This window comes from Crocodylus siamensis, chromosome 3 (genome assembly GCF_052110815.1).
Source record: "Crocodylus siamensis isolate JL-2025a chromosome 3, ASM5211081v1, whole genome shotgun sequence".
Lineage (NCBI taxonomy): Eukaryota > Metazoa > Chordata > Crocodylia > Crocodylidae > Crocodylus > Crocodylus siamensis.
In genome coordinates, this window is record NC_143397.1 from 52,001,778 (window position 1) to 52,073,866 (window position 72,089).

Sequence of the window (72,089 nt, forward strand, 5' to 3'; positions counted from 1 at the left end):
CTGTAAAGGGTAGAATTGTGACCTGAGAGAGGGGCATAATGATTCAGTGAGGAGCCAGAGACAAAGTAAAGCCAAAGTTGAGCAATCACTCAGTCCTGTTTGGGTGAGGGTCATGGTAGAGGCCCAAAAGACTGTGCCAGGGCTGACTGAGAGGTAGAGAGCAAAGCCCAAGGATCTCTTTTAGTAGGGCGGAGTAAATGTGGCATGGATAGACAGTGTGCAAGAGACTGGGTGAGGCCCCGGTGAGAGGGGGTAGTGTGTGTGCTAAAGACAGAACTGTATGCCCAGTTTGGCTCAGCCTTGATCCGGAGTATCATCATACAGTGTGACATCTGTGAGGCATGGGACATGTATAGGGATGGTAGGAGCATGTAGATATTGCCTATGGACACTTGTGTACACAAAGGGCAGCCTCCTACCTTTTTAGCATCCTAATCATTACCAACAAGGAGTGGCAGATGAACAAGGTGGCTGGTTTGCCCAAAGACAGGGGTAGGGCCATACTAGTACCGGGCCTGGGAGGTGCCCTTGTCACAGCGTCTGTATAACCTGACATCTCTATCATGGAATTTTCTACAATTTCCCTAAAAAGTCTATTCCACTACTAAACCATCTTCATGTTCAGACAATTCTTCTAAATCCCCTTGTTACAATTTAAGATCTTTGTCCTGTCCCCCAAGAACACAGAGAATACTTGAACATCATCCTCCTTGTAACAAAACTTTTTGTATGTGAAGACCATTATCAAATCCCCCTTCATTCTTTTCTTCTCCAGATTAAATAATCCCAGTTCTTCCATTTTTTTCTCTATATACCATGTTTTCTAGCCCTATAATAATTTTGTTGCTCTCCTCTGGACTTCTTTCATTTAGTCCACATCTGTCTTGAAGTGTGGTGCTTAAAACTGAACACAGTACTCTATGTGAGGTCTCACCACTTCTGGTAGAGTAGAGGAACCCCTACGTTTGATCTGTACATGACATTCCTGTTAATGTACATTCATTTTAAGGTCTACTAAAACACCAAGGTGCTTTTCTATAGTATAACCAAATCAGACATTCCCCAATCTGTATTTATTCTTTGATTGCTCCAACTTAAGTGCAGGACTTTGCATTTGTTTTTACTGAATTTCATCTTATTATTTTGAATCTTAAGCCTATCTTCCAAAATGCTTTCTACTGCACACAGGGTGGTATTGACTGCATATTTACTAAATGTATGCTGACTTCCATGCTCCAAGTCGTTAATGAAAATATTGAACACTGCCAGCCCCAGACCACACTTTTGAGAACTGCAGTTAATACTCTCCCTGTTTCAAATCAGGCCACTGATGACTACTCTTTGAGCATGATTATCCAACCAGCTATGCCCCCACTTTACCATAGTTTCTTTTATACTGTCAGGGTATACTTTCTTAGCTTACTTATGAGATTGGCATGAGAGAAAATGTCAAGTGTCTTGCTAGCATCAAGGTATATCCTGATGTCCAACCCCCCGCAAAGTCTTTTACCTTGTCATACCAAGAAATCAGGTTGGTTAACCTGACTTGTTCCTGTTCCACATTGTTTGTTCCTTATTTCCTTATGCTCTAGGTTCTTAGGTTTCTAGGTGATGTGTGTAGCAGGGCACTAAAAGGTGCCTGCTCTGTTAAGCCTGGCCAGGGAGCTCCGTTTACTCAGTAGAGCTCTCCAGCTGTGAGTTGCTGGGGTAACATCATAAGGAGGTAATTGGGTAACACCTGCAGGAACCACATGATGGGAGGGAGGCAGGGTTGGGCTATGCAAGCCAAGAGCTGGAGCTGGCAGGGCACTCTTTCTCTGGCAGTTATTGGAGAAGGAGCTCCTGTTTTGTTTCTCACAAGTACTAAGCTTGAGCATATGCTGTATTAAGGGTGTCAGTTTGATCCCTAAAAGGGATGTAGCACTATTGTTGTTGATAATACTTAAGTTATAGCCTAGAGATTTTTGTTTGTGTTTCTGTTTACACCAGAGGACTGGGATGAGGCTAAAAGGGGAGGTTTGGAGGCCTCATTAGTGCCTGGAAAAAGAGCCCCAGGATTTGGGCCAAGCAGTGATAGGCACACAGACAGATGCCCTAAGGGCATGGCTCAGAGACAAGGGCACTGAGAGCCCTAGAGCCAGAGGGGCTTGGAAACAAGGGCGCAGAGTCTAGTGCCAGCAAGGCATATATACAGAGGCATAGAGCACAGTGTCAGAGCGATGCTGAAGTGACAGCAAGTAATAACACCTGTGAGGCTTGGGACATGATAGGGGGAGGTTAAAGTCATGGATAAACCCTAGCCATCGGTATATTAAATGGGCAGCCTCTCGCCTAGAAATGACTGATTCATTCCATCAAAAGCATGGCAGGAAAGATAGGCAGGCAGACTGCCCAGACAGGTGAGCAGAACGTGGTGATGACCAGCCTTGAGAGAGAGGCCTGTTACAATGTGGTCCGTGATGTCTTCAGGTAGACTCGAGGTTAGACTGACTTGTTTATAATTCTGTTTTTTAATTTGCCCTTTCCCAATCATCTGGGAGCTCACCTGCACACCATGGATTCTCAAATCTAATAGCCTGTGTTATCAGATAACTTACTGAGTATTTTAGGAGGAATCTCATCTAGCCCTTCTGATTTGAGGACATCCAACTTTCCTAAAGGCTGAAGTGGGCTTTAGCCTACTCTTACCTTACTCTAGGCTGATTATCTCCTCCTTTATCCTTCCTGAAAATGGTGCCTATCAATTGATAGATAACCTTTTTCATGACGATTGAACTTAAAAAGGTACTAAATGCTTCAATCTTCTTCCTGTCATATATTACTGGATTTTCCTACCCATATGAAAGGCGTCTACGCTCTCCTTTGTCTTCCTTCTACTTCAGCATACTTATAAAATACCTTCTTTCTGCCTGTAATGTCCCTTGGGGTAAAAGAATAAATTTGGCCCACGGTTTCATGTGACAGTGAAAGCATGATACTGAATCTGAAGAGAATCAGCTTGTGTATTCACAGAAGTTCTTTCTTGTGTTCAGCAAAGCAAGTCCTGTTGAATTTAGTCATTGATCCAAAATATGGCACTTTTATCCTTTCATTGAATATTGGGAAAAATATCTATCCTCTAGCTCCACTAAAATGAATAAATCATAGCTCTAAACCCTGCATTCCCACCACAAATAAGAGTTTCAGGATTTTTTTTTTTTTTTTAAAGAAGTGAAAGGGCATATAGTACATAAAATGTAGAGAAAATTAGGAACCTGTGACAGTTCTGTACTGATTCATTTGGTTAATACGTATGTGTTAGTTCCTTAGAGCCATATAATAAAATAGCTAATATATGGATAGAATAAAACCTGGTCATCTGAATTTTCTAGGTATATTTCTGCTATCAGCTAGCCAAAATTCTTTATTTCATATGAAAATGAGCTGTTTTCAAAGCTTGGGATAGTACTGTTTCAGTGAAGTTCCATGTGGCCAGTGAAAAATATGTTTCTAAGTGGGCACAGAACTTTAAAAACGTTTTTAAATAAGCTTTGTGCATCTGTTTTTGTGTGTGGATAGGGGGCAGCCATTTAGCAAGTGTTGTTTGCTGCATGGTCTATGGAAACCAACTTTTTTTCCATTCCTCTCTTCAGAAACCGAGGCCTGTAATGTCAGAGACCATCTCTGAAAAGGTGTCCCAATGCATTGAAGTAGCAGAATAGGATATGTGACATACCCTGGTTCCTTAACTCTGCTAGCTAAAATGTAATGGACAGTACATTGTCCATAGAGGTTTGGGTAAAGGATGAGCAATCAGACTCTCTTTACCTACACTTAGAGCCTAGTCTGTTTTGAACACTTCAGGTTGTTCCAGTATATCTGCTTTTAAGATGGGAAGAAAATATCCTTTATTTTATTTTTACAGAGAACCTGATTCATACTTTAATTTCTGCTCAATTGCCAATGTGACTAGCATACTGACACTCACCTGGAGTATAATCACCTGAAATATAAACAATTCTCACTGTCTTCTAAAAACAATGATTTGCAGTGTTATTATCAGTATAGCACTTCTATGAAGCAGCGCTTTAATTTTGACAGATTTCTATATGAAGTAATTCCCAGATTATAATGAACGCATTCAAATCACTTGTATTTACAGCACAAATTAAAACCTTTATTTTTCCTATAAGAATTATTTGAAATTTCTTTTACACTCAATTGAATGAACAATTGAGCAATTTCCTTTGGTAATAGGCTTAATTAATCAGAGAGAATATGTCTGCCAATGTGTCAGCTTAAATAGGTTTTGCAGAGTATAATCTATTTTCTGGTGAATGTTGAAATCTAATGAAATTTGATTTGGCTTTCATCAACATGGTTTACAGGCATGAAGAATATTTGCCAAAATCAGGTTATTTGAAGAATCATCTCTCTGAGATGATCACTTTTTTGTTTTCTATCCTAAGAGGAAAAAAAATCTCTTTATTTAGGGAAAAGCTCTGTCAGTACTATCCTGTATAACAATGGAAGATCAACAGCTGAAGTACTTAAAAGGACTGTCACCCTGCACAAACAATAGGCTAAAATCAACTCTCCTTAACATCTCCTTTTCTGTATAATATTGATATGTATTTTAGGCATTTCTAGTACATTTACCATTGAAATATTCTTACATTTTACAAAAATTACTACATTTTTTTTTTTCTTCCAATGACTACAAACATTAAAATTGAAAATTGTAATGGTGATTTTTAGCTAAAACATTTTGTTTGAAACATTTCGGAATTGAAAAAGTGTGAAGTTTTCTAATATATTTTGTAAAATAAAATCAAAGTAAATATGAAAATATAATGAAATTTTGAATCAAATCTTTTTTAAAATAAATGTTTCGTGAATTTTCATTCTCTTGTAGGAATGTTGAGAAAACAATTCGGTGAAACTGGAATGAATTCAACATACTTCAGTATTACTGAATCTAACTGTTGTTGTTGGGAAAAAAAATTCAATTGTAAATTTTGCTCCTACTACAAGTATTATACCCATTTTGAACATAAGAAAATTAAAGTTTGCAATCAAATTGAATATTCAGGTATGTTCTTGATTTTATGTAAGTGATCCCTGTTGCATTGAACAGGCATAGTCATGTATTTAACAAGAGGGGCATGCTAATTAAAAAAATCGTAGAAGCATAGAGCATTTGGATTGGAAGGGACCTCAGGAGGTTATCTAGTCCAACCCTCTGCTCGAAGTAGGACCCATCCCCAACTGGATCATCCCAGCCAAAGCTTTTTCTAGCCAGGTCTTAAAAACCTCTAAGTATGGAGATTCAAAAGCATCTCTGGGGAACCTGTTCCAGTGTTTTACGAACCTCTGGGTAGGTCTACACATTGGCGTATGGTGACCTTTCTATGGCACCATGCTTTAGAGTACCTCCTCTTGGGAGTCCTAAAGCACATCACGGTACGGGCGGTTACTGCACTGTGCATGTGGCTCATAGTTAGATTTTGCCACTAAGTTGCTGTAGCACAGCACTATAACCAGGGAACACACCTCTACAGCAAAGTAGCTGGTAATCACGTGTACACCCTTATGATCATTACATTGCTGTAGTGTGCCTTATGGTAATGTAGTGGATCACTACGTTACTGTAGGGTGATGTGTAGACATGCCCTCTTAAGTGAAAAGGTTCTTCCTGATATCTAACCTGAACTTCCTTTGCTGCAACTTAAGAACATTGCTCCTCATTCTGTCATCTGCCACCACTGAGAATAGTCTAGATCCATCCTCTTTGGAACCCCCCTTCAGGTAGTTGAAGGCTGCTATTAAATCCCCTTTCAGTTTCCTGTTTTCTAGACTAAATAATCCTATCTCCCTCAGTCATTTCTCATAAGTCATGTCCCCCAGCCTTCTTACCATTTTTGTTGCTCTCTGCTGGACTCTCTCCAATTTGTCCACATCCTTTCTGTAGTGGGGGCCAAAACTGGACACAGTACTCCAGATGTGGCCTCACCAGTGCCGAATAGAAGGGAATGATCACTTCCCCTGACCTGCTAGCAACACTCTTACTAATGCAGCTCAGTATGCCATTAGCCTTCAGGGCAACAATGGCACACTGTTGGCTCATATCTTTCTGAAGTGGATTCTGGGCACAAAGAATACACAGGGGTATATCCAGAGGAGATGTGGGGGCATGATAGCCTTCCCTACTTCTTGATGTTTCTAGTTCACCAAAGCCATGGATGCCTAGATCTTCTGTAGAATCCTGATTCTGCCATAGGAGTAGGGAACATCAGTAACAGCAACAGCTGGGTATCCCCCTCCCTGCCTACCCCCCCTGGGTGAAGTTACCCACCACTGCTACTGTTACTAGGTGAGTCTGGCTCCCCATGTAGTTGGAGCAGAGCAAGAGGATCTGGGACAGTGGTGACAGTTGGTGGGACTTCTATTCCTGCACCCAGAAGTAGAAGGGGAGAGAGCAGAGCAGGCAATAAGAGTGGGGAGGGAAAGTGCTGCTGAGCATGTAAGGAAAGGGAGGGATGCTGAGAGTTGGACTGGTGAGTATATTATTATCTGATTCAGGGACTTAAAAAAAAGTTCCAAGCTGCTGTTCCAACAGTGTGGTCTGCCCATCCTGGCAAGGGGGAGTGGGAAACTAGGAGTGGGCTGGGGGTGCAGCTACCTTTGCAGCTCCAGTTGCTGTTCCTGCACCCCCACTTTCAAAATCCTAGATCTGCCTATAACAGTACAATAAAGCTGATTGTAGAATCAGCCTTATACTTTAGCTACAACATCATTCTTGAGCAGTAGATTTTTATTCTTTAGCTATACGAAGGACTGATATTGCCTTATATAAACCATAACTTTATTTAGTATGATAAATAATATCACCCCAAATCCTCAGTTGGTGTAAATTTATCACACAAAGCTTCCCTTTCTCCATACTAAGCTAGGCAGAAGGCAGGACAAAGTGGCACCTTTAGAGGCTAAGCATTTCAGACACTTATAAGCACTTATAAATAACATCAGATTTAATCAGATGCTAAGCTATGGGACTTTTACTTAGTTTTAGATATCTCATCCTTCCATTTTTATGATTTCTTTATTTGTATTTTTAACAGATTGACTATTTTTAAACAAAAAGTTTTTACAGATTTCACATCCATTTATCTGGGCTCATTCTTTATTATAAATTAATTCATTTTAAATTAATATTGGTCCACTCCTACTGGGAACTGGGTGTACATTCACGCACAAAACAGCAAATAGTGAAAAAAGTGATCCTATACTTTAGCTCAAAATAAAATTTAAAATCATATTTTTAGTTTAATTTTGCAATTGATATCTTTGCAACTCTTGTATTAGGCATATCCTACTATCTGTAAAATCTGGGGGGGAAAGGTCAGTAACCTAATATTAAAATTAAAAATAAAAATGTCATTATACAAAAAAATTATCTAGCACATAATAAAGTTGTGTGTAAGTATATGTATGTACATATGTAAATGTACATATAACTGTACAATTCTGACTGGAATGTATAGACAAGGTGTGTACAAAAGTTCAAATCAACTAGCTGAAGTTCAGCCATGTAAGTTCAACTGGCTTACTCAGCACATAAGTGCAAAGGACTGACTGCATACTTTGCAATGTAAAAAGCATCCAGTCAGGGGCTCTTTCATCTACCTGGATATAGGTGACAAATGCTCCGGGGACAGGTCAGGCTCAACTGGCTGGTGTCCAAGGGACTCCACTCTCCTCCCGACAACACCCACTGCATCCCTCTGCTGTTAGACAGCAAACAGAGCTGGTCTGCTGTCTTCTCAATGATGCCAGTTTCCTCTGTAACCAACCACTCCTTACTTCTCTTGTAACAGCTGTTGGATCCAGCACAGATCTACACTCTTTACTCTCCAGCTCTTCGGGTAGCATCTAAAGGGGTGTCTAGGGGTCCTGGAGCAGGGGCTGGAGGTGCGTGAGTCAGTGTCCTTGTAGAGAGGTGGAGGTTGGTCCAGAATCTGTGGTCCTCCTAGGGGTGGGGGTAGGCAGTGTCCATATGTAGGATAGATAATCCAGGATTTCTGGTCCCTGCAGGGGTGGCCAGTATCTGTGGTCAACTTCAATCCTCATGAGGGTGGGATCCACATATTTTGGGGCTAGTAATGGAGGTGGAATGTGCCTAGTTCAAGCCTACCCCTCCCAACCCCCAGTCTGCCAGCCACCAAGCCCTCCTGGGAATGGGGGGGTGGGGTGAATTTCCTGTAATTTTGACTCCACCCAGTCCTGCCCCAATCAGCCAGGCCACTCTCCCTCCTACTCCCAACTACAAGGATCTGCCTCGCTAGAACCACTTCTTCCCCCCACAGTGGCACAGGCCAGTGTCCAGGTAGGACCCATGGGAGGAGGGGGCCAAGACCATGCAAAGAGAGCTGATAAGGGATCTCTGAGGACCGTAGAGGGGCAAGGATTAAGATTGCTTGGAGATGGTGGAACTAAGGTCTGGGGTGGGGGCATGGGTTAAGGGAGCTCAGAGAAGGTAAGGCCAGGGTCTGGGAAGGGGGGCTGGTTAAGGAGGTTAGGGAATGGGGTTGATCCATGGTCTGGTTCTGGTAGGTGGCTTTTCCCCACCAGCACTGGGTGGGAGTTTAACAGATCCACAGCCCCTGGGCTGTGGAGTGGAGTTGACCTGTTAAGTGTAGGGCTGCCTATCATTTGGGCTGCAGCAGTGGAGTGCAGGGTGAGTCACAGTCTCCATGGAGTGGAGCATGCTAAGATGCTGGAAGCCATCCCTGCATCTCTCATTGGTTGAGACTTTATGCAAGTGCTCACTCAAACGTTTTCACCCCTATTGATTGTCACTTCAACCATGTTTGATGCAGTGGAGATTTCCACCACATAGGACACGTTTTAAAAATGCTTAAAGGGGTGTGAACTCCTATTCAAAGATCATTTTAACTGGTGGGACTGTGAGTCCATTGGTTGAAATGTAAAGTTTGTACATACTCTATAGAGATCAAATTGTACTTAATCATGTCTGTGTGTAAATGTAATGTAATAGTTAAATATAATTTGATTACTTTGTGTATTCCAGGAAGAAATATATGTTTAAATAGAGGCCAACATTTAGGGTCTGATTGCCAAAGTTAATAACTCAAATAAGCTTATAAAGTTTGAGCAGAACTTCATGCCTGACTTGTCTGTGCAGTTTTGCACACCTATATGACCAATGGATGCATAAGACTGAATTTGTGAAGATAAGATATTTATGCACCTGCTATTTGTAAAATTAGGCCTTCAACAGCAAGATATTCTTTTATTCCCTCACCTACTGTCCCCAGAATATCTATCAGAAACAAACAAACAGAAAAGAATGAAGGAAATACAATGTTATTTGTTATCTATAAAAAAGGAATGGAACTCAAACCACTAATTAACGCATGTGAATGAAAATGTATAATGTAGATCCCCACAAAAAGGCAGACCTCGTAAATGGTTACTTCACATTGGTATTCCAGAAAGCTAACAGGAGCTGTACAGCCATCCAGAGGCCCAGGGAATATGGGGAAGTTGACAGACAACATGAAATTAGCCCCAACCAGTTGAGGGTCCTCTTAGAACAATTGGACCTTTTCAAGTCTGCTGGGCCAGATGACCTATATCCAAGAGTCCTAAGAGAACCAACTAAACTCATAGCAGGGCCTCTGGTAAAGTCATCTGAAAAACTGTGGAACTTGGGAGTGCTCCCAAATGACTGAAAGATGGGTACTACGTTGGCCTCCTTCAAGAAAGGGAGGAGGGATGACCCTTTAAAATATAGATTGGTCAGTCTGACTTCGGTCCTAGGAAAAACTTTTGAAAAAATTGTTAAAGAGGCCATCAATCAAAAGCTTGTAACTGCTAGGGTATTAAGAAATAACTAGCATGGCTTCATGGAGGTTGGATCATACCTAGCAAACTTGGTGTCCTTTGACCAGGTAAACAGACTTCATTTACCTTGGCTTCAGTAAGGCCTTGGACTCTGTCTCCCATGAAATTCTCTCAGTTAAACTGGAGGATACTGGACTGGACCAGCCTAGGTGGGTGGCTCAGATGCTGGTCCCAGAGAGTTGTGATAGATAGGATGGCCTCTTCCTGGAAGGCTATCTCTAGTGGTGTCCCACAGGGATCAGTGCTTGGACCTGTGCTGTTTAACATATTTATTAATAACTTTGACGAATGGGTGGAATGCTCTGTGGCAGTGCACCTTTGATGCCTGCCACTTTAAGAGCTGGAGCAGTCAGCTGGTAGGTGCCTGATTAAGGCAGCCATTTTCAGACAAAGGCAAGCCTGGTAGAGACAGCAGAGTGCTTCTTGCAGATGAGGGAGCAGCATCTCCCAGGTGAGCTGCTGCATGGCACATCCTTAGAGGTAAGGGCAGGAGCTAGGAGATGGATTGGAGGCTCCTGGTCCTGGACATGATCTGAAACTGCACCCTGCTTAGGAAGGGAGTCCTGGAGGGACTGTCCATGCAAGGACAGCCCCCATGAAATACCAGGACTGTTCACTTCCCCAGTGAAAGGCAGGTAGAGGCACCTTTAATAACCCCAGCCCCCACAACACTGGGTTAGAGGGCCAGGCACAGCTGTGGCCACTGAGCTTCACGGGGTGTAAGATCCCTGTGGAGGCCAGGAATGGTTATGGACACCTGAGCCCCACAGGGATGGCCCCAGTGGCCCCAGAGAGGGGGCAGTCATGTGGCCCACACACAGTAGGATGCACAGTGGCAGCCTGTAAGCCTGTGCAGTTCTGGTGCTGAGTAGGGCTGAAGGGATAGTCTGAAGAGCAGCACCGGGGACATCCTGAAAGTGTGGAATAGATTGCCTGAAGGGCAGCAGATGGGCCAGCCTCCACAAGAGTTTAAGTGTATATTTTGTGTGAAGATGCACAGTGAAGGGCCAGGGGTGGAGCTGGACCTCTGTTGGAAGAATTGCCTGAACGGGTGCAGATGAGGGTCACAGGAGAGGCCCAAAAAGCTGCATGCTGGTTGGCCATGGAATGGGAGTAGTTAAGCCTGAGGGCCAATGGGAGCCACTCCAAAGTGGAGCAGGGCAGGTTGAGAGTGGCTCAGCAGTGGGCATGGGTGCAAGAGGCCCTGTGAGAAGGGGTGAAGTGTGAGAGGCCCCAGTGAGAGCAGGGCAGTATGTATGTTAGGGCAGCATGCTAGAGTCCTAACAGGACTGAATCCAGCCCAGCTCCAAGCCGGGATGTAATAAATATCTGGATGCCATCTGCGAGGCATAGACCATGGTGTAGGGAAGGTATGGAGCTGTGGATAGCACCCCATGGCATCAGAGCATATAATGGACAGCCTCCCACATTTACCACCAGTTATTGTACTAGAAAAGTCATAGCAGGTGAGACTGGGCCGACTGCCCCATATAGGAAGGTAGGCGGACTGGAGGTTGAGACCTGGCCCTGAATGTGCCCTCTGTCACATGCCCTATGATTAAGTTTGTCAGTGATACCAAGCTGTGCGGAAATATGGGCACCACAGAGGATAGGGCAAGGATCCTGGATGAGGTTTAACAGGGAAAAGTGCTGGGTTCTTCATCTGGGTAGGAAGAACCTTTACCATAACTATAGGAAAGGCAGCAGCCCACTGGCTGTCACAGCATCTGAATGGGACCTGGGGGTCACAATCGACTAGAAGATGAATATGAGCCAGCAGTAAGATGAAGCCACCAGTAGGGCAAACAGTACTCTGGCATGCACCAGCCAACATGTTGCCAACAGATCCAGAGAGGTGCTTGTCCCTCTCTACTCAGTGTTGGTGAGGCCACAGCTGGAGTACTGTGCCCAGTTTTGAGCACTGCGCTTCAGGAAGGATGTGGATAAGCTTGAGAGAGTGCAGGGAAGGGCCACCTGCATGATCAGGGGCCTGGAGGATAGGTTGTATGAAGAGAGACACTGGGAACTAGGCTTGTTCAGTCTGAGTAAAAAAGGGGCTGAGAGGTGACTTGATAGCCACCTACAAGTATGTCAGGGGGAGCACCAAGATCTAGGGGAGCAATTCTTCAGGAAGGCACCCCTTGGGAGGATGAGGACCAATGGATACAAACTAACAGAGGGAAGATTTAGACTGGACATAAGAAAGAACTTCTTCTCCGTAAGGGTAACTAGAACCTGGAAGACACTGCTGGCAGAGGTGGTCTGGTCATCATCCTTGGAGGTGTTCAGGAGGAGGCTAGATAAGCACCTTGTTGAGCTAGTCTGATCTCATTAACCTCCTGCCTATGGCAGGGGACCAGACTTGATGATCTTCCAGGTCTCTTTTAGTCCATTGATTCTGTAACTAGTCATGGTATTCAATTAAACATATATACCATATATACTTTTCCTTTAGGCATAAGGCAAATGTCTCAAAGCTGTCTTTAAGATTCTATAAAACCACTAGATTTGCCATATACCATGAAAGGTTGTCACCTCATTAGAAGGGCTTTTTTTTTCCCTTTCATATCCTAGGGAATGAGGCTTTAAAATAAAATGAAGAGAAAACAAAGATCTTTCCAAGATCATTTGGATAAAGGAAATGGTATGTTTAAATTGAAAGAAAAAAATTATTTTCATATCCAGAAATCTGTCAACTGTTGTTACTTTTTTCTATTCCCCTTTTATTATTTTGTTTGCGCTTCCCAAATTCTGAAGTAGGATCAAGTAAGGGGAAAAACTGCTTTGAAACACAAAGCTTTCCAAGCACCATTTCTGGCCAAGGATTTAGCTACTGCTCTTTAGGGTAATATCTTGTCTGGCTTGTCAAGATATGGAAACACATTGTTAATTAATATGGTTGAGGACCACAATTCAATTGACAATGCCAGGAATTGAATTGTAGTGAAGTAGGAGTCATTGTGTCATTCTATGCTCTGTAATCCCTGACTGATTACTACGCTTCTTATCCACATGTTGCTTTACCTGATAGCAGCTAAATGCACAAGCACAGCTCTGTTTTATAATCGTGGTAATGATTATGAAGCTCTGTATTCCTGGAATAACAATACCGCTGCAGAAAGTTCAAAGTTTCATCTCTATTACTGAGAAAAGTGTTAGACTTGATCCACTGAAATCACAAGCCTGAATACAAAATAAGACAGTCTTAATCTTCAAGGGGTTTAGACGCATTATTATTGAACACCACTTTTATCATGAAATTAACTATTTCCAGATTTCACTGCATTATTTTAAAAAACAAACAAAAAACATAACAATCCCCCCCAAGCCCACCCCTCAAAGAAACAAAACAAAAAACTGACCAAAACCTAATCATCGCAAGAGTGATCTTCAAAGGAGAGAAGAACTGAAGATAAAATAAATATTTTTTTCACCAGGAATCACTAACCTTTTGGTCCAATGGTAAAGTACCAGTGGAGAATTGGAGTATATCATATAAAGCACGTATCTGAGCTACATTAATATGTGCGTGACTTCTCAACAAACCATTTTCTTACATCATGGATTTATCTTTTCTTGGGTTACACACTGCTTGGTCCCCTAAGAGATGGTTTATTACTACTTTGTGGGTGTGTCTACAGATGTGCCACACTGTACTTGATTTAGTACTTGCTTTAGCAAGTGGGTCATGCTAAATCAAGTACTAAATGACTGTTCAGTACTTGCCAATACTGTACAGTCCTGGAAGCACATGGGGCATTTCTGACCCTACTGTGTAGCAGCAACAAGCTACTGTACGGTAGTGCAACTACATAGTAGCTTGGCATCACAGTTAGTGCCTGCTGATGCTACGTCATCATAGCTCATGACTACAGCAGTGTAATATCTCATGCAGTGCCCTTTGTTGTGTCATGCCAATAAAAAAGATGAGAATGTTGTCACTGTAGAATGTTAGGATGTAGCTTCTCCTGATCTCCAACCTCAATTACCTCTGGTACAGCCATTGCTCCTAGTCCTGTCCCCTTCAGCCACAGAGAAAAGTCCATCCCTATCCTCTCTAATTGTCCTTCAGGTATCTGAAGACTATGATCAAATCGCCCCTCTATCCTCTCTTTTCCAGAAAAAATAACCCTAGATTTTTCAGTCTTTCCTCATAAATCATGTCCTCCTTGACCCTAATTATTATGTTGTTGCTCCAGCCTGGACTCTTTCCAAACTGTACACATCCTTTTTGAAGTGTGGGGACAAAAACTGAACATAATATTCCAGGGAAGGCCTCACCAGTGCTAAAGAGAGTGAATAAATCACTTCCCCTGGTTTGCACATAAAATCCTGTTGATACAACACAGTGGGCACATCTACATGTCAAATGCTCTGCGGTAGGTTTACTGTAATTTATTCTACAGTAAACCCACCTGCAGCAGGCGTCTACATGTGCAGGGAAGCAGAAGCAGATATGCGGATCATGGCAACAGTCTGCTCCCACCACCACTGGTCCTGCACAAGCCCCTGCAGCAGTTCCTGGCAGCAGGGAGCAATTTCTCAACCCCCACCAGAAGACAGTGACCCCATGCTCCCTGCCAGTCCCTGGACTAGCACTCAGCCAGTCGAGGGACTGGCAAGGAGCATGGAGCCAAAGAGACGGTTGTCTCCTGGCAGGAGCTGAGAAATTGCTCCCTGCCCACAGGAGATGCCTGCTTTTGGGGTGGACTCCACTACCAGAGCCCAGGCAGGGACAATACCCCCCTGCCCTGGCAGCAGGGAGCAGTCTTCTGCATGTTTGCTGCCATGGCCATCTACACGTGCCGTACTGTGCAGTAATTACTCCCAAGTAAATTTGCTCATTCCTCAGTCTGTTTTTGCACGTGCAATTTTTCCATCCCAAATACAGGACTTTCACTTGTCTTTGTTGAATTGCATCTGATTGATTGCAGGCCATTTCTCCATTCCATTCAGGTCATTCTGGATCCTAGCCTTGCTCTCCAGACTGTCTACAAGTCCACCCAAATGGATGTCACCCACAAATTTGTTAAACATGGACACAATCCCATTAATGAAGACATTAAGCAATACTGGACAGACCCCTTGGAAATCCTACTTCATTCCTTCTTACAACTAGAAACTGAGCCATTGACGAGTACTCATTAAATACTATGATGATCCAACCAGTTACGTAGCCACCTTACTGTACTTTCATCTAGCCTATATTTCTTATTAATATTAATATCTAATATTAATGAGAATGTGGTGAGAGAGAATGTCAAAAGCCTCATTCAAGTCATGGTATATTACATGCACTGCTCTTTTCCCCCCATTTCTGAGACCTGCTACACCATCATAGAAGGAAATTGGGTTAATCAGGCTTAATTTGCCCTTGGTGAATTCATGATGGCTATGCCTGATCACCTTGTTTTCTAGGTGCTTTAGAGTGGATTCCTTGAGGACCTTCTCCATAATCTTCCTAGGTATAGATGTAAGAGTGACTGGTCTGAAGTTCCCTAGATCCTTCCTATTCTCTTTCTTAAAGATTGGCATTATATTTACCCTTTTCTGGTCATCTAGGACCTCACCTGACCTCAAAGAATTCTTAAAGAGGATAGGTAATGGTTCCAAAATTACCTCAGACAATCCCCTTAGTACCCTAGAGTGCATCCCACCCAACTTGAAAGCATCCAGGTTTTCTAAGTAATCCCTAACCTGTTCTTCTACTACTCAAGGCTGCTTGTCTCTCTTCCTATTTTGCTACCAACTGTACTAATCTTCTTGTAGCTCTCCCTATTTGTGAAAACTAATGTAAAAAAAGGCATTACATATTTTATCCTTTTCTGAATTACCTGTAACTAGATTGCTTTCCATATTCTGTAAGGGACCTATGGCTTTTCTAGTCATTGTCTTACTTTTCACATAATTGTAGAATTCCTTTTTATTGCCTTTTGTGTCCCTTGCCAGATGCAAGTCAGATCAGGCTTTGGTCTTCCTACATTTTTCCATGCATGGCTATAAAATACTCTTATGCTTTTCCCTAGTATCATTGCCAAGTTTCCATTTTTTTTAAGATTCCTTTTTGTGTTTCATCTCATTGAAAAGATTGCTCTCTAGCCAGGCTGGTGTCCTGTTGTACTTCGTATTTTTTTCCTTAAAATTATGCTAGTGGTATATATAGCAGAACCTGGTTTCATCTCTTTCAAGCTTGGAAATACCTTTGGATGTCACCTATACCATAATCCCACTAATGCTAATTCAGCCTTACCGTTAATTACACTGTTGGTGCATCTACATGTGCAATTATGGTACATGCTAATCTGCGGAGTTTACTACTCTGCAGTTTATTGCTCCCAAGCTCACTATTTCAGTATGTGTCCAGGAGCAATTCACTCCAAAGCAATAAGCTCTGCAGTTTATTCAGGTGCAGCATGTGGAGCCAAGTCTGAGTAGCCCCCAGCTCAACATGCTGTGGAGGGCCTGGCTGGAGCACAAGAAAGCTTCAGTATGGGGATAGCCAATAGGTAGCCCCAACACTGAAGCACCCTTGTGCTCCAGCCAGCCCCTCCAGCATCTACACGTGTGATGCTGAGATTTTTAAAATTTATGTACTCCAGCCTAATAGGGGCACACATGTAACTGCCAAAACATTTACTACACAGCTAATTAGTCAACTGTACAGTAAATCTCTCATGTAGATACATGAGTTTGTATATTTTGTTGAAGATAATGAAATCTTCCTCTGGGTTTAAAGAGCGTATTCAGGTGTTTCATAGAAGACTTCATTAAGACTCCTATTACACTGAAGAATAGTTATGCTTATGTATCTCACATCTTCAAGGAAGAAGAAATAACTATGCTACATAAATCAATGCTAATTACTTTATTTTCATTAAAATGTTGAAGGAAATCTTTTAATAACCCAAAATCTGACCTCTGTAACCATAACAGATTTGACTCAAAGAAAGCCACCCAGTGTTAATTGCCAGTATCGATGGACTTCCTATCACCATAAAGCTTTGGAACGTTTGCAGCCAATTTAATACATGGAATTGGATAGAAAAAAATATTTTGTTGAATAAAGGACTTGAATCAATCCGAAGCTCTGAACTAATTTCCTATATGGCACCAAGTACTTCACTTACAGTGTAGCCACTTTGCAGCATCAATGTGTCCCAGAAAGGATGTTCCTGAACTTGCTTTTCCCCTTTTAAATCTTAAGATGAAGATCTTAATTCACAGATGAAGTGTCAAAAATAATCAGATACAGCGTGTGCCTGGAAATCTGTTGTAACTTTAATTAAAACCAAAAAAACAACTGTAATCATGACCGAACTAACTTATTGCAGTTAGTAAGTTCTAGGCCTGTATGAAGTGGCTAGTATTTTCTTCAGATTAAGACTCGGATGATTTGGGGAACAGTGATTTGATTTGGTGATTTGAATCACTGTCCCAATTTTGATTCGGCTGAATCAAATTTGGGATGCGTTGCTACATAACAGTTATGCTCTTACTTTTCTCCCTCTATAAAATGTGAGTAATGATAATTTCTTAACTCATAATGGTGAAGTGAAAATACATTAATAAATATATGGTATGTGAAGAACTATAAGGACCTGAATTGATAGAAACTAAGTGAAAAATTATCTGGTGTTCATTAAAGGTTTTGTTATATGAGCTTGCAAACCATTCAGAGATGTCAGAAATTCTGATGCTATATTTGAATCCAACCTTTCCCAGAATTTGGCACTGCATGGGTCCAGAGTTTTTGGACTAGGTGCTTCTCTGCTTCTGAACACTTAAAACATGACTAGAAAAAATATTAGGGAACTAAATACTGAGCTATAATAGGAAGGCACAAATTACACTGTGATAATTTAAATCTGTCACCATTACAATAGTTCTTGGTTTAATTAAAGTTCAAACAGATCTACTGGAATGCATTGTTTTATCTAATTATTTCTGATGGTTTCATCTGTCATAATCTTACCTTTTAAAAGGGGAAAGAAAAATACATGTTGCTCTTTGTCAAGAACGAACAAAACACCCACTCAAAGAAAATCATTTGTTCTAATTTCTTCTAAAAAATAATAAGAAGTACACAACAGGAAAACAACCCTCTGAAATAATTGTAGTAATAATTCAATATGCAGGGCTTTTATGGACATTGTACAACTGTCTTCTGTGCTTGTTAGTTTATGAAAGATTCAGACCTTTGTATTCATCATTTCATCGAGTCACTCCAGTGACCCATCTATCCTTGCCTTTTCTCATCTGTATTCTTCTGGGTCATTAACTTGCCCAACTTTAATATTATGGAAGCATTTCCATTTTTATTGTTAAAACTAATCTTTTTGCCTTTTGCTGAATTTGTAGGAACTTATTTTTTAATATACCATTGGTTGAAGACCAAATTATATGAAATGGCATAGATTCTTGACTTGGATATGGCTTATTTTTCAATACTTCACCCTTTCTAGCTGTGGAGAGTCTGACTTTCACAAACTTACCAGGTAGGTAGCACAATTCTAGGTAGCATATGTGCACCAAGAAACCTTGATAGGCCAGTGACAACTTTGTTACTCCGTCAGATATTGCCGCCCAGAAGCAGTAGTCTATAGCAAGGGTTCTCAATCCCCAGGCCATGGCCTGGTGCCAGGCCACAGCAGGTTGGGTCCTGGGCCACATGGTTAGTTGCTAGACCATAAGCAACTGTGAACTGGCAAACCCCGACCCCACAGAGCCGGGTAGGCAGGCCACGACTCCTTCTGCAGGGCTTGCGGCAGTGCAAGAGCCCTGGGGGTGGGGTGGGGTGGGGTGGGGTGGAGGTATCCGTACCCGTCTCCCAGCCGGAAATTCCAGCCGCAGTCAGCTGTGACTGCTGGGCTGCCGTTTTCCAGGCCACGGCCACGGCCACTTCAGGGTTGTGGTTTGCCAGGCCACAGCATAAAAACTTTGGGAACACTTGTTTTATAGGTTTAAGAGACTACTGAGTAGGGGTGTGCAAAGTGGGCTGTATTCAATTCGGATTTGGCCTGAATCAGGGGACAGTGATTCAGTTTGTTGATTCAGATCACTGTCCTAATTCGATTCAGCTGAATCCAAACCTGAAGATTTGATTTTGATTCGGAGAATCAGTGATTCGGCCATGGCCACAGCTTTAAATGTTGGTTTTTGTTTTTGTTTTTTTACATACCTCAAGGTACCAGGTGTGACTTATGATCACTGACATAATGGGGCAGATGGAGAATCCCACAGGAGCATGGGGGGGTGGGCATGTGGTCGGCGGCAGACCTGGAAGTGCTTCTGGTCCACTTCCAGGTCCACCGCCAAGCACGCTGGGGACCCCCTGCACTCGCATGGAACACTCCATCTGCCCCACCATCTCAGCATTCATGAGCCACCTGGTACCCTGAGGTATGTAGAAAAAACATAAATCTCTGTCTATGTCTAAATCGACGAAGCTCTCTGAATTGAATCGGAGGCTTCCGATTCAATTCCGAGAGATATTAATGGGTCTCCTGATTCAAATAAGTGACCAAAGCTTTGCACAGCTGTACTACTGAGTAGGGCTAAAATGGATCTTCATTGTTCTTTTGGCTTGAAGAACAGGGCAGTTTACAGATGTGATGCAATTTGTGAGGCCAAGTGTCTGGGATGGTAGAGCAGGAGACTGAACTAAATGACCCTCTGTGTGAGTTCGTGCCGAATTATGTAAGGACTGAATTAAGCACAGGCTCAGACCTGGATGTTCAATTTAAAACTTTTATTGTTTCACAAAGTCATAAACTAAGGAGGTCTGTTGGTTCACGAGGTTCCCAAATCAGGCCCTTACTTTCTAACCTGAAGGCTAGGTGTGGCAGCCTGACTTAGTAGACTCAGAACTGGTCAACAGTTCATTTAAAAGGAGTCCCTTATCTTTTTTAAGGCAAAAGATACAAAACTGTCCACACTCTGTTCTGAGTGAGGCATCTAACATAACCTTACTATAACTTATATATGATAACATGTATACATATACATTTCTAGTTCTTATTTCTATTGGTTACTAATGAACTCATCTATATTATAATATCAGGTGACACTCTTTACTACAATCTTTACGCTTCTTATGTTAATTTTTAATGACCTAACTACAACATTTACCAGACTTTGCTTGCATAACACAAAGTTAATTTTTATCATTGCGGTTTAGCCGTGCGGTTTCCTATTTTGACAAAAAAGCTGCTTGCTTGCAATTTTTAGCATAACATCAGCATTTCTATTCAAGGGTCAGATGGTGATCACCAGAATGTCAGTTGCTGACTTCTCAACCTCCGTGAAGCATTCTGGGAGTTTTAGTGCGTTGTTCCTTATGCTAGGTCTTGCTTAGCATAAGCACTATCTCACACCCTCTTAGGTGCCTTTTGAGCCCTACTTTCCTATGATCCTATAACATTCTAGTTTCTGTTTACTAGAACTAGTTTAAAAAAAGAAACCTTTAATGAAACTTTTGAAGACAGCTAGTTCATGGTGCTAGTTTGTTGTTTGTTTTTTTTTAAAACCCAAGGGTCAGTATATTTTAATTTTTGATTAATAAAACTTTTCATTTGATTAAACTGACTAATTAAAGCATACAGCGCTAACAAACAGTATGAACACTTGCCTGACAGTGGCTAGTGTTGTATAAATGTAAGCTTTTATATATAGCTGCATAAAAATACTTCAATGTTCTCCTCTAGGTGATGGTTACAAATATAAACTGTGTAAAGCTGGTCCATTATGTTATCAGTTTGTGGGACTTTGTTCGTAAGACTTGAGGGAGAATTTGGATTTGCATTGAGCCTTTTCAAATCTTCTTTTTAGATTCCAAAACTTGAATTTAGAGGTTCATTCTTTCCTGTTGAGAGACTATCTTTCCAATTGTTTAAAAAAATATGAAGAAATTTTATGTGATTTAGGGGGTTTTATTCAACTGCATTATCTATTATTTCAATTTAAAAACGATGAAAGTGGAGCATTTTAGTATGAAATAAACAGCCTGAGTCGCAGGTGAATTAATCTCGTCAAATCTAATCTATAAAGCACTTTGCAAACTTTGTATTTGCATTTTAAAAAATTACTTAATGAAGCATTTTGAAGTGATTTTTTTTTTCAGTTCTGTCATCTTTTACAGATGCAAAGATAGCCCAAGTAAGTATCTCCAAATATGCCTGAATTCTTCTTTTCCTCACTGGGAAATGAAAATCAGAATAAAAACGGACTTATAGAATAAGAAATCCAGTTTCTCCTGAGCATTGTATCTGTTTGTCTCCTTTCATTAAGATGTGCACACCAATGTGTTCCAAAAGCCTTACGCTTTAAAAAGGAGTTGTAAATAATGTTGTTCATCAGTATGTAAACAGTACACTACCTGTCTTCCTTTATGGTCAATGCGCTTGTTTCAGGCAAATTCTCAAAAGCTTAGATATTCATAGATGAAGCATGGCAGGAATATTGACAGGGCTATTATCTCAGTAGTGTTACAGCTGCATTGTGATTTCAAAGGATTTCTTGGTGGGTGGATTCATGTACTTTGGAAGGCAACAGCAGAAGTTTCAAATGCACTTGTTTCAGCACAGCACTACAGTTTATTTAACTTGCCCATGTTTGTTAAACAAGGTAACCAAAGGTGCCCTTCACTAATGGGTGTCTTTCTTTAGAAACTTCCCTGATCACAAAAGGGCAAATTTCTATTTTTTAGAGAATTATTCATGTAGGTCCTATTAAAGACTATACAATGACATTTGTTCAGCAATATATTTAAATCCACCTTTGTTTTTTTCTTTAAAATGTTGTTGGATTTCAAGGACAGACTTTGCAATCAGAATCACTCAGGAAATTGTGGCCGGACAAAAAGTATATCATTCTGTTGAGCTTATTTGACTAATCTTTTTATTTACTCTTTCCTCCCCCAAACTCTCTCTTTCTGTCTTTTTTGAAACTCATTGTGTATTGTAGCTAATCCTGCTGTTCCTACTCAGGCAAAACTGCCAGGGGCCTGCTAAGGACTGGTTGTGAATAATCATTTCTTGGAATAAAAAAAAGGGGGGGGGATGGGAGGGGATAGGGCTGGATCAGGGGGATGGGGGGAGATGAAGTGAAATGGCACCTTTGCACACCTCTAATTCCTGCTCCACCCAAACTTCAAAACCAACTGTGTGGGAGGGTCAATAGCATTTCTATTCAGGCAGTGCTGAGAGCACCAATTCGCTTCATGGTTCACTTATGCCTGATTTCTACTTATCTCACTCTACTCCGCAGGTGTTAACAGCCCTTTATCCTACTTAATGATCTTATTGTTCCACTATTGAAACTATACTTTCTTCTGTAATTTTGCTGTCTGTTAGGGCCTTGTTGCATCTTATGCTGTGAGCTGCACAAATGTTGATTAGCTTAGTGCTAGCCTGGAATTTGGAGGAGTGACACCTTATAGCTAAAAACCTTCTCTGACTGTCTTCCACCTGCACAGCTGTGATTTGCCACCAGAAGTTTGGTGAGTTAAGACAAGCTTCTATTCCTGATCTATAGCCAGGGATGTGAGGGGTGGGTTGGAGGGTGGGGTGGGAACATGTAGCTGTCAGAGTCACCTGCCTTCCCCAGAAACCAGCATGGGTGTGAGCAACATGTTGGCAGATCACTGCGATGAGGCAGTGCTTTCTCCTCCTCCTCCACCCTGCTGCTGCAGCTGCTAAATGCTCCCACCAGCCATGGCATGGTGCTGCAGGAGGAAACCATCAGGGCAGTACAGTACAGTGCTTCTGAGCCAGGAAGTGCTAGAGCCATCCATGCCCCCGCAGCACCCCTTGCAAAGTACCTTCTGCATCCTTGGTGCCCCCTCATGCGGCTTTTTTCTTTCTCTTGTGTTAGGCCACACTTCGCCTGCCCTGAATCAGAATCTTGATGCACCACCTCTGCTTTCCATGCCAGATAACCCCACCAATCCTCACTGGCCCCGACCAATCCCCAATCTCCATCGGCTGTTACTATCCTCCGCTGCGTGCAGAAACACCACATGGGAGAGAGACCATTGAATTACAGGATACTGGAGGACTTCAACTTGAGTGCCACAGCTACAGGAAGTGACCACACCTTACTGAAACAGGATTAAGGTTATGCAGATCAAAGTTAATTCTGTCCTGGAGTGCCATAACTTTAAATCATATAATGAGTGCTTTAGGCAAATCCAGGGATTAAGAACTTCAGGAGCTGCCTAAAATTAAAAGTCTAGATTCTCTTTAACTAGGGAAGAATATGCATTGTGTTATAAGTGATGATGTTATTTCTGTTTCCTTTATACTCAGCTTTCTGCACGTCCTTCTACAGCATCTGATGAAGTGAACTAGGGTTCATGAAAGCTTGCGCTCTATTTAGATGCATCTTAATTAGTTTATAAAGGTGCATATCTACCCTCCCTTATGATAACCCACACCACCTGCACCCCTCTTTTCAAAATCCTAGATCTGCCCATAGGAAGAGATAAGAAAGAATCGACAAAATAACAGAGAAGCTAAAGGAGCGAAACAAGAAAAAGAGTGAGTTGAAGAAAAAGGGAAGAGGGAGAGAGGTGTTGATGAAGGGAAATACAACTGTAGTATGTAAGCAGAAAGCTAAATTTTTAAAATATGTTTTTAAAAATTATATCCGTCACGGTGTATAGAAAACAAGCACCCTTAGGCCTTTTTTCTTTAGGACTTTTTTATTTCCTTAACAAGAAAAAATATTTGGTGGGTGCTCAGGTTGAATTGTTAGCAACTCTTTCATTTTGCTCTAGCTTTGAATTTTATGTCTGGTATTGACTGACATACAGTACTGGCAGGGATGGAAATACTGCTCATCTCTTATTGGCTAATGGAAGGGGACTGCAAACTGCACTGTGTCATTAGGTCAGAAAGCAGAATAAAGGCACACCTTATAAACTAACTGAATCAGAGGTGCATAACCTTTTGTGAGTCACAACTCACCACTGTCTCTCTGGACCATTAGTGTTCAGGTGAGAGGGGTGTGTGTCTGTGTGTGTTTGCGTGATTAAGAATGGTCTAGCCAAATTAAAAGGTCATCTGCTGCTATTTCTAGCAAGCAAAGTTAGTAGAATATGTTGTTTCCATAGCAGTGAAACTTTGCAAAATAAACTGTGAACAGCTCTTTCCTACTGAGATTCATTTGTATATTTAGCAGTTATCTGTCAGATAAGTAAGGAAGTTTGTTATTTTTTAAGTTGTATTAGACTGAATAGTAGAAAATAATTTTGTAAGCTCTGTCCACAGAATCACTTAACAAATCCCATCAATTTACTTCTTTATTTTTGCCTTCTTGTCTTTCCAATTTAGCCTCAAATAAAATAAATAAATAATGGTGGCACTTACTTTATATGGTTTTCAAACAGACTATTACACATCAAGTAAGGCTTCACAAATAATAACAAAAAATCTTCCTAAGTCAATGTAATGTTTGTAGGATGTGTTAAAGGTAGCACCTTTACAAAGAATACGCAATGTTATTTCAGAGCTTGTAGGTTGATACATACATTTAAAGGCTTTCAGGCAATCTGGATTTTTTTATCTCTAATGTTTATAGTAGATCAGATAACAGTCAGTGGTATGACCTGCTGTGACAATTCTTCAGTATGCCTGAAAACAAAGTAGCCCTACCAGTGAAGACCATAACCCAAGGTGACAAGAAAATGTGGCTGTAGCAAGCAGCATTCAAAGATGATGAAGGAAGTAAAAACTTCTCCAGCCTAAAAACTGTAATTTTTACAAGGACATAAATCCCATATAATCGACACCTTCCAAGTCCATAGAAAAGCTAGTTCAGACTGACTCCCAAAGTCTCATCCTGGTGAAACAAAAAGTAAATAAATCAATCAATCAGTGTGTGTGTTTGTTATAGTAAGCTGTATAGGGCATAGACTGGAGAGAAAATTGGAGGACTCAGCAAAAAGAAGATAACTTGGCCTACCACCCTTTTTCCCTCCTCTGCATCTCCCTAGGTAGTATACATAAGAATCTATATTGTTCTGTCATTGGTAGCCAGATGATACTGAAATGATTATGTTTGCAGCTCTGACTACAGTTGGACATGAAGATTAATTGAGTGGGCGCATCTACATATGATATTAATGTGATACAATGAACTCCAGCACAGTTCACGCTGGAGTTTATTGCTCCTGGGTGCGGCATTTACACACGTGCCTAGGGCTGCAGCACATTGAGGCAGTGCAGTCAGCCTGCCAGCCCAGAGCTGCTCTCCCTTGGCGGTGTGCTGTGGAGGGCTGGCTGGAGTATGAGGGTGCTACAGGGTGGGGCTAGCGAGCAGGCAGCCCCACACTATAGCACCCCTGTGCCTCACCCAGCCCTGGTCTCTGTCTACACGTGTTACAGTGGAGTAAATAACTCCGCCATAGTATAGTACTTGCGCCAGGCAGTGCTATCCTACTGGGCGTGTCTACATATGTGCCCCACTGTGCAGTTGATACTACACAGTCATTTAGCACTTGCTAAAGTACTAACTGACTGTGCAGTCCCCACCAGTACTGCACAGTCCCAGCGGCGCACAGGTAGTTTCCGACTCTACTGTGCAGTAGCAACAAGCTACTATGTACTATGCATGGTAACAGTGGCATCATGGTTCATGCCTGCCAATGTTACATCACCATAGCAATGAGCTACATCACCGTAGCTTGTCGCTATTGTGATGCAGTCTCTCATGTAGTCATGCCCACTGTGGAGTTAATTAGTTTACTTCAGCCTAGTACAGATGCATGTGTCGTTAGTGATGTTTTACTGCAGCTAATTAATCAAGTCTTCAGTAAGCATCTCATGTAGATGCACCCACTGTGTCTGTCTTTTAGGTGCATTGACTAAAGGAGTTGCCCCTAACTTTGCCATACCTATCTCTCCTTTTTTTCTCCCTCTGATAGCATACTCTTTTAAGTAGGAGTCTCCAATTGTAAACTCTCCAATTGTAAACTCTTTGTGTTATGGATTTTTTTTTTGTTCTATGTTGATACAGCACTTTACAGAAGAGAGCTAGTCCACAAGTCCTATTCACTGCCAGAAAACAAACACAAATAAGAATAAAGAATTAATTGACCTGTATTTTTAGGTTCGTGGCTTCTTTTAGCTTGTATATCTATTTCATTTATGTATAGAGAGAAATGCAGGTTTTCCCTGTGACCTTAGGCTAGGCCAGGGGAGGAGGAGGAGCAGCAGGATTTAAGATTTATGCTAAATATTGTAACTTTTAATATAGGAGCCATCTATTAAATTGGGAAACTTGTTACTTAAAAATGTTTAGTTTATTTAATTTTATTTTTAGGCCCACTCTAATTAAAGATTTCTTTTCATGCACATAACTCGCCACACTGCAAAAAATAGTATTGTAAGTAATTCAGAAATGGAAGGTTTTCTTATGCAGTGATTATCAACTCAGCTTGTATTGCCACTTTTGAAAGAAAGGGAGACAGGCATACATAGGCCACGTCCAGATGTGCAGGGGCATGTGCCTGCAATGGCACAAACAGTAGTGACACAAATTTGTGCTGATACTTTGTGCCACAACATACACCTCTGCACGTGTGTGTCGTGCAGGATATTGGCCACACCTACAAGTGCAGTGAACTACGCAGTAACAACTGGTTCAGAAAAAAACAAGAGATGGTGTAACTCCACTCTGCTCACTCATTTAGTACTTGCATTTAGTACTTGTACAGCATAGCCAGAGCCTGAAATGCAAGTACTGTTGCTGCACAGTATTTTCTTGATGCTACTGAGCAGTAGCTCATTACTACTGTGCAGTATTATTGCTGCATGGTTAGTGCCCAGCAATGTTACCACTCAGTAGCAATGAACTATGGCTCAGTAGCTTGTTGCTACTAGGTAGTTGTTTCTTGCATTACATGCCTATTGTGTCCCACGTTAGGCAAACTGTCCTTGTCCAGCTCTTTCAGGCTCCCAGCATGCTGGAGCAGCTGGGGCCAAATGGAGGAGTGAAGATGCTCTGCCTGGAAGCCAGAGTGTCTCCCTGTAGGACCAAGCCTCTGTTTGTTCTGGCATATGCTATTATAGCATGTGCCACACCACTTTTTTTCAAATTTTGCTCCTGTGTTGCAAAGAAGTTTGTAGTACTACAGACTGTATGTACCTTCATCTGGGGATGTGGCCATAGTGTCTACTCATTCCCCTGTACTCAAGGTTTTGATTCTTTAGGCATAGATTCATGGGCTTTCACTGCTTTCAGTAACATATTGTTTCACTTTAAAGTTTTGCCCCTATCATGCATACTAGATTTAGATGAGATAAATGATCTGAAAGAGTACCGCTTAGGATGAAGAGGTCGTCATCACAGCCAAAGCTTTAGAGCAAACTCTTACTATATTTGTATATTTACTTATTCACTGCCTTTTCCTAACCCTTTGCTATATATTATCATATTTGTCACATACATGTTTTTCCCTTCCTTTGTTGTAGCTGCTATTTTATTTCCCAGTTTAACAAGGGAATACATTTTACTGGTAAAACAGCTATGATTCCACGTGTGATAATAATTGTGGCTAACATACCATGTAACATATTTCGTTGCACTTGCTGAAATATGGCTACAGTTATTATTTTAAAGCATTTGTGTAAACACACACACAAAGTGATGTATGCTACACTTAGACATTTTTTTTTTCCATACAGGCTTTTGAAATTAGTACCTACAGCAAGGGCTAATGGATTTAAGTCACTGCTAATATATAATGTGTCATTTGAGAATAATTAAGGTTTTAGGCAGATGTTAACTCAAAGGCCTTTCTCCCAGTACAAGCTAGTTCAAGTGGCTTTTTGTGAAAGCAAACTGGCTCTTTCACTCTTCACATGAAGTTTTCTCTGCTGAGAACTTTTCTTGCTCCAACTTGAATAGCTATATACTTCTTTCAGTGTCCTAAGGACCTCTGAGGGGAAGGAGGAAGAGTTTTGGCTCCCTAACGGCCTGCCCTGAAGCAAGCTGTCAGGGAGCCCTATGGGAATTTGACTGCTGGGCACTTGAACTGTTCCCAGGGTCTTGCACAGATCTCCATCTCTACAAGGGGTAGGAAGCATTGACTTGCAGCTCAACCTGGCTTGGGTATTCCAGGGGAGAATGGCTTCCCCCTGTCAGTTCCTGCTGATCAGCTTACTGGCAGGAATGATCCCCAGTGCTTCACCTCATCTAGGATGGTGGAGCCATAGCAACTCTGCCCCCACCCCCTTGAACAGAACTGGCTCATCCCAGAGCTCTGCAAATGGTGGCAGTGAGGTGGGGGCTCTTGAACTGATTTCCCTGTGGCTTGACCTGTCCCAGGTGTTCTCAGGACAAGTCAAGTCCTGCTGCTTCTGTCTCTTTGCCCCTTGATAGCTCTAGGGTGACTATGCAAAGGCTGGGGAGAATGCTTAGGGGGTGGGGGAAGGGGGTTGAGAAACAGTTTTCCTTGCCCTGCCACCCCTGCAGGAAGGAAGACTGCCTTTGGCAGCTCTTTCTGCTTTTGTAGCTTCTCTTCAACAGCTGCCAGATGACTAGTGACAGCCTCGCCCCCTTCTCCCAGCTGTTAACGATCAGGCCCCCCTGGGGGCAGAGAGGGGAGCAAAGAAGCAGCTCCCTATCATACCTTGGCTGGGCAGCTTACCCTCTGAAGTGTGTTTGTTGCTGTCCAGCCACAGGACTGGAATGCCTGTACAGTTGTCCTTCTCACCACCTTTTCATCTTCCTGATGTGCATTTTCCAGAAATGAAGAACTGAATGCCTGTCTCTAGGCAAAATTGAAGCTTTGTGTCTGGAATGTATTTTTATATGCCTTTCATATGGGTCTTTTTCCTGCTTTGATTCTAAAGTAGGCTTCTCACTCACTCATTAGAAAGAGTTCAGTGGAGAGGGACCCAAATGATCAGAGGCCTGGAAAACATCAAGAAAGGCTGAAAGAACTGGGATTATTTAGTCTGGAGAAGAGAAGACAGAGGAAATTTGATGACAGTCTCAAATAACTTAAGTGTGGTTATATGGAGAATGTGGATGGCCTATTCTCTGTAGCTTATTCATTTCTCATTAAGCAGAGTTAGTATAGAAAGGAGCAGCAATTCATTTAAGTTCTCTCAACTGACCTAGGTTTTCAATTCAGTAATTCACTACTATCGCCATAATATTCCATGCGTTCTTATTCTTCTTCTGCAAGTCCCAAAAATTATAATCAAGAGAAAGTCAAAACAAGCAGTGGTGTGGGTATTTTTGTTCACAGAGTAGAAACAGACATGAATTATCTAAGTGAACTGGGGAACTGACTAATTTTAATGAGGAGAGATTTTGTTGGAGATCTACAAGGAACTGGAGAAATAGTATATGCATAACAGTGTGGATGTAAATGAGATCATTTAAAGTTATTATCATACCTGTTTCAAAATGCTTCTGTTAATCAAGATCACGTAAGATCAGCAAGTCACTGAAATTCATTCTTTTCCCTTAGCAATAATAGAAAGTTAAATCACCTTTACTGGGAAAAGGCCGAATAGACCAATTTTTATTATCCTGATGTTTTCAAAATAATCATTGTATGCAAGTAAATAAATAAATAAATAGAAGAGCATGTTGGAAGAGACGTTGGTCTGAAATTTTAGCGGTATATGGACAACATTTAGCTCTAGGTTACTTTGCTATTTACATGCAACAGAAGCAAATCACAAACCAGCTATGACCTACAATAGTTAGATTCCACTGGAATTGTCAAACAGTATGGAGAAAGCTGGGTTAATACACAAAATTAGATAGTGAGTTTCCTCTCCTCAGCCCAGCAGGGGTGGAAGAAGAATAGTGTGAGGGAGCAATGTTTGAAAGAGGGGAATGGAGATAGATTTCCTATTTCTTTCCCTGTTACATCCCTCCCTTCAAAGATTATCATCAGGGTAGTTACTGAACTTCTCATGGACCTGGATCTAACCCTGTGATGAAAAGTATAAAGGTGTTGTTACATATTCCCCTTAGATCATGCTAAGGGCACTTTACAATGTAAGCATCCACATGAATGGGGGAAATTATGTGCAAAGTGCTGTCTGAGCATTTCCAGCTGATATTATGCATCCTGTGCTGAGGTAATGTCAGGCTGCTCTAGGGAGCCAATACTAGCAATTTGCAGTCCTCTGGTATCCCAGAATGCACCACACCCAGCCCTCCTCCATCAACATAGATGACCTCGCTTCCCAAACTCTTCTGCCCCAGAAGAGCTGGAGCATGCCAGGAATGGTGCAGGCTGGCTCCAGGTATGTAGGGGGTGGTACATAGCCAGGTGGGCAGGGACAGTGTGGTCTTGATCCAGATGTGTGGTACACAGTGGGGAGATCAGAGATGGTGTGGGCCTGAAACAGCCAGGTGTCACAGGCCAAATCCAGGTGGGCAGAGTTTGGAGTGGGTACAGTCCTTGAGCAGAAGAGCCTCTACTGCTGCTAAAGAGTCAAAGAGCTGGCAGGCACAGAGGAGACTTGGCAGTGCTAAGCCCCACCCCTGGTCACCATTGCTGTAGTGTTAGGTTAGAGTGGGTATTAAGTCTTAACCTGCAACTGCTCATAGCACATGCTAACTTAAGTACCACCTAACTTTTCCTAGAGTTAGCTAATGCAAATTGAAAGGTGTACTATATCTTAAGTTAAAGATGGGCAGTTAGACTCATCCTAAGTCCTGGGCCCCATGGTCAGATCAGGACCATGGTAATCCTCTCAGGTTGGATCCCATTGGGCCAGTGGCTGTGGTGAGTGGTGGGGGTCTGGTGGCAATTGGGGTCTAGCAGTGGTGGGACCAAATGACACAGGCCAGGCAGAGTAAATCAAGGCTGTCACACAGCCCTCACTCATTCCCCTGCCACTGATGCCCCTGTCCAGTTGGGCATAGAGACCCTGAATTAAGCAGCAAACTATGTTCCTCCATGCCAAAACCCCAACTTCTAGTAGCTTGGATCCATGCTACAGGTAATATGTTTGACACCCTTGAGTTAAAGGTTCACCCAAAGCTAGTGGCCCATTGCACTGGGGTTGCTAAAGTGTGTCTGTTTCTGGATCAAATGGCATGTAAAGAAGTGATGAGGCTGGCATCACATCTAGCTATCTTTGAGTGCCCTGTTCAAATGAACGTGTAGCCATTTAAAGTTGCTTACACTCTCAGAGTCACTAAAAAGAGGGGGGCAGAAAGAGAGGGAGGATGAAATAAAAAGAAGAATGACTAGTTTCAGTTCTTTTAGAATTCAATGTAAATTAATCTCTTTGAGTTCACTTTCCATATCCTACTCCCACACACCAAATAAACTCATGAAACCATTTTTACAAAGGCTGGGAAGAAAGAGGGATTGTTATTGTTTCTATTTGAAAACTCTGGGAGGTATCTGGGCATTGTGGTGATAATGCCATAGATGTACCTACACAGGAGGAGGAATTTCACTTTCCTCTGGAGCACAGTGAAAATGTTAGATTTAGCAGAGTTATCCCATATAATCAATTGCAAAATGCAACAGTGAAAACACTGGGGAAGCTCTCCTCCATCTTCTGTTTGTTCATTCTTAGCAGTGAAAGTACCCACAGCTGAATTGTTGTTAAGTTTTCATTTATTCAAGTGAAACAAATGACTCACTTCTGTTCCTTTACTTTTTCATTTTGCATCCAGTCCACTTTGAAAATTAGCTGAATTCAAATCTCAGCTGAAAATGACAGTTCTCTTTTATTTATACCTCTATATTACTTTCTCTCATGTTATCTTCACTCTGTGAAGTCTTTTGAGATAGAAAATGTACAGAAATGATTTAAAGGAGAAAAATGGTATTGTTATCATGTGGGAATGACAGAAGAAAATATTGTTCTCTTCCTCTTTACATTTGTAGGAAGGCCATATATATATATTTCCCTTTTATTTTCAGTAAATATGCCCATGTTGAACAATAAACAGGACTAGATACTTGTGTTCTCCAAAAGTTCCCTAATAAAAAGGAAGCCATGGACTATTAATTACAGTAATAACTTTGGTAAATTAAAACTACTTACAACAGCAGATCTTTTGCAAAAAATTCACCAGGCTTTTTAGATTGTGTAGCATATTCTTCATAAGAAGGTACAAGTGTGTCTTGGCTAAAGAGATTCCTTCTTCTTTTTATCTAGCTAGTATGGATAATATTATCAGTACTAGTTGGTGCATGGGCTAGCAACCCAGGTGCAAGCTGGCAAGCCTGGGGATGTACTCTGGTCACAAGACTGTTCAGACTTCTGGGCGGCAGCAGCTGCTGCTGCCACCTGTGCTGGTTAGATGAAAAATAGCATGGGCCTACCTATCTGGCCTACCTTCATTTGGCTGTACAAAAGTACCTCCCAAGAGGAAAATACGGGATTTAATTCCTGTCCTGAATGAGAGAGAAGTCAGAATTGTTGTTCCCAAGGGGAGATTGAGGTGGGAACTGTGTGCAAAGGAATTCTGCAGGATGGTGCAGTCTGCTTTCCCCGTAAGTCTTATTTGATTCATTAGCTTGTGCATGGAGTAAGTAAGACTATGAACCTGCCTCTTTTCCTTTCTTTTTGGGTCATGTACAACCCTGTGGGGCTAAGAACAAAGAAGTTAGGAATTCCCAGGGCCAAAATTAATTGCATTTGTGATAGGCAAATATCAAAATGTCACTTTGGATAAGCTGAAAAACCCCTCTGGGCTGGAACTGAGGCTGGAAATCTCTCTGAGATAAGGAAATCTCTTATGAGACTTCCTGTATCTTATGGATCAGTTAAGTTGCAAATACCACAAGTACAGACATCCTCAATCCCTCTTTAATTTTTTTAGTACTTTGACTTCCCAAGCTGGAAGTATTAAGGTTCATAAAAAAATTAATAAACATACATGCATACATGTCTCATCATTTACAAACTTTTCTGAGTCTCCAAAAAGTTCTGAATCAGCTTGGTGCCAAATTTTCAACAGTGGTCTTCAGAATATGCTTCTGCTTTTGAAGGATGTATGCAAAATGACTGCTACAGAACACAAGAGGTTTTTTTGTTTCTTTAGTCTTCAAGAAATGTTACATCAGGCCCACATCAAGGATTAAAGAATAAATTGTATTGGAGAGATTCTACCTTGCCACTAAGTTTAAACTACTTAAATAATTGTTTAAATAAGGAAAAGAACAGAAAGGAGCTTTACTGTTACATTGTATTCAATTGTCTTCTTAGTAAATATCTTTTAAAGACATTATTTAAACAAAACTCAGCTAAAAGAAACTGATTGTTTTATTTTTTGTGTGTGTGTGTGCCTTCTTTGAACTTGTTTCTGAGTCAACTTTGAAGATGTGTTTTATAATCCTTAAAACAGAATAGAATTGTTTCCTGATTACCATTATTTTGATTTTTAAAGTATTGGTGCTTATGTGTCTGTTTCCTGTGTGCATTTTTCATGGGATTTATTTTCAAATCTTTTACTTACACTTTTGTACTTATTCTAATTGATTCTGATAATGTCACTATCTTTCCTAAAGATTTTGGCATTTCTCTTCCTTTGTAATTCTTCTAGTTCTAGAAAAACATATAATGTTACCTTGTTCTCTGGAAACTGACTTTCATGTGCTAATGAGTTCCCTAGCAGCTATGTTGAATTCAGTGCCTTGTTCTTCCGTGTTAAGTATTCTTTTTTTTCCCTCGTATCTCATTGACTCTTTCTCCTCCTAATCCAAGTCTCATCCCTTAACTAATCTCAAAAATGTATCACACAAACTGATAGGGCTTTATTCTGGCTTTCAGATTGAATATAAAAGATCCACTGGTACTTACATTACTTTTTATAACTTATTGGCATTGGAAGATTTTGAAGTTATGTGATCTTTTTTTCAGTTACAACCTATTTTTCATTAAAGGAGAAGATAACATCAGGAATTTTTGTATCACTTTTCCTAGTATCAGTTTTTTCTTCTTCTAAACATATCAGATGAAATTCTACAGAATTGCCAAATAGCATGCAATTACACTACAATGCACAGATTATTTAAATTACAAACTTGTAGCAGAGGGCAACACTATTTTGGGGGATTCATGCGGGTTATTGGAAATATCTTAACTTTTTCTTGTGACCACTAAATGCCTATAAAAAAAACACTTTTAGCAAACTAGATGGTTAATTTATTCCCCCAATTCTGTTTTAAATCAGTTTGGGTGTGGAACCACTGTGATATGGAAATTCTAATGTAATAAAATAAAGTAGCCACAACTTTATATAAAACTATACCTCACTAGGGTAACCACCTCAAATTACTTGGCAGGGTTTTCTCAATTGGCGCAAATAGCCTATGCTAAGTTATGGACCTGAACGTAGCTGTGCAAGATCTAGCAAATCACCAAAGACTTCTTGGCTGTTGGGTTCCTGCCTTCAGGGTGAGATAAAAAAAGAGACGAGTCACACTAAACAAAAATAAGACTTCCTATAACCAATGCTGAAGAACACCATAGGGGTTTCAATAAGACCTTTTCTTTAACCCAGAAATACACAATACACTGCCAAAGTAGTGATAATTTATCTTTGAACTCTGCCAAACCAGTCTCCCTAGATGCTGATCAGAAGGAAGAAAAACTGACCCAACAGATTCCCAATGAGGAAAAATCTGTATGAAACCAAATCCCATTAAATTGTAAGCAGTCAGCTGAATCTCCAGCACAGGACAGCCAACATACTCATTTGGTGGTTTTGCTTCATTGTCTCCTCATCCCACACTCAGGAGGTACTTACATCCTCTGCCAAACAGGAGCAAATCAGTGTTCTGTATATCACCTCAACTTCCCAGTGGCAGCTGCGATGAGTGGACCAAGGCCTGGCACTTCTAATGTTGTATGGATACATTTTTCCTCTCACCATGGCCACTGCTATAAAGAATGAAGCTTCCTCCTCCTCTTCTTTCTCCAAACATGATAACGTATGGGAAGGAAGAATTAAGAAAAGCACTGCTCACAATCTAGCAGGTGGTAGTAGTGAGCTGGAATATCAATGTTGCATCTGGTCTCCTGTCAGACACCCAGATGCGTACTTTTTTAGGGTGCAAATGGAAGTGACAGTTTTTTCCACGATTTGGACCCTGAAAGTGTTCTACAGCCTGTAAAATAAATAAATAAAATCTCTCATACCTGTAAACAAACAAACCCTCTCATTTGGTGTCGCTGTAAGTGTAATTGTGACTGTTGTGTTAATTTGCAGGGCTTTATCCAAATAAATAAGAGGATGGTAGGGTTTTCTCAATTGACGCAAATAGCCTATGCTAAGTTACGGATCTGAATGTAGCCTTGAAAGGCTTGGAAAAACTATGCAAGATATAGTGAGCCCTTCCTGGGCCTGGAAGAAAGGCAAGTTCATCACCTTGGACTATTCACAAAGTCCTCTCCAGGGAGAGGCTGGCTTGGAACCACTGCTACCTTGTCTGGTCTCTGGGAGTGCCCCCTGAATCCAGTGCAGATATTTCTTTTAAAGCTTGGAGGGAGCCCTGACTCCTTCCTACTCTCTGACCCCTGACTTTTCAGTCCCCAACCCTCCCTGATTGTCTGTGGCCCTGATCCAAGGTAATAGCTTTTAGCTCTGCTCCTAAGAGAGTGACTCCATCTGTGGTTGGGGAGAACGTGTGTAACCTGGAGTTTCAAGCAGCAAAACAGACAGCTCATCTTCATTAAAGGTATTTACCAAGGCAAAAGCTAGCTATTTCTTTGCCCTCTTCAAAGAATTGAGCCACCCCTCTATCTCAATCCATCCATCAGGCCACAGTCTCAAACCTAGGGCCTCAGTCTAATGAGAACAGCCATTTGTCCTGCCTACCACCCTAAAGCCAGTTACCTGGGCTGGTCAAGGCTGTCCTGAAGCCTTCACCAAGGCCTGGGCCTCCCTTCACTCACTGCACCACAGTCACTAGCTCAGGTTAGCTGATGCTGCAGTTCCTCTATATAAACCCCTGACCCAGATCAGAAAATATCTGGGCAACAGGGTTCAACCTGATCTCAAACTACCTTGCTGTTTCCTCTGGCTTGTGTTCTGCATCTGCTCTCTGCTTGATCCTTTTGGCTATTCAACCTGGCTCGCCCTCTGCCTGATCCTACAGCTTTTCCCAGACCCACTTCTCAGACTGATCTCCTGGCTTACTGACCCAGCCTGTGTCCAGATCCTGTTTACTCCTCCTTAGCCAGCTCAGCACATTGTATCCCAAGTGAGCCCAGCCTGGCTGCCCATAACCCAGGGTGGCACCATCCCACATAGTCTTGAGCACCCCAAAAGTAGCTCAGCTAGTCCCTTTCCAGTCTGCCTCCAAGCTGGTCAGCTGGTGTCCCTCTTCAGACTGACCTACCTCAGGTTGGCATCCCCTTTCCTTGGCTCTTCTGTCCTTCATCATGCATATGTCTCCCAGCTTCCCTAGAAGCCTCCTGGGTATGGCCTCCCTTACCCACCTTGTCAACAAGCCTTTTCAAGTCCCTGTAGATGGAGGTGTCTGCTGTCAAGCAGACCAAGAGCTCTGGCTTCATTATCTGTTTAATTCATTCTTTCCCTCTTTGTATGAGTTACGGGGAAACGGAGGCATGCAGTATTATAGCAACATGAAGAAATTTAAAATAGGAATATTACAATGAAACCCATACTCTGTCTCTGAAACTCACCTCAAAATAGAGAGATTTTTTTTGTAACACCCATGCACACTTGGGTTGTGTATGGCAGAGTGTGTACTTTTTGTTGTTGTGTACTGTGGATTTTGGGGTGTCTGTATGTGTGTGTTTTCACATGGGCAAGATAGCGCCTGTTGCTCTGGCCATGTGCTCTGCACATGGAAAGCTGGGGCCTGTATCTGGACAAAATGTGTAAAATTCTCTGATCTAATTGGCCGGAGGAAGCAGAAGATTCTCCAGGAAGATGGAGAGGCTGGAGCATGGCACTACCTAATTGGACAAGGCATGGGTGATGCTTCTCCAGGTGTATAAGAACAACTCAACTAAGGTTTTTCTTCTGTCTCCTGGGGCTGCTAAGAGCTGCACAGCTGAATTGGAGACCAGATACTGCTCCCCATGGAGGGGGTCTTTTTCCCTCTTCACTGGAGAGGCAAGCAAAAGCTACGTGAAGGGAAGTCCTCAAGTAAAGGTAGAGAAAGTATGTCTCTGAGTTTGACAACCCTATTTCCTCCCTCTTCCCCGCCCCCCCCCACCAGCCGCCTCTCTTTGAGTGGGATAATACAATGGGAGCATTAATCCTTGGAGCAAACTAATCAGGTATTGAGTCCTGGCAGTTTTGCTGGCAGTTTTGAGGACACAGGCTTTGAGTGGGATATTACCATGCAGGTATTCATCCCTGGAGCAAACTGACCAAGAATGGGGTCCTGGTAGTTACTGGCCACATGGGACTGGTCCCCTCTGTTTTGTAATTGTAGTGTCTCAGCAGAGTGGTATAGCTGAGGCTGGATGTCTAGGCTGCCGCCATAGGCCTGGGCCCTTTTGCTCTTTCACAGCTATTGTGTGTCAACCTAGCTGTGTGGCTGAACCCCAGCTATATGTTTGGCTGGCAGATTTGGGCCAGGGTGAAGCTTGGCATTTCATATTGTTGATCCAGGCCCCATGCATTATAGGCCTGGCTGGCTTTTGTGGCCCAGTCCAGATCCAGAAAAATAGGTCTGGGCCTCTTTTTGTCCTTTTATAGTTTATGTCCCAACCAAGCAATGTGGTTGCGTGCTAGCCAAGATAGGCTGGACCTTTCCTCCGAGTTCTTTTGCAGTTTTCTGTCCAGAAGAGGTGGGATTGGGGCTAGGAATTTTGAGATGTGGTATGCTGACAAAGGCCGCAGTTAACCCCTAAAAACTAGTATGCAGAAGTGGAGATCGGTGCTCTATCACTTCTCCAGGAGCAACAGAGCCCCTTGCAACACAGAAGAACCCATGCTCTCAAGGAGCTCCCCATGGCACAATGAACCTAAGAAGCCGCTCATGACACTTTCTGGTGTGGACCTCCCTCTCCAACCCACTGCTGAATGGCAGGTATAGGGGTACAGGCCTCTGGAACTACCCTATGGGGAGCCTCAAGTCCCAGATTGAGCATGGCTGAAGCCTCCCTAAGAGGGTGCCACGTAGACTTTGCTTTGCAATTAATAGTGTTTTAAAATTACATTTAGTGTTTTCTTCATTTTTGTCTTTATTCTCTGTAATAAATTTGGGGTTTGGTGCTTACACTGCTTGCAAGGAGGATGTTTTATTTATACAGGATGTCCCAGCAAATTTAGTGTTCCCCAATTTCTAGGTGGGGGCTTGAGCCCAAAATGTGAACTGGGCCCTTCTTGCTGCTGACTGGTGCCCAGCAGAAGGGCTACATTTGGATAAAAGGACCTTTTATCAAGCACTCTTACCCAGATCCTGTAGTGATAGCCTGGAGAAACCAGCTGCACAAAGTTAACTAATGCTGGAAATATTGTTTCTTAACCTCCCCCTAGCCCCCTACACATCTTGCTACTTTTTTTTCTATGTTTTTTAAAAGATATAAAACCAAGATGTGGAAATCAAATGTAAGAATTATTTAATAGCAGCCCTGGTCAAAAGTGGAATCTCATCAGGACAGTTATGTGCTTCCTGCTGTCAAACATTTCCATTTCCATTAGGATGTCAGCGAACTATGGCAAGAAAAATGAAGGTACTTATCTTACTACCATTCAGTTTGTTCAGTGTATTTTGGGGTTTTTTTGTCCTTCTCTGGAGCAGCAGATCATAGAACACTCCTAGACTTCATGGACCAATGCTCTGCATGTGTTACACTTTTTGTCCATAAAAAAAGCAAAGCAAATATGTTTTCAATCTAAATGACTTTCAGTTTAGAATAAAGCGGGTGGGGCGGGGGGGAAATGAACTCCTTACAAGAGAACTGAATGCATTGTCTTTCTAGACTGTTTTGTTCAGTTCTAGATCACAAATTGTATGTGCTTTAGCAGCTAGGAAGTTTCCCTCAAATTTTGCATTTCCCAGAACCAGAAAAAAAAGAACAATTTAAATTACAAATGAAGTTTGCCACCCATATGGAATTAAATCTCATTCCCCTATTTGACCTATGGTCTCTCTCCTTACGTAAGCATCTAAGCTTAAACACAATGGGCTGTATACACCTATGTTGTGATTCTGTTAATTTGATTGAACTCATACTTGGACGAATTACCTGAAATATACTTCATGTCCCCAGTAACTTGAATTACTGATGTTTCAGGAGCAAAGCAAGGTGTTTGTTTTTGTCGTCTGAAAAGGCTCTTGGCAAAGCTGGCGAAATATCAACAGGGAAAATTAAAAATGGTAGTGTGATTTACAAGACAGCAAGTATATGCATGTTCTTCTTCAGGTAAGTCTTATGTCTTTCTCTTTGGTTTATAATTCTTTTTAAACTTAACTTTCCAAATGGGTGGAAGACTATTAGCTTTTTCCAGAACCAAAAGATCCATTCCAAGTCCTTGGTTGTGACAGAGGAGTACAGAGCATGACTTGGGACCATACTGCTGGTAACATACCACTTATTGGGCACATCTACACATGCATTTACTTCAGCCCAAATTTATTGTGGTGTAAACTACTCTGGAGCAAGGGTTTTGGGGCAGGCATCTACACATGTGGAAATTAAGGAACAGATTTTCACCCTGTTTCCTGCAGCCCTGCAATGGGTCCCTGCCACCACACCACCGGAGGGATCTCTAGGCTCCCCTGGGTGCTCGCCCTTGAGCTGGTAGGGAGCACCAGGCTAGGAGACAGCTGGCTCCTGGCCCTGGGAGCTGCCTCCTGCTGGGGCATGGACACTGTCCCCCTGCCCCAACAGCAGAGAACTCCTGACCCCGGCTCCCTGATCAGGGGCAGGTGACTTGGAAAGAGCTGCAGGGGAAAGGCAGGTCCTATCCCCCTGCCCCAATCCACTGGTGTTGCAGCTAGCTTGCTGCTGGGACCTCCTACCCCACTGCTGCAGCTCTTTCCAAGCCCCATGCATCGATCACCTGATCAGAGCATGGGGCTGGGACTTGTTCCTGAACAGGACAGTTCCTGGCCAGCCCTGGGCTGCACAGAGACATCTGCATGTGCAGCCTGGAGCTGTTCGGGAACTGCCTAAAACAGGAGAGTCCCCAGCCAGCTCCAGGCTGCACATGCTTCCCGGCACATCATGGGGCTAGCTGGGAACCATCTAGGTCAGAGGCAGGTCCCATCCAGCTCCAGGCTGGGTGAGGAACTGTCCCCATACAGGGAGCTGCTAGCCCCTGCTCTGTGATTATAATTGTGATCACAAAGTGGGGGCACAGGAACAAGTTCCCAGTCTGTTCCTAGCTCCAGCTCCATGACTGCAGAGCAGGGCCTGGGAACAAGCTCCAAGCAGCAAGCTTCCAGGGCAGAGGGACATTGCCCCACCTGGGCAAGCAGGGTAGGAGCTGAGAAGCTTGTTCCCTGCCCAGTTCCATGAGCTCTCCAGTCTGTTCCCCGCCCCCACAGCTCTATGCTTGCAGAGCTGGGCAGGGAACAAGGTCTCCAGCCCTGCCAGCAGGGAGCTCCCATCACTGGCTGTGCAACCATGGGGCCACTACTGGGAGACCCTTATCACCTAGCCTGAGCTCCACAGTCACAGGGCTCAGGCTGGGAAACACTATCATGATGGTGGAGCTGGGGCTAAGAGATAAGGATCTCCCAGGCCCCACTTCCCAATCATGATCTCGGAGCTTGGGGCTCCTGCTGCCAGGGGTGGGGAACTATCTCCTGCCCCTGGTGGAGGGGCTGACCAGGTGCAATTTTTGCTCCTGGCCAGGTGTCCACCTGGTTGTTTTTTTCTTGTAACCTCTGGGAGAAATAAACCTTATAGCCAAACTTGCTTTATGCTGAGGGATTTTGAGGAAACATTGCTTTTCATTAGTTTTGAGGAGATTGCGCAATCACTTAATTATGTATAAAGTACACAACCATGCAACTTTTATCACCAGAATTTGTCACTTGCCTTTTACTAATTGTAAGGTACTAAATATTTTTATTTCTTCACACTGTCTTGTATTTCTGAAGGTCTTTGGCTTTGCTGTTAATTTTTAAATCCATTATGGGGAGTGAAGCCAGAGTGGAACAATATATAAATACCTCATAAGTGCATAGACATGTGCACTTGCATAGGGCACTCCAAGCCCTAGAGATTTTGCTAGAAAGCAAAAGAAGGATAAACCATAGATGCTGTAATTTAGATATATTTCTCTTAAGCTAATTGGGTGGCATGGGTGAGGATGAAGGCATGATGTGAGGACACTTTAACAATACAGAACTTGGTTTGCAGAATATCTGTTACTGTGAATTATGCATGGGATAGAAAAAGTCCGTCTTGACTTTGAAGCCCAGTCTTTGTTTTCAGGGCTATGAGGGGGAAAAAAGGGGGAGTGGGAACCATCAAAACCCTGAGCAACTGGAAAAACAAACTCACTGGAGCTGTTCTGTACAAAGAGACTCAGCAACACCTCACATTTGTTGTTGAAATGGGTGAGAGTCAAAGGCAGGATTACAATTGTCCTTTCCAGTCTAGAACTAAACTTTTAACCATTAATTTGCATGTTTTTGAATAGACCAGGAGCTTAAATGTAGAATCTCTTCTTCATTGGATGGCATAGAAATTGCAGTGCCATAAAATGAGGCATTATTACATAAAGTGCTTTGAAATGCCATCTGTGCCTTGTGGTAGTCCATTGTATTTGGGGAGGTTAAAGATTTTCATTGTCCTTTAGACCATACTTAACAATCATATCACCTGGTACTACAGGTGATACATACATAGTCCATGTAAACTGAAATAGTTTCAACCAAAATGGGGGATGAGAAGGACAAAAAGTTTGAAAAATTATTAACTTATTTTTGAAGGATCAAAAAAAAAAATGCTTAATTTTGGTAAGGTTTCAATCTGACATTTTCAAAATGAAACTTTTCAAATTTTGCCTCAAAATACCACTTTTAATTCCAAAATTGACAAACATAATGAAAAATATATTTTAAAAATGGTTTTAATCCCCTGAAAATAATAATTTGTCTTTTGTTAGACTGTAGCTCATACTCTTCTTTACATAGGGCCCATGAGTAGGAGTTAGTATTAGACAACTTTCAGTGTGGTGCCTATTTCCCTGAGCGAGGCTGTTTGTGATCTGCTCGCCTTCTAGCCCCTTTAGGCTTCAACCAAAGAATGGAAAGGTACTCTGCTTTTCTGAGACATGGAAGCTGTAGAGTAGAGAAGACTTTGACAATATTGAAGAGAAGCTTAGAAACTGCAGGGGTTAGGGCACTAAGGGCCTTAGAACCAAGGTCCCTAATCCCTGAGCAAGTTCTCAACCCCCTAGGCTATTGGTCTAAAGGATAGTTTGCTATCAACTTCACTTTTTCTTTAACCAAAATAGAATTAATGAAGTCCAAGGGGTATAATTAAAATTCAGGTAGCTGGCTTGAAATGTCACTTACTCTGCTAAAATTAGCTATTTAAATAGCTAGAGGTGGTTTGTGGAGTTCATTTGGGCTTAAAGTAGCTAACTGATACTGATATAAGGTGGGGGGTTTTTTCCATATAAAACTAAGTATTTTCTGGTTTGATCTAAACCAATTTAATTTTTGTTTTACCACCACCACAACAACAAAAATAAAAGTGAAAAACAAAAAAGAGAAAATTCATTACTTGGCTAACGGTAGGACCCCAACTGGGAGATCCTGTTAGCTATACAGATCCAACAAGAAGCAAAAACAAGCAAAGATGAATTAGAGAGACATTGCTCTCTTATAGACCGTGTCTTCTAAAAGCCCCTTTACATCACCTTGGAGAGGTTTTTTTATTATTATTTTTTATTTATTTGTGTTGTTTTTTGACCTTGTACAGTCATAGCTTTCAGTACTTGATGCATCTCTGGAAAGCAGAATTATTTCTTCTGTGAATAAGGTCACATCACTCAGAATTTTTTTACAAAATGAAATAGGGTATTAATCATTGGGTCTAGACACAGTGAGAAAAAAGGATAATTTATTTTTAAATGTAACCCTTGTTTTAAAACCAATCTGTATCCAAGCCATCAAACAGACCTTGGTTATTTGGTTAGGGTCTAACCCTGAAAAGATACTACTATCAGCACTAACTATTGTAGTTCATAGTGTTTGCAGGAAGTGTTAATCCAAGTTCTGTATATTTCTTTGTATTGAAAAAAATTGAAAAAAGTTTCATGTTTGCCCTACAGAAAGGGAGGTCTGGAACCTCTGTGACACTGCTTCTCTTTACTGGGACTCAACTGAAGGCTCTCTATGGGTATGTGGATGGGTGAGAGAGTGGAAAAGGGGACTGAGTAAGATGGAGAAAGAAATGATGGACCAAGAGGCACATCATCCTTTCCACTTGCCTTTAGACATGTTTCCCTTTCCTCTGCTTTTCAACCTTTCACCCCTTTTTATTAATTCTGGAACAATAAACAAGCCAAAGAACTGTTTACCCCTCCTAAAATTTTCAAATGTTCAATCTCCTCTCTCTTTTAATATACTAGCATTTTTAATTAGAACTTCACCTAAAGTCTCAGTTTTCTCCTGCTCTTTTGGGATGGAGGAAAGCAGTACAAGCAAAATATTATCATAGAGTTTCTTTTATTTTCTGCTAAATGAGGTAAACTGACACCTTACACTGTATTATGCTGTCTACCAGCTCATTAAATCAAAAGGCAAACATTGCTTTCTTGGGTTAATAAATTGCATTACAGAAAGACTGTGTCAGTTTGACTTATCTACAACAGATACTAATTAAGTAGTCTGCATGATTTATGATGAGTATCATTCATTGTCTTAGAATTTTTAATTGCTGTATAGAATAATTCAAAAAGTTACTGAGCTATAAGGTAATGTGGAAGATGATAAAGGTAAGAGGATGGATCCAGTTGAAACCATTTTAACTGTCTCTAAGCTTTCAGCATAAGAACACTAAGCTTGCAAATTTTATTGAGGCAACCTTTTTAATGATACCATGGGTTGAAGAATCATCTCAGGGGTATGGGAATTCAGAGTTAAATTCTGGCCTCATTGAAATAATTATGAGTGTTGTCATGGGTGTCAGTAGAGTGAGGCTTTCATGCTTGGTCCCAATGCAACCAACATTTGTGTCTCCTTTCTACTGAAGTTTATAGTATTATTATTCAAATGACACATTTCTTGTATGTTTGAGAGATAATAAAGGAGCTTCCTAATGCACCTCTGAAAAATGTCCATAGAAAAGCCTCTTTGCAAAAAGTTTCATGTTTGCCCTACAGAAAGAGAGGTCAGGAACCTCTGTGACACTGCTTCTCTTTACTAGGACTCAACTGAAGGCTCTCTGTGGGTATGTGGATGGGTGAGAGAGTGGAAATGGGGACTGAGTAAGATGGAGAAAGAAATGATGGACCAAGAGGCACATCATCTTTTCCACTTGCCTTTAGACATGTTTCCCTTTCCTCTGCTTTCCAACCTTTCACCACAGACACACTGACAATGCAACTTAAAGGGCATTCCAGGGCCAAATGACAGTCAGGGAGGTCCTTGTAATACCGCTCCAGTAAAGTTATTTTTACTGGTAGTCAGTGGGATGGGTTCAGAATAAGAGGCCCCAGAGGAGGAAATGGGGACTTCTCCATGTGATAGCCTAACTGTCTTCAGATCTCCCAAATGCTTTGTGGAATGATTATAATACCACAGCATCCACTTTGTGCCTAATACATTCTTAGCAGAAAGAAGGAGCTATTTTACAAATGTTTAAACAGGTTTTCAAGTGTTATTCTAGTATTATATCTTTCCTCCTGCAAAGCCAAGATCCCTTAGGATCACAAACCCAGCTCTGCAGATTTTGAAAGAAGAGGAAAATACTGATAAAATACCTCTGCACATGGCTTAATGTAGGTTTTGCACGTATTATACATATCATACCTTCAAATCCCTATTAATAAAGACTTTTTCACATGAACAGCAGATACTTCTATCATGTGAGAGTCACACCTTTCATGACATTCTAGCCCTCTGGGTTTGCAGGATGCCAAGTTTCAAACATGCCATTAGTTTGATATATGGTTTGACATGCTTCAGACTAAACCAATGTAATTTGAGAAAAATCCCATCCTCATCATTGGGGATATAAAGAACAAAATGCTTGGAGGAACAGGCTGGGGTTTTCAAGGCTGTCTAGGGGCTTAAAATAATATCTGTTACATACCTGAATTCTGCACAGATGAGATCTAAGTATCAAATGCTTGCAAGTTATCCTTATAATATCTTAATCATTCTCCTTTTCTGGAGCAATTAACACCATGCTCTTAAAGAGTGTTATCTGAATGCATAGAACTGAAAATTAGGATGTATAGTATGTGTGTGGCTTCTTGGCTGGTTGGCTCATAATATATTTCTTTGTTATAAAATAATGGTATGAAGTTAAATTGAATGCCAACCCATCTCTAGGTGCTTATTCATTACTGCATTAATTCATGAATTGAAGGCAGATATTCACCGGCTAAGGGTGCCTATAATCCTGTCCATGAATACTTGCTTAATTGCATACATTGCTTTTCATTATTGCCAACTCTCTTAGCCTCTTGCTTATCTGGTTAAATTGTTCATTGAGTTCCCATGCACATAATACACAGAAGAATCCATACAATCTGACAGTATGTTTTACTTATCCAGGCACTTAGAAGTGCATTTTTCAAAGTAGTTCTTAGACCATGAAAGCATGAATCCTGTTATTTATTCACTGAATCTGTTTGTTTCCTTTCCATGCACTGTTTTGAATTTCCCCTTGGTCTTCCAGCTGGCAAAATCAAAGTTGATGCAGTATTTTAATCCAGCAAAGAGGGAGCAAATCAGACACTTAGTCATGAAACAGCCAAGCAAGGCAAGCTGGGTAAGCAGACAAAGCCAATACTCAGTCTAGCAGAACAGAAGCAAAGTTACACAGGTAGGCAGGGTTCCCACTGAAGTAGTTAGTTTCAGAAGCCCATAGTCAAACAGCTTCTGCACACAGTCCGTTAATTCATTCTTTTTTAATCTAAAAAATACAGAATAAAACAGGTTTTAAAGTCCACAGGTAAATTAGTCAAATCTCAGTAGGAGAGATCGTTGCACACTAAAAATGTGATGAAGCACCCATGCAGTTTTCTTCAGGAGATGGTGTCAGAAGGACTAAAAAGACCCAAGCAATCATTAAATATAACTTAATTTAATTTCCATACAAATTAGCAGAAATTTAAAAACCGTCAAGAGAAACAAATTAAAACCTGCTCTGAGATTACTTCTAAACTTGGCAAGCCACAGCCACAATAAGCCAAAGCTTATTGACCATGGCAATAAACTACGTTTCTAACAGGTCAGGTCAGACTGTGCCATGCTGGAAACATATCCAATGCTGCATCAGTTGCAGTGAGCTTAAAAAGAGACAGCTGGACTCGAAACAAACACAGAAACTGCAATTCATTGTTCAGTAAGGGCCAGATGCTCTCTGCTTCAGAGCATAGGCATGTGGCTACAAAGAGGGAAACAGTGGCAAGCTGTAAGCTCTCCCTCATAACTAAGCTAACATGAGCCCTTCCATACAAATAACTCCTGCTGGAACCTACATGAGGGCAGGCATGGAAAGCTGGTTTGTGAGATGGGGAGCAAATGCAATATCTGGCCCAGTATGTCTGTACAGTGATAGTCACACATGCTTCCTAGCCAGCTGGGCTTGAGAAAAATGTAGTTACTGTGCCCAGATGTACAACCCCAAGTTCAGATCAGTTGGGATGTGGAAAACAACTGCCCAACTTTGTGGACCTTAAACCAATCCCCAAAATCTCTTGACCTATCTGTCTGCCCCCTATGTCAAGCTCCAACAAGGCTGGGATCAATCTGCATTTCTAATTGAACTCCCTAAGGGATAATAGGGCAGGAAAGCAAAGAACATAGGGTTAACAAAGGGACTTCTTAACCAGACATGTGACTCCTGTAATTCATTTCATCCTTGCTGTGGGTCTGCAGTTGTTAGCATATCAAGTGAGACAGAATCCCTTCTGCCTTCTCTCTCCTTCCCTTCCCTCTTACGAGCCCTTATTATGTGCAGCAGTGGTCAGAAACCAGCTGTTAAGTAGGATTCTCATTTCCATGCAGGTATGGAACTGAGTTGTGGATAGATATAGCCCTAAACTATTTTAAAAGGAGAAGGAGTAATTTTTTGGGAAGGCATCTGTACAATTGATTAACTATTGAATGTGTCTTCTCTTACACCATTATTCTAGACCTGCCAAACCATTGTAACTTTAAACCTGAACAAAATAGGCTTTAAAGTTACAATGGTTTAGCTTCCATTTAGAACAGAAAGTTATAGTTGCCAGCTGTAAAGCACTAAAATTTTAAAGTGTTATAATTGTTCATCTGTGGCAACCCTGAGAAGCTCCAAGCTTCTGCCCCCTTTTCCCATGTCTGCTCTACTTATGGAGGACAAGAGTTGTTCCATGGGTGTAGGCCAACAGTGGTAAGAAAATCAAAGCTCTTTGCACTAGTTGAAGTCTTGAGAGCATCTCAGTGAGAGTTTATCAAAAGTGTGTCAAGGACGTTTCCTTGGCTGGAGCAACTCGCTGGAATCCAGTACAAGAGGCTGTTTTTGTTCACATCCAAGCTTTTGTAAAAAAAAAAAAAAATTAAATTCATAGTCTGATACAAGTTTATTTCAATCTATCATGTGAGTTGTTCAATTCAACATGTAGCCTTGTAAAGTACAGCTAAAACCACGATAGGGTGAAAAAACTTCCTCAGAGAAGAATTAACTTCCTGACTGTGCCATTACCTTCAGAGAAGGAGCCGCAATATACAGTTGTAGTGATGACTAGTGTTTCTTCTGTTTTTTTTAAAGCTGGATATATTACAAACTCTCCTCTGATTCTTGCAGTTCTACAATTCTACATGTTCCCAGAGAACAATATAGGGATAAAACGGGGCCTAAATTTAAAATTGAGTCTGGAAGCAAACTTCAAAATGGTTGAGGGGTGCAGGCCACCAGTATGATGTATTTTCAACAGTATGCCCTACATAAAAGGTAGGGAAATGTGCAGTGACAATGGCTACTGAGTCATCAATAGTAGCAAATGATCTAGCTTTGCTATTGAGAGTCAGGTGGTATTTTGACTAGAATGCACTCCCCTTTTTTGCTTGGGTCCTATGATGCTGAGATGAGGCTTTCCTGGTCCTTTTCTTCATTTATATAATAGTCATTGCTTTGCCTCTTCTTAGACAGCCCACCTGACTCCACAAGAAGTAGCCTAAGTGATCTTACAAAAAAATTCCTTGGTCTTTTGGAGCAACGGTAGCAGCAGAAACCAGAATGCAAGGATTGCTCTCCATGCTGAAAGGAAACAGCACGGCTATGCATGAGATAGATTAGTACATAATTTCTGGGTCATGTTATTATGGCTTAATTCACAAGATAAATACATTTAGCAGATAATTCTGTTACTCTATTCCATGGATATCATTAGGTATATTTGGATACAATTTGAGAGAAATACATATACATGATGGGTTCCTCATCACCTGCAGTAATCAGGACTGGATTCTTTCTAAAGTGTATGCTCTACTTCAGTGGTTCTCAACTTTTTTGGACTGGGACCCATTTGTAAACATTGGCCAGTCTTGACCCAGTGCCCCTCACTGCTGACCCACTGCCCCTCCACCCACATACCCCAGCTCCCCAGTGTGTGGGGTTGGGGGGTATGTAGGGTATGGGGGGCCCCAAGCAGCCCAAGGTTTCCCATATTTTTCTCCTTTAAAAGAAAATCCATTTTTAAAGTTTGTTCCTGACTCTTTCACATATTCTTGTGACCCACTTCTGGGTCATGAACCTTGGGTTGAGAAACACTGCTGTAGTTCAACCACAAAGTACAGGCTTGATATAATAATAAATGGTTCAGTAGCTGTGTTGTACCAGAATCAGAGTAGAAGGTGATCAGAGCCCTTGTGTCCATACATTTTGTGACTGTTTTGGGAAACTATATGGTCAGATGTTTCCTAAATTCAGTTCTCACACAGGTCTTTTTAAAAGATGACACATCCCCTCCACCACCTGCACCACCAAAAAAGAAAAGAAAAGGGGAAAAAAGCTTGGCCTATTGGATGCAAGCCTTTTACAAAACTTGTCCAATATTGTTTGAACAAATTTTACTTGCAGACATTTACATACAGTCTACATTGTGATTTCCTGGCAAAAGAACATAATCAAGGGAAAAATATGTATATATTTGCAATGTGTACGTGTTATGTAATGTGACTTGTAACATTTACTTCCCCTGCTTTCTTACATATTTGCAAAATCTTTGGGTTTCTCATCCTCTCATAAAAAGTAATTTATCACTACTTCTGCAGTCAGATAGTAAGAATGTCACCAGTATATGAAATACTTCTTTATAAAATCATGTTTTTATATTATATATTCACTAATTCTTATCATTGGCAATCCCTCACAGTCAAGAATGATTGTCTTCCATTACTGCCTTATCTTTGGGTCTGAAGAAGACTGATAAGACCAATCCAGGATTGACAGGTTTTACTGCAACTCAGGCATGTGTTTCCATGCAGGGTGGATGGCTCTGGATTCTTGATTCACCCCATGATATACTGTTTCTGCCACTACCACTTTTCTGTCTCCTGTTGTTGCTATAAGGTTTCAAAGTACTGAAAGACTTGCAGCAGGCTCTTCCTTCTTTTGGGGCAGTCCTGGGTGATAGTACTCCCATGAGTTGGTGTCAATGTTGCATTTCTTTTCAATTTGGCCTTGAGGATGTCCTTGAAGCACTTTCTCTGCCCTCCTCTTGAGCATACACCTTGACTGAGCTGGGAGAATAAAACTTTAGGAGTCTGAAGTCAGACATCTGGATGATATGGCTGGTCCAGCAAAGTTGATGTCTTCTAAGAACTAAACAGCTGGAAAACGTCTTCCATTAAACTTTTGTGTCCCAGTGGATTCAAGGGAATATAGAACGTCATGATATGGAAGTTCGGAAGTAAAATATAAATAGGCATTCTCCATTATCCTGAACAATATTCTTTCTTCCTTCAATAAGGGAGCTACATAGATAATTTTCTCTAGAAATCCTCACAAAACCAATTAGCAGTGTTTTAAGGAGAACTGGATATCTCTTTCACAAATGAGATTTTTTTTTTTAGAAAAATTATCAAGTTCATGAATTGATTATATTTAACTCTCTCTCTCTCAAAGCATTTCAGTTTTGGTCCCCTGTTTTTTCAGTAGTAAATTGAAAAAGGAGAAAGGGGGGTAGAAAAGTCAATTGCTTTTTTTTTTTTTTTAGGGTTTTAATCTCATCAAAATTGAAAATATATCTTTTTTAAAAAAACCTGTTACTACTTTTTCAGCCAGCTCAGTTTCTAAAGTCAATTAATACAAATCCAACTAAGCAAAAAATGTTAGCTAATATGGTTGTTCTCAAACAATTCAGATTTGGATTCACCAAACTATTCACAGATTCATGCTGAATTCCTCAGTCTGTCTCAGCCAAGAAAGAAAGCAAGAGAAAGAAAGTATTGTTATAATATTTTTTTTCTTTTGACTCTTTCAAAATGAGTGGTTTTTGTTTCAAAGTTTAATTTGTATTCAATTTAATAATACAAATAATAATAATAGTACAAAATAATTCTCTCTTTACTTCTTTCAAATATTTTAATTTTCTTCAAGGAAGAAAACTGTCTTAACCTGAAATGCAAATATCTTCTGATTTTGTTGTTGTTATGCAGCTAATACATAGGAAAAATCAATGATTTATACATCTCAGTGCATACGTGACAGCTCCGTACCCTTCCTGGCAGACTGTCAGGTTCCCTAATTCTACAACTCCTCCTCTTGGCAGTGAATGCAAATGAAAATAGCGAAATTTCACTTTTTTACACAACTTTGAAGTTTGTTCTTTTCTTCCCCTCTCCCCCCACCTTTTTTTTTTTTTTTTAAGTTTCCAGGCTGGCCCTAGCCCCAAGAAAGATTTTGTAGAGAAGTGGGAACAGTCTGTGGGACTACAGGATTTTTGTTTGACTCAGTACTATAAAGAACATAGGATCCAAAGTAATTCAAGTTGTACCTCAAATCCTGTTCTTAAAGAACACAGCTTGATATTAATGCAAAATGTTACAATCATAAATTATGCTTTATACAAGTTCCATGAGTGCTTTATCAAAACAAATGCTTTATAAACTAAAATGCAGTCATTGGAAACAGCAAAATAACTTTCAGAGAGAAGGAAAAAAAACTAGAACAGACCATACAAAGTCCCAAAGCATCAGCAAAATTAGGAACATAAATATAATGGAAGAAGGAGAACTATTAATGATGTTCCTAGTAGGAATAGTAAATTTTGCTGATGTCCCAGATTTTTGCAAATACTTAAATGTTGTAAGTGGGGCTCCTACAATTTACTAAGCTGTTGAAGGCATGTATAATAATGAGATCCTATTTTCAGTTGCTCATAGTTTGTTGCAGTTTAACTACTTGGGCTCAAATTTTCTGTGCTAGGCTCTATTTCAGGCTGAATATTTCTGGAATACTTCAGACAAAATAATTCAACTATATTTGATAATGAGGCTGGGGAATGAAGGGGAATACAACATTGTATATGTAGTAATTTTTGCTAGAGGGGTACACTTTGTAGCCATATAGGTCTACAGGCAAATGGAAACTGAACTCATGGCAGAGATGATATCTTTTATTAGACCAACTAAATATTTGCAAAAAAAAAAATTTCCTGCCCAGGACAGCATCCATCAAACTATCCTCTTGTGAAATATGAAATATCATAACCAGAAGAAAACATAATTTAACATCCTGCTTGACACCAGACAACAAAAAGGTAAATAGGCTGTTCTTTTATCTGAGCCTAATTTGCACAAAATGAACTATTCCAACCAGGAGAACAACACCTTTAGCTCTCTTGTCTCTTTTCTTTCTTTTCAGACTTTTCACCCCAGGCTCTTTACCTTCCAGTTTCAATACTGTTCCCCCTCCTTCCCCTCCAGGGACCCTAGTTCCCTACTATTTCCCTCTCTGGCTCCTGGTGACAGTCACTTTAACCAGTAAGTCCTTAATCCAGCTGTCCTTCCTCAAGCCTCAGTCATAGAAAGCCATAGAATGTATAATGTAGGCCTGGAACAGACTTTAGGAGGTCATCTAGTCCAATCCACTGCTTAAAGCAGGATAAAATCATAGAAAATTAAGGTTGGAAGGTACCTCAGGCATTCATCTAGTCCAACCCCTTGCTCAAAGCAGGACCAGCCCTGATTAGATCATCCCAGTCAAGGTTTTTCTAGCTAGGTGTGGTGGCGAGGCACCCCCACAGGCTCCCGAAGGGGAGAAGGCAGTCTCCAGGGGCCCCAAACCCCATAAACAGCCCCTCCACGTGGGAAACTTACCTCCCGCTGGGAGGTAACCCAGGAGCAGAAGCAGGAACCGTGGCTGCATAAGCCAGCGTTACGCCGGCTGCTTAATCAGCTGTTCCTCACCCGGGACCAATTGCAGCAGCCATTCCAGCCACTACAGGAATATTTAAAAATCCCAGGGGTAGGGGAGCCCGAGAGGGCAGCATGTCAGACACACTGAGGCTCCTGCACAGGAGAAAAGCAGTGCAGCTGGTGCAGCACCAGCAGGCAGAGCAGAGGAGGCATTTGAGCCCCCTGTAGGAGGCAGAGCAGGAAAGGCATTCAAGCCCCCTGTAGGAGGCTGGGGAAAAGGAGGCAGCTCCACATCCCTCTCCTCCCCAGGACTCTATTTCTTTTGAAGAAAAAAAAAGGAAAATAAGAGAGAAAGAGAGGAGGCATAGGAACAAAGCACCCTACTCAATGCCATGGCAGTAGGCACTGCATTACGCATATATAGCTGGCTAGCCTCAAGGGAGGGAAAGCTACTTGTTGAGGCAGGAGGGGTGGCCGGTAAATACCAGCTGAGTCCACTCGGATGTGGGATTCCTTTGAGGTAAGTTGTGGTTGAACCAGCAAGACCAAACCATGATTGTACTGATGTCCATCTGGTTGGCAAGTGGACGGGGTGTAGGGGAGGTGGAGCCCTGTGGAACATCGCGCCTGAATCGTGAGTACTGCCATTTCCCGGGGAAGCCCTCCCAGGAAGAAGATCTTCATTAAACCTTCTCTCTTTATAGAATAACATCAAGTTGTGGCAGACAAGTGGAGGGGAGAGGCTACACATCTGGCATGTAGTACAAACACAAGGCCCCTTTCATCAAACCAGGTCTTAAAAACCTCTGAGGATGGAGAGTCCACCAACTCTCTGGGTAACCCATTCCAGTGTTTTACTGCTTTTTTAGAGAGAAAATTCTTCCTAATATCTAAACTAAACTTCCGTTCCTACAACTTGAGACTGCTGCCACCACTGTCATCTGCCACCACTGAGAACAGTCTAGCTCCATCCGCTTTCAAACCACCCTTCAGGTAGTTGAAGGCTGCTATTAAATTCCCTGCTTAGACTTCTATAGACTAAATAAGCCCAGTTCCCTCAGCCTGTCCTCATACATCATGTGTCCCAGCCCCCTCACCATTTTTGTTGCCTTCTGCTGGACTCTCTCCTATTTGTTTACATCCTTTCTGTAGTGGGGGGGCCCAAAACTGAACACAGTACTCTGGATGTGGCCCTCCAGCACTGAATAGAGGGGAAGAATCACTTCTCTGAACTCGCTGGCAACACTCTGACCAATGCAGCCCAGTATGCCACAAGTTTTCTTGGCAGCAAGGGCACACTGTTGGCTCATATTCAGCTTATTATCCACTGCAACTCCCAGGTCCTTTTCTGCCCAGTCAGTCAGCCTCTAGCCTGTACCAGTGCATGGGATTGTTCTGTCCTAAGTGCAGGACTTTGCACTTGTCCTTGTTGAACCTCATGAGATTTCTTTTGGCCCAGTATTCCAATTTGTTTAGGGTACTCTGAATGCTAGCCCTACCCTCCAGTGTATCTACTACTCCCTGCAGCTTGGTATCATCTGCAGACTTGCTGAGGGTGCACTGTATGCCATCTTCCAGGTTGTTGACAAAGGCATTGACAAAACTGGCCCCAGGATCAACCCCTGGGGCACTCCACTTGATATCAGTTGCCAACTACACATTGAGCCCTCTGAGCCTGATGCTTCAGCTGGTTTTCTATCCACTTTACTGTCCTTTCAGCCAGCCCATACTTCCTTAGCTTGCCTGCAAGAATGTTGTGAGAGACCATATCAAAAGCCTTGCTGAAAACAAGGTAAAATTAGCTTAGGAAAAGTAATGCTGACCTGAAGAAAAACATACTCTATCCTTTCCTCTCCAGCAGAGTCTTTACATGTTGATGAGTAAGCCATTTAAATAAAGTATTTTCCAAGTAGTCACTAAGTATGTACTACTCATTTTCCAGATGCCTGACTTCAGCCCCCAGTGTCTGAATTCCAAAGATGATGAGTATTAGTACTCAGAGGCAACTGATGTAAATGGGAGTTGTGTTTTGATTATATAAATTGCTATATAGTGTTAAGTACTCTGAACATTTTAGGTATCTCAATTGGCAACCAGATTAAGCGGAAAGTATGACCTTTCATCTTTGTCTCTGTGCCTCAGATCTGAAAATAAAAGAAGCTGAAAATAAACTTACCCTTTAGTCTCATACAGATGTGAAAACAAATTCATTGATGTATTTGTGTAGGATTCAGATGAGATAGGGACGAGTGCTGTTTGAAAAGCTCATGACTATCTTCATGAATCTATCTTCACAAGATGGTTTGAACAGGATGTGGTAACAATTAGTACAAGGTACTGAACAATGTGACTAAAACAAAATATTGAATACTTGTTCATCAAGCAAACACAATCTGTTCCTGAAGAAAGGAAAAGTTTGATCAGGTAATTAAGACTGCATCATAATGCAGATACACAAGGGAGACAAATTAAGATTCTACAGGCAACCTTAAATCCAGCATTTCCTGACGTTAAAATGCTTGAATTCTCCACCTTAATAACATTTTTTGAACATAATATCTGTGTATTGTTTCATAGAGAATATTACACTTTTTCAAAGGTTATTTTTTAAAAAACACAATTGCTTGAAGATATTTAAGCATATAATAAAGTGGACTGTATTTTATAACAAAGCAAAAATATAATTATTTGGTGCTAGTTTTCTGTATGTTATTTGTTATATTCCAGTAGATAGAGATCTCAAAACAAATTAGATAAGTAATTTAGAAAAAAGTGAATATTTATCAAAACTCAATGCATTTCTTCATGAGTTCGCCGAGCTTAAATGTTAATGAAATTCTTCCTTTCAAATTACATCCACAAGGCAAACATTAGATAAGACCTTGTTATCAACTGTAAAATGTGATTGAATTGCTGGTTTTACATATACTAATCCAGAATGAAGTTGTAGGTCAATGAAAAAAGGTATTTAAGATTTTTCTGGGTTTCAGATAAAGTAACACTGCATTCAAAGCACAGTTGCCCTTGAATTAGATTTTTAATTTCTTTCCAGACAAAAGCTGTAAATTACAATATTGCTATTTTTTAAAAAAGAGGAGGAAAGTTCACATCAAATGAATTTTGTGTCTTGTGGTTCAGGAAACTGATAAAGAATAAGAATAATATGATTACTAGAGGAGGACTCAAGCTAAGACCAGAGACTTGAATATACCTGCATATTCAGTAAATTTAGTTTTCACATCCTGCTCTAAAGTTTGTCTACTTCTTATCTCTACTACTACATATGTTGTTTTATAACAGTTTTTCTTACATTTATTAAGCAACAGAGCTGGGCTATCATTTTCCATTGCAAAAAACATATATAACATCTTGCTGCCCAGTTATTCAGGTGTTATATTACTGCCAAAAAAGAGAGAGAGATGAGAGAGAGAGAAAGCAAATCAATTAGAGGATCCATCAGAACCCAAGTTTAATCAAGGTTACGATACATTTACAAGCTGGCTATTTTGTCAGCCAACATAGGTAGGCCATTTTTGTTTTAAGTATTCATTTAAAAACACCCCAGGGCTGGCCTGCAAACAGTGGTAATGCCATTCTCACAACAGTCTCATCCAGTATTCAGGCTTCATTGCTATTTGTTTACAGGTAAGAAATTAAGATATCTGTATGGAGGAATGGATTCTGTCTAGACCATAAACAGAAAAATCCTGTGTGCATATGAGACACAAGTGGCTTCACTGCGCAAACTGTAAGCATTATGTCATATTGCATTCTTTCCATGTGAAGTACAAAAGTTATTTGTTCTTTATTCTCAGTGAACAAGGAGGCTGAGTCTATAGTTCCACCATATCCTAGGTAGCTGGACCATGCGAATGGCTATAGTAAGTAACAGGCCCACAGAGATTGTCTAAGAGACCCAAGAAGCCCTCTTCCCTCCTGAGGCTTAACATATGTTAATAGTCCATTTCTGGTAGTGTCGTTCTGCACCATCACCAAACAGATGTATCTAGAGCCTAATTGAGGTAATCTAAATTAAAAGCATGCAACTAAAATTTAAGATAAGGAGTCTCTGGCACTTGTTCTCATATGGTGTCCACTAGACCATGCTAGTTACACATATTCTCAGATTCATGTACTATTTATTATAGCATATTACTCAAATCCAGACAACTGTGCAAAATGTTTGTCTGGTTACATGGCTTTTCATAATCCAGAACAAAGAATTCATTGATTAGGTTGATCCACTCCATCACACAAGCTGCTTTTTGTCAGGCTGAATTAGTGCAGTCTCAATGAAATAATCACAACACCATAGATGGAATTGGAGTGTGCTAACAAATTATTTGAGCGAACAAGCTATGAACTGTATCCTGGTGTAACTTTGTTGAAATCAGTGGAATTACGCCAAGGATAAATTAAGCCCAAGAGTTTTGAGGAACCTGACTAACATGAATGATTTTGTCCTGTACAATATCTTACCATTTCAAACAGAGAATATTTAATGTAATTATAAAGCACTCATCTTGGGTTATCTCCCCTGTGCACGCTCGTCACTAATTAGAAGTTTGTCTGATTGTGTGATCTGAAAAAAATACTCTTTCATTGTAATCAAAACATTACATAAATAACAATGCTAGTCTGAGCCAGAATATTTTCTTCTAATCTAAAGACATAATTGTTAAAACCTTTTTAAAATATAAACGTTTCATTTAAAACTAACTTTCCTTTCCTTTGAGGGCTGGGTTTCTTTGAAAATAAGGGAGGAGACCACCTTAAGGTGTCAGCCAAAATGTATATGCAGTTAACTACATTACACCTGATCATTAGCCTTTACAAGAAGTAGAAGTAGTAGTTTATTTACAGCTTTTGCCTAAACAGTGTAATAAAATGAACAATAAAAATTATATATATTAAATAATAGCATTTAAACGAATCACAATTTTTACTCAAAGTATGCAATAAAATTATCTGTTCTACCAATTTACACCATATTAAAACAGAACATGATGTATAATGATGTAAAAAAGACAAAAATGGAGCAATGAATGATAAAACAGAGAAGGAAATTTCAATTTTATTTTGGCCCTTATTCTCTGTGCAAGCAGTGCAAATACACCAAAGGAGTGTAAGGCAGGCTCCCAAATGTTTGAAAAAAGTCAGATTGTTTTTCTTCATTAGTCCAGTCTTTTGTTTTCCCATTAATGAAGATCCCTCTTATTTCTTCAGAGAATGTATAAGACCACAAATTATGATTTAAATCATAAATCTTATTTTTCCCATAAGAGCATATTCTATCCGAATATGAAATCCAACATCACTTGCCTGTGACAACTGCAGATCTCATTAGCGTGAAACTCAATCTAATGATGTTGTTTAGGAAACAGATAGATTTCTGGGCCAAAGGAGTGTTTTATTCATATTAAAAATGGGATGTTCAAGACAGTCTCTGCCAGAATACCCATCTGCACGCTGGCATCCATAATTCTAAAATATACGCCTTGTTTTAAATATAGGGGAAATATTGACTCAGTTATGCTCAGTACATTACCCTTTATAAATACTGGATTATAAATGCAGCTTCTCTAAGCACATGCAAATAAGATGTATACCTTAATGTACAGATTTGTATATGTAACCCTAGGCCTCTGAGCCATTAAAATTATTTTTTAAAGTGTTGGTCTAGGAGGTACATTTCTGACTATTCAAAAGTGGTATCATATGTCATCTCTCGCTCCCCCCCCCCGCCACTGACCTTATTTTTTTATTGAAGTCAGTCTCTGCATAAAAGCAAATACAGGCTTACCTCGGAGATATTGCGGGTTTGGTTCCAGACCACCGCAATAAAGCGAATATCGCAATAAAGTGAGTCACACGAATTTTTTGGTTTCCCAGTGCATATAAAACTTATGTTTACACTATACTGTAGTCTAAGTGTGCAATAGCATTATGTCTAAAAAAACCAATGTACATACCTTAATTAAAAAATACTTTATTGCTAAAAAATGCGAAGTGAGCAAATGCTGTTGGAAAAATGGTGTCGATAGACTTGCTTGACGCAGGGTTGCCACAAACCTTCAATTTGTAAAAAACGCAATATCTGCGAAGCGCAATAAAACAAGGTATGCCTATAATGTGTTTTAGTTCAGCCTAGGTTCCCTAATCATGGAACAAGGCAGCACTTCTGATCCTACCGTGAAGTAAGTTTTAGTGAGCTTTTTCATGAGATGGCAGTTGGCCTGAGTCACTGATGATGATTTGTGAGCCAACAAGTCTAAGAACCCTACTACATGATGTAGGGAAGAAGAAAAAGGAGAGGGAGAACTTGCTCCACTGTTCCCTCCATCCCCCTCTGCCAGCACCCCATGCCACCCCTGCTGTCGTTACCTCCAAAGAGCAGGGCTGGTGGGTTTCAGGCCCCCACTCCATCCCCTCCATCCCCGTCATCACAGCAGTGCTCTGCCGCATCCAGGGAGCAAGCCTGGGTGCGGGGGGCCAAGCCAGTGGCTCTGGCCTCTCACCCCCACTCTCTCCCCTTCATCCCTGCCATCATGATAGTGTTCTGCCACGCCACCACTGCTGCTGCCTCCTGCCTGTAATGCTCTTGGAGCACTCTGATTTGTTGTTTCAGTAACCAAAGAGAGTGCTCCAGGAGCATTACAGACAGACAGATGAACTAAGCCCTTTATTATATTAGAATTAATAGTAGGACACCCAAATCCAGGCATGATCCAAATGTGAATATAATTATATTTCTATTGTCCCTACTATCTGGTACCATTTTGAATACATCAGTTTGAAATAAACATAGGATTCTCACTTTTTTGACTACTGAAACAATAAGGCTGAAACAATCTTGAGACCAATCATTCTAGTAGTCCATGGACAGCTGATCATATGCTACATTTCTACCATTTATGTTTTAAAGTAATTAAATATCCAGACAAAGCAAGTGTGGTAAACACCATGACACTGAGAGATTAAACTATGATTGGTTTTATTAGCAATTGATGTGTCCATGCTAGCTATGCTAACTCAATTGTCTTATCTCATGTCTAACACTGTCTACACCATTTCAGTTACAAAGCAGTGATTTCTGGGAAACAGTGCAAGGCAACTAGTGCACTTTGAGGCAGTAATGACAAGGACCACATTGGTACTGAACACCAGACAGTAGGGTTGCACGAAACAGGCCCTCTTCAATTCAGATTCATCCCAAATCAGAGACAGTGATTTGATATGTTGATTTGGATCACTGTCCCTGATTTGATTAGGTCAAATCCGAATCTGAAGATTTGATGCTGGTTCAGTGAATCAGTGACTCAGACACAGGCACAGCTTTAAAAGTTTTTTCTACATACCTTGAGGTAGCAACATAGCTCGTAATTGCTGCAGTGCTGGGGCAGATGGAGCGTCCCACAGGAGCTCAGCGGGGCCCTCTATATGCTCGTTGGCAAACCCAGAGGTGGGCCAGAAGTACTTCTGGCCCACTTCTAGGTCTGCCAGGGAGCGTGCTGGGGCCCTCCTCTCATGCCCTCCCAGCTTGGCAATCAGCCACAGGGGGACCCTGGGTCCCCCCCCGACCCAGAAGGTACCAGTTGCAGAACTGGAGGGGTGCAGGTCCCCTCCCTTTCAGGCTCCCCAGTGTACCAGGAAGTGGACCAGAACTGCTTCTGGTCCACTTCCAGGTCTGCTGCTGAACATTTTGGGAAGCCCCCTGTGCTTTTGTGGGACACTGCATCTTTCCCAGCATCGCAGCATTCAGAGCCCCTGCTACCTAGAGGTATGTAGAAAAAACATTTGAAGCTGTATTTATATCCGAATAGCTGAATTTATCTGAATCTCTCCAAATAGAGATAGAGATAGACTCCTACTGCAAGACCCTTCTCCCCTGGGAGCTGCAGGGTAGAGCACCGTCTCCCTCCGCGACTAAGGAGGACTCTGGGACCTCCCGCTCTGCCCAGTCAGGGGCATGGACCAAGGTGGTCAAGGGCCCCAAGGCCCGCTGCACCCAGGCCCCTGCCCCGCCGGAGCTTAGCAACAGCTTCGCACCTCTTGCAGCCCCAGCAGAGACTGCTCAGTTGCCAGCTCCCGCAGGCAACCCAGGCTCGACCCCAGGTACTGGCCCCGCTCTCCCCAAGACAAAGCGTAAGGTGTTTGTTGTGGGAGACTCCATCCTGCGGGGCACTGAGGGGGCAATCTGCCGCCCCGACCCCTTAGCCCGGGAAGTCTGCTGCTTCCCGGGGGCCTGCATCCGAGACATTGCAGAGAGGATCCCGCAGCTCCTCTGGCCCACAGACCACTACCCCATGCTCCTTTATTCATGTGGGCACCAATGACACGGCTCGGAGCACCCCCAGCCAGGTCATGAGGCGCTACATGGAGTTGGGAGCGGGGCTTAGGGGTCTGGGAGCTCAGGTGGTGTTTTTGTCGATCCTCCCAGTCTCAGGCTATGGGCTGAGGAGGGAGAGGAGGATCCATGCAGTGAACCAAAGACTGCGGCGCTGGTGTTATCAGGAAGGCTTTGGCTTCCATGACCACAGCCCGCTCTTTGGTGAGAGAGGCAACGAGCTGCTGGGAAGAGATGGCCTCCACCTCTCTCCCCTGGGGAGGATGCTCTTCTCAGCCAGGCTGGCTGACCTGCTCCACTGGGCTTTAAACTAAGCCCGCTGGGGGATGAGGGGACTACTGCCCCTGCTGGCCTGCTGAACGGCCCTTGCAAAGCCAGCAGACCAAGGCACTTAAGGAGGCACTTAAGGGAGCCCACCCCTGCCCCAGCCCTGGCACAATCTGTGGGCAAGGCAAGAGCCCCCAAGGGCACACTTGCCTGCCTGTACACTAATGCCAGGAGCCTGGGCAACAAGCAGGACGAGCTCGTCCTCCTGCTCAGTGCAAAGAAATATGATGTCATTGGGATAACGGAGACCTGGTGGGACTCCACCCATGACTGGACCACGGGGATAGAGGGCTATACCCTATACAGGAGGGATCGTGTTGACAAAAGGGGCGGGGGTGTAGCTCTCTATGTGAAGGAAAGCTACATGTCCCTGGAAGCTGATGTTGGCAACCGGCATGGACAGCTAGAGACCCTCTGGGTAAAAATTCATGGGGAATTTGGCACAGGGGACACAACGGTGGGAGTCTACTACAGACCTCCCACTCAAAGTCCCGAGCTTGACTAGGAGTTCACCTGGGAACTGACTGAGGCCGCTTGCTCCAGGACCTTGGTTGTCATGGGTGACTTCAATTACCCGGACATCTCGTGGGAAGATCACTCAGCTAAATCTGAGCGGGCGCAAAGCTTTCTCTCGTGTGTGGATGACCTCTACTTGACTCAAGAAGTCTATGGGCCAACGAGAGGCAAAGCGCTGCTCGACCTGGTCCTGGCTACGGGGGACGACCTAATCGGCGACCTAGTGATTGATGGGAAGTTGGGTGACAGCGACCACGAGCTGATCACCTTCACCATCCGCCGTAAACCTGGCAAGTCAGTCAGCAACACAGAGTCCTTGACTTCAGAAAAGCCGACTTTGACAAGCTCAAGAGGCTAGTCGGTCAGGCCATCAGGGACCATGACCCCAGGGAGATGGGAGGTCAAGAAGAGTGGTTGCTTCTCAAGGAAGCGATCCTCGGTGCACAAGCTAAATCTATTCCAACACGGAGGAAAGGCAGCAAGAAGGCACAGCAGCCCCCCTGGCTCTCTAGAGACCTTGCGGACCTCCTGTGGCTAAAAAGGAAAGCCTACAAAGGATGGAGGATGGGATTGACCTCCAAGGAGTATTACTCCGCGCTGGTCCGGTCCTGCAGGGAGCAAACCAGGAAAGCCAAGGCTGCAACTGAACTCCAACTAGCTTCAGGCATCAAGAACAAAAAGTCCTTTTTCAGATATGTGGGGAGCCGGAGGAATAGCAAGGGCAATGTTGGACCCCTGCTAAACCAGATGGGGCAACTGGCAACTGACACCCAGGAAAAAGCCAACCTATTAAATAGGTACTTTGCGTCAGTCTTTCATCAGTCACATGGGATGCCCATGCCTGCTATGGGACAGGGAAAGCTGGGTGAGGGGGATCCCCTACCCTCCATCAATGCTGACCTCGTGAAGGAACACCTTGAGAAGCTGGATACCTTCAAGTCAGCTGGCCCTGACAATCTGCACCCAGGGTACTCAAGGAGCTGGCGAGCGTCATAGCCCAGCCCCTGGCACGGATCTTTGAAAACTCCTGGTGCTCTGGTATAGTGCCCGAAGACTGGAAGAAGGCCAATGTGGTGCCGATCTTCAAGAAAGGGAGGAGAGCGGATCCGGCTAACTACAGGCCCATTAGCCTGACTTCTATGCTAGGGAAGATCTTAGAAAAATTTATTAAGGAGGCCTTCCTTGATGGACTGGCCCAGGCTAACATTCTAAGGGATAGCCAGCACGGGTTTGTTGCAGGTAGGTCTTGTTTGACCAATCTCATTTCCTTCTATGACCAGGTGACCTATCACCTGGACAAGGGAGAAGAGATTGATGTCATATATCTTGACTTCAAAAAAGCTTTTGATCTGGTATCCCATGATCACCTCTTGGCCAAACTGCCCAGTTGTGGCCTTGGCTCCACCACAATACGCTGGCTGGGAAATTGGCTTCGTGGTCGGACCCAGAGGGTTGTGATTGATGGCAGTCACTCATCGTGGTGCCCTGTGACCAGTGGGGTCCCTCAAGGCTCTGTCCTGGGACCCATACTGTTCAACATCTTCATTAACGATGTGGACATTGGAGTCAGGAGTGGACTGGCCAAGTTTGCCGATGACACCAAACTTTGGGGCAAAGCATCCATGCCAGAAGATAGGCGGGTGATCCAGGCTGACCTGGACAAGCTCAGCAAATGGGCAGACGAGAACCTCATGGTGTTTAACACCGAAAAATGCAAGGTTCTCCACCTTTGGGAGGAAAAACCTGAAGCATCCTTATAGGCTCGGCAGTGCTACGTTGGTTAGCACTACTGAAGAAAAAGGCTTTGGGGTCATCATTGACCACAAGATGAACATGAGCCTGCAATGCGATGCTGCGGCTAGTAAAGCGACCAAAATGCTGGCGTGCATCCATAGATGCTTCTCGAGCAAATCCCGGGACGTCATTCTCCCCTTGTACTCAGCCTTGGTGAGGCCGCAGCTGGAGTACTGCGTCCAGTTTTGGGCTCCACAATTCAAAAAGGATGTGGAGAAACTTGAGAGAGTCCAGAGGAGAGCCACGCGCATGATCAGAGGTCAGGAAAACAGATCTTACGATGACAGGCTGAGAGCCATGGGACTCTTTAGCCTGGAAAAGCGTAGGCTCAGGGGTGATCTGATGGCCACCTATAAGTTTATCAGGGGTGACCACCAGGATCTGGGGGAACGTCTGTTCACCAGAGTGCCCCAAGGGATGATGAGGTCGAACGGTCACAAACTCCTGCAAGACCGTTTCAGGCTGGACATAAGGAAGAATTTCTTTACTGTCCGAGCCCCCAAGGTCTGGAACAGTCTGCCAGCGGAGGTGGTTCAAGCACCTGCATTGAACACCTTCAAGAGTAAATTGGATGCTTATCTTGCTGGGAACCTATGACCCCAGCTGACTTCCTGCCCTTTGGGCAGAGGGCTGGACTCGATGATCTCCCGAGGTCCCTTCCAGCCCTAACGTCTATGAAAATCTATGAAATCTATGAAATCAATTTGGATGGTTCTGAATCGATTCAAGAGATTAAAGGGTCCTCGGATTTGATTTGGATTCAGAGATTCGGCCATCATATTGGGCTGAATCTTTGCTGAGTTGAATCAGGGACCGAAGCTTTGTACAGCCCTTCCAAACAGAATAAACTAAGTAAGTGTAAGTTGATTATTAAAGATGATGCAAGGTGTGATGTGGTATCTAGCTATCATATCATTTGTAGACTCTCTGGGGAATTTGTGTGTACAGGCACTATATTTTCTTAAATTTTTGAAGCTCCTGTAACCTGATAATATCTATAAAGGAGACTAGGCCTAGTTCTTCATTAGTGTAGAAAATTGGAAAACAACTTAAGCACAGAAAAGGTCAATAGTAAAAAGATAAGTTTGCAATTCACACCAAGATATTCAATGTCCTGGTTTACATCCTTAATAGCAGACAGCATTTTTTATATATTTTGATTGTGAGGTGAGGCTAAGGTTGTGCTTATATAAATAGGCCATGTAAAAAAAAATGGGAAAGTTTATAAATGTGCAAAACTAGCAACATTGTTATAACCTAATGTATACTTAGAAAATAAAAGTCAGTGCTGTTTACAAAACATTTCAACATGAAATTAGGCAAATGACATGAATGAAAATGATTGATTTTTGACTGGTTCTGGTTAGGACTATTTGCTGTGTTTGATTTAGTACATTTTTAAAATACTGCCTGGTTATTGCCTAAATAGAAAATAAAAGTATGATGGGAGATGTTATTTTAGAAGAGGTTATCATATCATGTGACCAATATATACACATTTATTTTAGTACTTTAATTCAGGATAAAAATCCTGTTTTTGTTCAAAGCTAATAACAGGTATACAGACAATGTGTAATTGGCATGCACAGTGTATCTTATTTGTAGAAAAAGAATGTCTTAATTTTTTGCTAGCACATAGACACCCATAGAGAGCCAATTGGGGTTTGCACCTGCTGTTTCAGAAATACCTTATCATTTAAATAGATTGTCAGAATATTCAAAATAAAAGTGTAGCAGAATATTCTGTTTTACATGTCACTTTTAATTCCAGTTGTCCAGAATGCAACCAAATCTAACAGTCCTAGAGGACTGGCTTATCCTAGATATTGCATAGATCTCTCAGCTATGGTATGAAATATAATAATGGAGAATGTGAAAACACTGAATAAAAAATTGAAAAGTATCTTAATCCCCTTTCCAAAAGTAATTTAGGTATATAGGAACCTGAGCTAAGGCCACATTTACAGCATAAGCTTACCATGCCCAGAAATAGTGACCTCAGACATGGAGAAGTTAGAGGGGGTCCAGAGGCAGGTGGAAAAAATCATAAAGGGCTTGGAATACAAGCCACATGAGGAGAGGCTGAAGGAGCTAGGCATGTTGAGTTTGTGACAAAAGTCCTCAAGAACGGACATGATAGCAGTTTTCAAGTACTTCTAGGACTGTCGCAGGGTATCACTGGCAAGTGACCATGGGTTCCATCACTGGCTGGGTCTGTACTCTCTGGCCCCTCTTGCTTTCATGCCATGCCTTGAGTTAGAAAAATTTGGGGAGGTTGCTGCACCCGAAAAGGTGATGGTGGGGGGTGCTCCAAAACCAGCTGGTGTTGCTTTGTCTTTAAACACATTGTGGCCACTAGTTGGGTCCACACCCCTTCCAAAGGCCTCTGACCTGCTACCTGTAAGGTTCCTCCTGGTCCAGGCCACCAAATCCCACTGGTGACCCTGTTGGGTCTCAAACCTCAAAACTTCAACCTTACAGGTAAATGAGTCCACCTCTGGGGCCAGACCTAGGGGCACTTATTATCTGCTGCCCTAGCAGGTCCCAAACCCTGAAACCAGCACTCCTGACCCACTGAGAATTGACCACAGCAAAGGCCGTTGTGTCAGTTTTCTGTAATATGGCATCCTTATCCCCCCTTGTAGCTGTACCCATGCCACTGTTTGTTAGCAATGGAGACTTCTTTCTTTTGGACTATCTTGCCCTCTTGGCAACCATACAAAGTTCCAAAATGTAATCACCGCCCCATGCACAGAACAAAAAGAAAAACTCATAATGCTCACCACTCCAGTTATCTTTTCATCTTTGGGGTCACACCCCTTGGATCCCAGGGTCAGGCCAGCCAGCTTCCAAAGTTATTTCTCTCTCCCCTCAAGTGCCATCCTTCCCGGATTTCCTGCCAGGCTTTTTCTTCCCCACTAGCAACCAGGGTTCTGATTTTATAGCTCTGGGCCCTCATCCTTTTTCCAGTCACCTGACCCCTTCCATTCAGGGCGTCCCAGAAGGTCCTTATTAAGGGCATGCCACCCTCAGAAGAGTCAGGTCTACAGCTCACCCTCAGCTGCAGTCCTTCACCCCTTCTGGCATTAAAAGTCCTCGCCTAAAAGGGACCTAGCCCTTTGGTCTTATCCCATGTCTTCGCTCCAATAACAGGGATATAACTCCCTATTACAGGCTAAAATAAAGATGAGGGAAAACACCTTTTCCTCTTGCTGCAGAGAGTAGGACACAGACCAATGGCTTGGACTTGCAGCAAAGTTGGTTTAAATTGGATATCAGAAAAAGCCTTCCTCACTGTTTGAACAATGAGGCACTGTAATAGACGGCATAGGGAAGTAGTGGACTCTCTATCACTGGAGGTGTTCAAGAAGAGGTAGGACAGCCACTGGTCAGGAATGACCTAGGCATAGCTATGTTTATGTTCTTTTATGGGTATTTTGTATGTGTTTAAACTTTGCTAGTTGCTGCATGGGGCTCAGAGGAAATTCCTCCCCCTTCGTTTCCTTCCCCCAGTTGCTACGTCAGAGATTTTTCTTACGCCTTCCTCACAAGCACTGAGTGTTGGCTGCAGCCAAGGCTGGAGATTTTGACTAGAGTGTGCCAGTGTTCCTGCTGGGATTAAAACTAGGTGGTTCCTGGGTCTTGCTCCTCTGCTCAGTGTCTTGCCAACTGCTCAGTGTCAGACCTATCACCATATTTGGGGTCTCAAAGGAATTTTACCCCATCAAATTGGTATGAACCATGGGCTTTTTTTCTTGGCTCTCTTTGTGGGATCTCTTCAGCATATATTAACAACCTTTACAGCAGCAGAATGTTTGACACCATACTCCCACACTTCACCAGTAGCAGGTTAGCATATTATGTCTTCTGTTGTGTCAGGATTGGCTGTATACTTTTGCTAAGAGGTTAGACAATGAATGTATATAGAATGGTTTGGATGTGGATAGTCCTGCCTCAGGCAGAGGGTTGGACTAGATGACCTTTGGAGGTCCCTTCCAGCCCCACTGTTCTGAGTCTATGAACTCATAGAAAATTAGGGATGAAAGGGACCTCAGGAGGTCATCCAGTCCAACTCCTCACTCAAAGCAGGACCATCCCCTACTAGGTCAATCCAGCCAAGTCTTTATGTACCTGGGTCTTAAAAAACTCTAAGGATTGAGATTCCCCAACCTCCTAGGTAGCAGGTCCCAGTGCTTTATTACCCTCTTAGTGAGAGAGTTTTTCCTAATATCTAAACTTATTTTTCCTTGCTGCAACTTGAGGCCATTGCTCCTTGTTCTGTCATCTGACACTACTGAGAACAGTCTAGCTCCATCCTCTTTAGAACCACCCTTCATGCAGTTGAAGGCTTCCATTAAATTCCTCCCCAATCTTCTCTTTTCCAGACTAAATAAACCCATTTCCCTCAGCCTCTCATGTTTCCTAAGCCTCTAACCATTTTCATTGCCCTATGCTGGACACTCTCCAATTTGTGCACATACTTTTTGTAGTGGAGAGCCTGAAACTGGACACAGTATTCCAGATGTGGCCTCACTAGTGCTGAATAGAGGGAAACAGCCAGCAGATCGATTCCCTCGATCTGCTGATAACACTCCTATTAATGCAGCCCAGTATGCTGTTAGCTATCTTCACATGAAGGACACACTGTTGGCTCACATATAGTTTATTGCCCACTGTAACCCCCAGGTCATTTTCTTCAGAGCTTCTGCTTCGCTAGTCAGTCCCAAGTCTGTACTGGTACATGGGATTGTTCTGTCCTAATTACTTTGATTCTGTGCACTGTTCTGTGTGTGCTAGCTTGGGCCTGTCTACACATTCATTAATGAGCCTTAGATACCGTGCATTTAGTTTTGTACTTCCTTAATAAAGTACTAACTAATGCACAATACCTAAAGTTACTGTGAAGTAGTGCTGGCACATGTTTATTTAGTAACTCTTACTGTGCATTAGCCTAATAATGCTGCTCAGTAGGCTATTAGCATGGTTTTTGCCATGAAACACCACTAAGCACTGTTATTGGGCTAATGTGCAGTAAGCATCTTGTGTAGACGCACCCCATCTGAGGTAAAAGCAGCACCTGTGTGGTGCTGAATGACAGTATCAATCAGTACATATTGCTAATTAGTTTTCTTATGGTACTGTATGTATGCAGCTCCCCTAATATCCAGTTGGAGAGGCAGACTATGTGAAGCATTAAATCATGTTTGAGGGAACAGCTGCAGCAGTCTCAGTATGAATTAATCACTGGAAGGGGAGCAAACTCTTTGGCAGACAAATTAGCCCTGTACTCTCCTCAAGTGCTTCTCCAATTTCCTTTACTTGATCCTACTGCTCAACTTTCTTTTCCCTATGTTGTGCTCCCTGACCAATCTGCTGCTCTGTTTTCTGCTCCTTGCCCTATCTTCTGCTGTGCTGCTATCCAAACTACTCACCTCCCCTCCAGCTCATGCTGGGTAAACCCCAACACACAGATCCTTCCGTCTCCCTTTCCTCCCCCCTGCCCCCTTCCTTCAGACAGCACTTGGGGTGGGGCCCAGTTGATGCAGCCCAGCTCTGATCACACAGAAGGATTGACAGAAGTTATATAAAGCACTTTGGAGTGCTTTCATTTGATCCCTCATTAGATGAGGGTTAATTTGTCATGTGATCAAGCACTTTTAAAGCATTATGCATCCATGCATGTGTCATGGCATGGCTGTAAAGTGCTTTCAGGCAGCTGATCATGTGATAAGTGTCACTTCTGTCAGTGCCCATAGTTTTCAGATTCCTTTCAGGGTCCTGCAAGACATAATGTAGAGAAATGACAGACTACACGTGAAGTGTGTGCAAACGTGTTTTACATTTCTAGGAACCTGGCCTGCTCCCAGGCTATGTCAGCATAAGCTATAGCAGCCCCAGGACAACAAAAGAATTGTAAGTCATTAGTATCCTATAAAATACCAGTTCTGCAAACTATTATTTTGGGGTTATTAATGAAGGATGATATCAGTTATTAATCATTGCTTTAGAATCATAGAATTATAGAAAATTAGGGTTGATGTCAGGAGGTCATCTAGTCCAACCCCCTGATCAAAGCAAGACTGTTTCTAACTATATCATTCCAGCAAGATTTTGTCTACCTGCATTTTAAAAACTTCCAAGGATCATTCAGCTTATTGCCACTATAACCCCCATATCTTTTTCTGCAGAGCTGCAGCTTAGCTAGTAGGCCCTCAGCTTGTAGTGGTGCATGGGATTGTTCTGTCCCAAGTGCAGGACTTTGCACTTATCCTTATTGAAACCCATGAGATTTATTTTGGTCCAATCCTCTGATTTGTGGAGGTCTCTCTGAATCCTAGCCCTACCCTCCTGCATATCTACTGCTCCCCCCAGCTTTCTTTTGGCTCTTCCACAAAGGGATATTAATTGGCATTGATCATAGAACTACCACAGCCTTGATGGTAAAAACATTTTACCCTAGGAATATTACTTATTTCAGGGAAGTGTTTTGGGTCTTCAATGAAATGACCGTTGTAAGGCAAAGGAGATTGCACTATGTGGAGTTCCATTAAATACTAGGGCTAAAATGTCAAGCTATCTGTAAATACCACTATAACACTATTTTTCAGGCATTTGCTCTGATAGCAAAACAGTTGCTGGGAGATAGAATCAAATTCTGCTTTATGAAATTTTCATTCACTTTTGAGTCAACAACGTTCTACTCTTTGAACATTGTACACTATCCTGTAGTTATTTCTAAGGGGAAATTCCTGCCTCTTGGCAAAGCCCTGGTGGCTAAACTTAGACAAAGAGAGCTGCTCTACAGTACAGAAGCTACTCCACGGATGCTGCTGCATGGAAAACAACAGTATCTCTTGTCAATAGTGCCTCTATTTCACAGTAGGAAGAACTAGAGAATTTATGTTTTATAGTATTGAATCCTTTAGACCTATCCTTCAGCTTCCTTTACCTGTGAAAGGAAGGGTTTCATCAAGTTATTCCAAGATATTCAGGCTGCTCTGTGACCACTCACAAATACAGCTTTTGTAGTCTAGTGAAAGGTTTCTCTAAAGAAGGGGAAAGTCTATGTATGTATTTTTATTTTAATTGGTATTTATTCTATATACATAAGGACAAATGTTGACTTGGATCCTGCTAAATATCCTCAAAATCTGGGAGTATGATGAAGCAGAATGTGGTCTATATGCTTTAAAAACATTTTTTCAGAAGACTGATTTAATGTCTGAAGGGTTTCTGCAGTGCTGGAGGAAGTGATATTCCAGGAGAATAGCTAATATCTTTGACCAAGAATTATTCTGCAAGTGAGTTTTATAATAATTTAACCCTACCCAATGCTGAATTTTCTTTTGAGACCAAATCAGATTTTTGATTAAAGGATTTTGATTAACAGGCCTGCAGGCTGTACATAATTCATATGGGGGAGGATATCTAATGGTTGCAGATTTACAAGCTGCATCTACAATTAAAATAGACAGTTTTTAAACTAAGCCACATGATGCACTTTACAGAGCCTAAAGAAGATAGGCATTGTACATAGCCCAAATCTGTCACAAAAATAAATCAGAAGCAAGTTTTCCTTAAGCTCAGACACTATATATTTTTCTGGACTTGGGTGGTAAGCTGACAGGTGCAATCACTTTCACAGATCACTGATGAAGTGCTTTGCAAGACAGGTGGCATCTGAAATAACATTCACAAATTTCAATACAACCTACAATAATAAAGTGTATTCATTTTGCTACCAAGGTGAAGCAGGATAACAATTAGCCAGTACAGAGTGATGATTTTTCTATTTCTACAGTATTTGCTCTAGATAAAACAAAAGTTATGGATTTGATTACTGGCCAAGATTTTGTGTCCAGTATTATGCAGAAGGTCAGATTCGATTATTTTAATTGTCCCTTATGCTCTTGAAATCTATGCCTCTCTAATGAGAAGGAAAATGAAAATCAATCCTATTCAATAGAAACAATGAAAACAAAGATATTTCAGCAATAAACATACTGTGTATAGATTATGTCAGTTTAGTGATTGAATTGGTGCATAATATATTTTTTCTTTAGGTATTTTTTCTTTTTCTTTGTTCTGCTATTATTTCAGTTCTTTCTAAGATTATAAAAATAAAAGGATCTTATGAAACGCATTTAATTTTATAAGTCACTCCAAAACAATTATAGCCCTAGCAGGTCATACTGAAAAGCTAGAAATAGCTGATATAAATATGATACTTACTAATTTTGCACTGAAGTCTTCTTCACTACTGTAGGTCAAGTAGCTTTTGTTGTAATTACTGATTTAAGGGATTTCTGCTAGATAAGAATTAGTAGCAAAAGCCTGGCACCCATGTGTATCCCACACATATCTGTACGCCACATGGCAATCACTATGTATTGTTCTCTACTCTGTCAGAGAATAGTTATGCCCCGAAAGTAAATGCCCTGTATTTTACCTATATTTACATTTTTTATAAAGCTATTAGGAAAAAACTGCTAACAATCATTGAGTTCCTCAAGAAATGTTGAAATCACTACAATGGTACTAACTTTGGAGAGAACATATGCAACTTGTAAATGCGAATTAAGCCAAACCAAAATTCGTTGTGGTTTTGCCACTAAAACAAAAGGCCTATTATTCTTCTAGATCTAGTAGATAGATCAGAAAAAAGAAACTGAGACAGAGAGAAATAAATATACTTGTGACTTTTTCTTTTAATACATAAATTTAACAAATAAAAATGGG